The sequence below is a fragment of the Symphodus melops genome (assembly GCF_947650265.1).
Source record: "Symphodus melops genome assembly, chromosome: 14".
Classification (NCBI taxonomy): Eukaryota; Metazoa; Chordata; class Actinopteri; order Labriformes; family Labridae; genus Symphodus; species Symphodus melops.
In genome coordinates, this window is record NC_136704.1 from 19,985,340 (window position 1) to 20,057,428 (window position 72,089).

The 72,089-nt window shown below is 39.1% G+C and overlaps 1 protein-coding gene across 1 annotated transcript; it reads left to right on the forward strand.

Moving 5' to 3' along the window:
- Positions 1-19,143: 19,143 nt before the first annotated feature.
- LOC306835355 (cadherin-10-like) lies at positions 19,144-55,742 on the forward strand. Its single transcript, XM_079361836.1, has 12 exons — positions 19,144-19,442; positions 26,395-26,721; positions 34,925-35,219; positions 38,381-38,500; positions 41,415-41,582; positions 43,203-43,384; positions 44,135-44,388; positions 47,159-47,295; positions 47,384-47,505; positions 48,989-49,097; positions 50,498-50,749; positions 54,098-55,742. Exons 2-12 carry the CDS (start codon positions 26,512-26,514, stop codon positions 54,586-54,588), a joined length of 2,340 nt encoding a protein of 779 aa, XP_079217962.1. The 5' UTR covers positions 19,144-19,442; positions 26,395-26,511; the 3' UTR covers positions 54,589-55,742.
- Positions 55,743-72,089: the final 16,347 nt, after the last annotated feature.

The window sequence follows — 72,089 nt, forward strand, 5'->3', positions numbered from 1 at the left end:
GATTCCAGTTACAACCAATCCTATCCTTCTTTCTGCATCTTATTCCCATCTCCCCCAATCCCATTTTCAAGCTCAGCACAGTTTAGCAGATGGCTGTTCCGTCATGAGCCCGGGTCTACTAAAGATTTCTGCCTGTTAAAGGGAAGTTTTTTTTCTTGCCATGCTATCACAGATTAAGCTGGGTCTCTTTAATATAGCTATAAGTAAGGTCTTTTACCTGCTTTTTTTTAACAACGAAAACAATTTATTACCTGTTCTTTTCTAATGTTAACAGATAGAGAGTAAGCTCCTTTACCTGCTCTTTGTAAAGTGTCTTGAGATAACACTTTTGACGAATTGACACAATACAAATAAAAATTTATTGAGTGATTGATTGATTGATCATAGAGGGTAGAAAAAATTTAAACATGCTTGACTTTCTGTCAGGACATTGTGAGACGTCCCAGATGTGGCCATGGTTGCCTTTTAAAAAAAAAGTTGAATCAGCTTTTCTTGCTTTTAAAACGAGACTAAGTCACCCAAATTCAGGTCATGTATTGCAACACTATCAACGGCCCAACAGGCACACTCTTATGTGTGCCTTATGTGTGGGATGTAATGAGATGCAAAAGGAGACTTCCAACTAACTCCAGAGTAAACCCATTAACAGCAATATTGTAGCTGTAACTTGCTCATAGCTGTTCTTTTTTTCTTGTTTGCTATTGAGGCTGTTTGTATTCCCTGTTTTACCGTTTTTTTGGAGCTGTTGCAACACCCAATTTTCCCCCATTGGGGGATCAATAAAGGTTATCCTTATCCTTATTAATGTGTGGTGACATAGGAGAAAAAATAAATAAAGTGTGATGATAGCGAAGGTCATGCATGGGGCCAAACAACCCCTGACTTTGAGGAGAAACCAAAAGTCAAGGCTGAGTCTTAATTCCAACCTATGCAACAAACCCATCCAGTCATTGTGTATTGTGCATTATAATAGAAGACAAGACACTAAAAGATTCCTTGAAATTGGCACTAGACAAAAGCTACCATGTGTGTCTAATCCATTGTAAGTCCCAGTATTAGCTGACCTGGGATCAGAATGAACTGTCCCAGTTCTGTCTTACAGTGACAAAAAAATAAGTAGTATCTTATCGCCTGAATTTGGTCACCTCAGTTTTAACAGCATAATCTGCAGTGAGTCTCATTTAGCGACTGCTGAACCATCATCAGTATGTGAATGGTGTCAGTGCTGATTATAATTAACACTGTCCTGAGCCTTTGCCCTGCTTTACTTCATGGCTTGATATGCATCTCAATGAATGTTACACCTGCAGCAAAGATTCATACTCTCAGACACACTGAGTACATGATATTGTATTAGTCTTGTGTTAGTCTTTTGAGTGTTTCAGGTTATGGTAAACCTTTCAAATTCATCTACTCACTGACTTGTTTTTGCACCTTTTTCTTTTTCTGCTTCGTGAAGTTTGAGGGTAATTCCTTTTTGGAAACTGTGGCCTTCAGCTAGCATTAATGTGCATGTGAATAATTTCATTGCATTACAAGTCTATGGCTTGTAGAACAAACTGAACCAGAAATGCAAACAACCCAGTTTCCATTTTAATTACACTTCAGTGCATCATCTCTGTATCAGCTTTCTAACGATATGTTTTTTTGTATTTGTGCCCGTATTTGGCGGCAACAGTTCTTCTTTGTCAGTGCCACTATCCCTCATTTTTCTTTCTTTTACACATTTCCCTTTTTAATCATCAATGGTTCCTTTTTCAACTCCACAGAATAATGGAATGAATACATTTTCGAAAATAACTTCCCCAGACTGTGCATCATTATGATGAGCTGTGCTAGCACACCAGGCGCGATATCACCACCAAATTGCCCTTGAGAATTAGTTATTTTGTGTTATATCCTAAAACGAGGAGGAAAAAAAAAAGTCATGTTCCACAGGCTTAAATCCTTTTCCCTCACGAGTTTCTACCCCAGGAATACCCCTGAGCCAAGAAAGCATCTGGTGGAGGAGCTAAATCCATCCAGCAGCCACTGTCAGTGCAGGTCCCCACAGGCCACCGAGACACCAGTGATAGACATCAACACCTTTAAAGCACCTGCACACTTCCTGTGGTTCAACAGAAATTCACCCAAAGTAACAGAGAATTTTCTGTTTAGCAAAACGGTGGGGAAAAAGCGAATAATTAATATGAAACCGCAACACTGGACTCCATTTTTGTGTGTGGTTTTAGTAAATACAGCTTGCCCAAGGAAACATATTAGCACCAGCAGAAAGAAATTTGAAATGCAAAAACATGTTAATTTACTGTTTGCACTGAACCGAAAAGTTAAAAACGAATATGTTGAGTCAATGCTTGTTTTGAAACTTTGTGTCATGATTTTGCATTCAGTTCCTAATTAAAATTCAGCTTTCTTGATTAAGATAAGACATGAATATGTTATAAAACAACATCATCACAGCAGCACATAGCTTGATGTCTTGTCCATTTCACCATCACAGGATCAAGTACATTTTTCACCTGTCTTATTTATTTTTGGATCTTAAAAACACTCTTTACTGGCTTCTTTTGAAAGAAATTAAGCAGACGGAGTTATATTACATTTACTGTCAAGTTTGTTTGTTTTGGGTTTTTTTAACGCCATTGCAAAATTGGCTTCAAATGCCAGGAGGTTTTTTGTTTTGTTGTTGTTTTTTTTCCAACTATATGCCTAATGTAAGTGTATAATCTCATTAAGCCTCCAAAAATCAAAGCCAACAAACAAACTTCATAACTGGGGGAAAAGCACAGGCTAAAAAAACTGCTTGTTTTGCTGTTAGAAGATTTCTCAAACCTGTGTGGGCATGAATGATCCTACTTTGATTGACAGCTGTCTGGCCTGCACGTCAGTGGTACATGTAATACTCTACAGTGCAGCCGTTAACAGTATATTTGAGTTTTATAAGACAGAATCAGAGGAGAAAGATGAAGTCTTGCCAATGGAAAGTTGTGTCCGTAATAATCACTAAATGATGAGTTACAAATTAGTTTGAGTATCTCTTTTGAATTTTCGGACCGGACAAATTTAAACCATACTCTCCAAGAAGGTTAACTTAAATGCCAATGTTCATGCACAAATCCAAATTTATTGCAGTGTTGTTATTAATGAATTTGGATATTATATTATGCCAAATAAGCATTACAATTGAGCATTACAAACTGAGAAGGTTAGCAGATTTGTATTTATTTTGTAATGACATGATCCAATCTGATACAGTACAATACGTTAGGATGTGAAACAATAAGAAACAGTGGTGTACCATATGATACAATATGATACAAAACACTTCATTATGCCCTTCGAGAAATGGGTCTTTGACTCAAGTGGTGCTGACATTTAGCTGTCAAACAATCTGATACGTTACAATACAAAGCAATATGATACAACACAACACGATATGGCACAATGTGATATGATACACAAAGATTTAAAATGATCAAATACAATAAGATGCAAGCCAGAATGATTTTTATCAATATGATGCAATATAATACCATTGGAACAATTGTGATATGATATACACCTATTGTCTCCTTGGGGAAATGTCTCTCTGGCTAAAAGGCAGGGTAGATAATTTTCGAAAACCGGCATGGTTTTGAAAACACCATCCTCTATGTGGTCCTTCTTCAACCACCCCCTCCCCTCTGTGCTCCCTCAAAAGCCACGCCCCTCACTTACATGTGCTAGCGCCATTGGTCCAGAAGCCGATTTTAGCTCATGCTTTGAGTGTGAGCTCATGCATGCTAAGGGCAGAGAACAAGCAGGGAGACAGGGAGGCGTGATTGGTTCATAGAACGAGTGCAGACATTGGTTGAAGTTTTTACATGTTTAGAACTGCTACAGATGACGGATTATTTTCATTTCTTTGTCCATGAATTATTAATTTCTGTTAGTTACATGTAGCTGCCAACCAAGGTGATAATGATTACTGACAATACAAACCAATATGATATGACACAACACGATACAATACGATATAATAAGAAACACATTATGGTCCCCTCAGATAAATGTGTCTCTGACTTAAAGGGATACTTCACCCATTTGCATGAAGCTTTGTATCATTAGAAACATGGTAGTAGTGTTGAATGGTCATGAATCTAACCCTCATTTTGCCCTGAGGCGAGAAAAATATATTTTTCTTTGCCTGGAAGTTTTCTTCATGTGATGCAATATGACGCTTTTTGCATCACTTGCCTCCATAGTCAGCATCAATAAAATATAATAACATGTAAATGGTTATGGGTTAGGGAAAGCCAGAAACAATAAATATTTCTAAACTTTACCCATAATGTACAAAATCTGCAACATAAGTAGGAGAAAAATAAACAAAAGAGAGTAACAGAGGTCCTGTTAGATAACAGCCAACTACCAAATGTAAGAGTATACCATACCAGTCATCCAAACTTTTCAGCAGCATTGTCAGAGAAGCCACTATTTGAGAACAATGCTCCTCCATACGTCACAATTTGATTTCTCTCTCTGTGGTAAGTTTCAAAGGAGGAATACTAAGACAGAAAAAAGTATGTTGGCAGCCCGGAGCAGGGAAATGTGAAACCTCCTGCTTAATGGGGGAGGAAAGATCGACAGTTACTGTGTCACCACTTGTCAGTAAGAGGAGTGGAGGTGTACCGTGGAGTCTGAGATGTTCTCAAAAGTAGTTTTACATGGAACCTTCTGCTGGATGTCGGATGAATGCTTTGTGGGAAGCAAGAGCTCAATAAAAGATATCGACTGTTGGCCACAGAAACAGATGAAAGGTAAGGAAAAACTAAGGAGTGGTGGATGTCAGACCAAAATTAATAATTTCACAGCAGACCTTTTGTACCTAGAGTCTTTAGTAAAAGACAGTTGATGCTGAAATGGAATGTTTCCACCATCCATATGTCAAAGAGACAGAGATAAATCTAAATGTATACAATTGTCACAACAGCTTCACCCAAAGGTATAACTCAGGAAATCAATTAGGACTAAGTTAAATAAGTTCATAAGGAACTTCCATACCTTGTGCATGACAGGGCCACCTCTCAGGGGCGTTATGGCTCTCAGGACCTCCACCACAGACACAGGTGACTTTAACATTCCCCTTTGTTCCTCTGATAAGGATAGGAGAGGCCACCTATTGAGAAAATCAGTTATTCTTTCATCATTCTTTTCGACAAGTATAGTTTCTGATTACAATGCTTCATGATGCTGTCAATATACTTGGTTTTGTAGCGCCTGACCTGATTATCTTCTAACAATAATGATATGGTATTTGTCTTGATCTTAGGTCTCCCAAGTCTTGCCAAGTGTCGGCCAGGCTTGTTTTCTGACTCATAGAGCCTATGCAAAGCAAAGAAGATGGTTGACTGACTGCTTTGCCAAGGGATAAGTTCCAAAAACAAGTGTTGTGTAAAACATGACAATCAGCAGATAAAGAATAAAAAATTAGTTATTATGAAAAGTTATCACGTGTATCATTTTCTAATATCATGCAGACCTAATGTGTAAAAAGCAGACTGCATTTATCCGGCTTTATTTTTCTTCATATCCCAATATGGCACAAGGAAACCTATCCAAATGTCAGTTTCTTTCCAATAAAATATCACCGCTGAGTTGCAGAGTTTCTGCTCTCTCCAAGGAAATCAACCAAACTTCAAAATATGGAGACAATTGAAGCAATCTGGCAGTGCAGTTTAATTCCACAATAAGCAACAATGTGTTAAATGTATTTAAGAAATGTGATCGACTCTGAACTTGGTTGGAATTTCTGAATCAATTTCTAGGGCTGAGCAATAATGAAAGTGTTCGTCTTTCCAGAGACAGCAGATGGAAATAAGATAGTTAGCTAAATCTGGTTAGCTAATAGGCTAGTTAGCTAAATCGTGTACAAAGCATCTCTTCTTCTGTAAGACTAACATTATTTTGTACACAGGTTTGAATAAACAAATCACAAGGCTCAAGTGTTCACCATGTACTGAATATGATCCAATGCCTTTATCTTCATATAGAAAAATATGTTCGGTAAAACACGTCTTACATGGAATTAAGTTATAGTAGTTTGTGTGTGGTTCGTGGGGGAAAATGATAAGCACTTTGGTTTCTATCTGCTAAAGCCTATTGACCATTGTATTAAGAGGTGAGGATTAATAAACTCCCTCTTAAGTACTAGCACAGTAGGGGGCGCCAGTGACCTAGTGGTTGGTGTTGCTCATGTGCGGACACTGTGTTCATGCGGCTCATTTATCGCTTGTCATTCCTCACTCTCTTTCTCTCTGATTTCTGACTCTATCTACTGTCCTCTTTCTTAGTTAGGCATTGAAAGCCCAACAATTAGGCAACATTTGAAAAGAACTTTTCAAGAATATGAATCTTTTTTTTTTTTTATTTACTTTGACAAGTTGCAGCTCGACCAAGCAATGTTTGTTTGTTTTTTTTGTTTCAATAAAACATCTCCCTTACTTTATATTCGGATGAACAATGATTCCGATGGCAGTAAGTCTGCTCGACCTCGATGAAGGCAGCATGCGGTTGGTGTGATTGCGTGAGAAAACTCCATGAAAAAAGTGTACATGAAATTTCATAGCAGGAAATCCATTTCAAATGTTTTACACACGTTTTATTGGTTGCTTGGCCTCTTATTTATTCTGCTTCCTCACATGTCAGGGTATAAAACTCAACTGTAAGCAGGTCCCACCGCACAGACAAAACGCTGAATGATGCTGCTGTTGTCTGCCTAATCCCCAAGAGAAATTGTCAGACAAAATGCAGCATGTGGTGACGGAAACATGAATTGTTGATAGAATTATTTCTTTTTATTTTGCTTATCCTCGCTGACTCCAAGCTTACAGTGGAGGACATTTATTTTTTTTGAATGGTTCCCTTTAAGGACATCTGTCCCTCTGTGGCCTCAAGGAATGTTTCTGCGCTTTAGTATTTGGTTAGGTAAAATGTGTTTACATGGTTTTGTGGGTGGAATAAAGGTTTATTTACAAAAAAAACATGGATGTGAGAGAGCACAAATATACAAATACACATTTCACAGTGCAAAAAGGTTTCCCTCCTACTTACTATATATGTCATGAATAACTCAAAGAGACAAAAACTAATCTACATGTCAACATTTCCGTGGCCAATCTGTCCGTACAGAATCCTTTTTCTCTTTTTCTTCCTTTGAGAGCCAGATGGAGAAATAGGATACGCTATTGCTTCTTTTAACGCCACTCATTCCTTTGTGTTTCATCAAATGTTAACAGGAATGAGGCCCCGGAATCCATAATCATTTTCATTTGATGTCCTGTAACCTCTCCAAAGTGTGTCATGGCAACGCTGTTTCCATGTAATCCCTAAGGGGGGAAAAACAACAGATGAAAAAAAAAAAGAATAGAAACAGGTAGGACTGAATTGTCATATTTGTGTTTGTTGTCATCATTTTTTTTTATCTTGGATGAATAGTCACTGAATGCATGGATGGATGTATGTGTTGGGATTGTTGGTTTATCAGGGCACTAGATGTGGAGAATTAGAAAATTAATTAGAAAATGAATAACATGGAAGGGGAGAAATATCTGTCGCATGTAGGTGTCAGCGTCCGGATGTGTCATTTACTGTCAGACTGTTTTAGAGAATTATAACGAGGCCAATCAAAAAAAGGAAAAACAGCTACACGGATGGTTTAAAATCCTCAGTGATGCACACCGACCTCTGAAAAACAAATAATTGTTTGCCGAAAGAAGAAAGAGATGAATGGTTGTATTTATAATAGCCTCCCACCACATATTCAGCCTGTCCATGCGTACAGTGCAATTTTACACAAAAAGGAGTTACATAACGTCAAATCCTCTGGATGAATAATACCAAATAAAATGATATATGGGTCACACGATGCAGAACCAAAAAGAATGGAGAGAGAACTCAAGTGTCCTCTATGTTGTATATTTGTTTACATGAGAGCAAAGACATAAAAGACACATTCATTACATGAGGATGTGAAAAAATATCTCTACTGATTGAATGTGTTTAAGGTTAACTGCTGGTTTGCATTATTAGTCATAGCTCCATTCTCAGTGTTTGAATATGAGTTGAAGTAAATAAAAAAAAGATTTGAGGAGTCAAACTTTGCCCATATGTTGTTGTTTTTTTTTTTTAATGAATAATACGTTTATTTTAGTGCAGTCAAGTAATACAGTTTTTTCATTGGCGATTAATAACTGTATTTCATTAATTCATTGTAATTGAATCAGTTTTTAATTGCATGTTTGCGACCCCATTATTTAGCATTTTCAAACCAGTTTTTGTTGTGCTTTAATTTTGATTTTTAAAAGGAAACTTTATGTAAAATGAGCCATTCAAAGCCACAGCGGTGTCGTTCTTTTCCATCTCTGTGACTACAGGGAGACGCTGCAGTGGCTTGCCGATGTTGCACCGAAACGGACAAAACAGCTCATGTCTAATGGGATTTTTATCCATTGCTTTTATATGGACAATTTTAGGAGCAAATTTCACAAAGTGCTTTAGAAAGAAGGTACGACAAGATCTTAACAAAAAGGGTCCTAAGTTGCTTTTAAAAAGTGTAAAAACTCAAGACTTGGTGGTCTTAGTGCAGCATTGTGTACTCATTTTAACCGATTCAGGATGTTTTGCTGAGGCAGGTGATAACAACTGTTGTTAATTTAGAGATATTTCTCAGTGGATAAAAACAAGAGCAAACCAGACAAAAGTCAAGGCACAAAGACTTGCCAAATGAATTTCGAGTAATGGGTTTAACAGACGCAGATAAGTAATCACGTTCTGCTTTAAAATGTGCATAATGGCATCAGAGGCGTATATTTTCCCCACCTTGTAATATCCTGTCCTCAGATTTTCTTCTTCGTGCTCATTTAGTGAACACAAACAATCTTAATCTGTGGCTCTAACTTTTGCCCTGTGTTGTTTTAGTTGTAATTGCGTATCCTCACATATACCCTTTCATTGTGATATCCACTTTTTGGTGAGACATGTTAGGGAGCAAATGATCCTATCAATCCGTCCACTTTCCAGCACTTATCCATGACTGAGCCATTCCATCTCCCTGGCTATTTGCCTGTGGCTATCCAAGGAGATCCTGGTGTATTTGTGGGCTAGATGGGATTCAGAGAATAATCCCAGCAGTGTGTTCTGGGCTCTCTACAGCATGGCTTCACATTTTGCCAGTAAGAATACCTCAGCAGGGAGGAATCATGATCAGATGTGTGAGATGCATCTCAACTGGTTCCTTCACTGTTTAGAGAAGTGGCTCTCAACCGTTTTTTAGCTCGTGACCCCACTTTGACATCAACACACCTCTGGCGACCTTACATCCAAAACATATACAGCTTTTTGCTGAAATAAACGTGTGCTCAATCGTGTCAGAGTTTTTTTCGTCGTGTTGCAAGTAAGCATTCAATTTAGGCCACGTTTAGGCATTTACTGGATATTATTGCTGACAGAGGAGGAAAAGCTGGGATCACATTGGAATCTCTATGGCCCGCAGTGGCCTGTGCTCTATATATCTTAAGATCCAATATATTTTTTTATTGATCAGTGACAACAAAATTCAGGTGACCGCATTTGAATTATATGCAACTCAACGTTGGGAGGCAAAGATGGACCCCTTGGGGATCCCAATGTTGGGAAAGCATGATTTAGAGGAAGATATTATACTTGAACCACAGATGGATAACGTGCAACACAAGAACTCTCAATGTTAATATGTCAAGTGTTTAAACTACTTCAAATAAATATTCAAAATATATTGCCTTGTTCTTCAATCCCCTCATCTTCTTCTCCTCTCTCTTTCTTCCTCTCTTCATAGAATGTAGACAAATGGATGTAGTCTCAGTGATGTCACCCATTGGTTTTTTTTAGGTGACTTTTGAAGCCTGTCGATGGTGTTCGCCATTTTGGAAATGCTGTATCAAAATGCACATCTTCAAATGAGTATTAGTATTGTCTACAGCTTAGAAAGCAAAACATATCCATGCTATGCTTCTCTAATTCCCCAGGCTATGATTGACTGTCCTTGGTGTCCATAAAAGGTCATGTGAGAGCTGAAGCTGATTTTACCACTTGTACTCCCGTGTATTTTGTCTTCAACTCTTACAGTAAGTAGGACTATCTTTCTAATACACAGTGAATATGTTGGAAGGACAAAAGACAGCCATGGTGATCCCTCCAGAAACATTTAGGTATGAATTTCCATCAATTGCTAGCATGCAGTGTGTACAGACGATCCTGTGAGGGCACTCAGGGCGGTTGGCTAGGAGAGCTCAGACTGTTTTTCTGTCTGAGTTTACCCCTCAGGGCTATGTGTTCAATTTTAATTTACAGACTGTATGTTTTTCTTTTTTTTTCTTTTTTTTGATTTCTGATATGTGAAGCTGTAACAGTCAAAAACACATTATTGGTGCTTGAAATTAAAGAATAGTCTTGGTTTTGGAGGTGATGTTTATCGCATTTGTTTGGACTGTGTTTCCTCATACTATCTTTGTATGGCTTAATCCATTCTCTACTCAGTGTCATTTATGAGATGACGTTTTGGATTTAGAAATGTCATTCTGATCCAAGAAGGAAACCAATCTTTTGTGCAACATGTAAGAGAAAATAATCATCAAAATTGAGACAATTTGACTCTCATTAAGGTCTATTTTCACATTTTTTTGCCCACAGTTCACACCCTGAGTACAGTCAAGAGGCTTGCGGTGTAACAGTGCGAAACACAGAGGAGGAATACATTACTAGAAGCTGTTGAATCTGTCTGTAACAATCACATTATTTCTCGTAAGAAGAAGGAGTTGGAGATTCTACAATTTGTGGCCATTTTGAGATGAGAATAGTCATGAGTGACAAAAAGTTTTCTTCCCATATAAAAAGCAACATCCGTGGTGAGAGGTGTGTATTCATCAGGATGATTAGAATATATATTAAATGAAACTACGTAGGAACAGGAACCAGTGCCACGCATGTATTCACCAGCCTCAAGTGGAAGTGACACGTTTCCTCCGGCATGTGTCATCAGTCTCTCACATCTATTTAGGATGCAGCCTCCCCCATATATTACACTTTATATTATCACACTACAAAATAAAACTCAACACCAACCATTAATACTGCACCCATACACTGCAGAGTCTGCTTCACCAATCTTCTGCTGTCTATAAATATCACAGAATTCATGACTTGCTTTTTAATGGTCTGGGTAAAAAATGTCATTTTAATTGAACTATTTGAGCCATTGTCTATCTCAGGGACTATAGATGTGTTAGTAGTAAAATATGCATTTATTAACCATAAAAGAGTTCTGTTATACTCAATTTTCTTGGCATCTCCTCATTGTCTTTTCCTTTTGGCTTGCACTCAGATACACTGATGTTTTTTTTTAAATGAAACTACTCACGAGTGCATCGCATAATAATAGCGCCTTGAAATCAAAGAAGATGACCTCACTTTACACCGGCAACACTTTGACGAAGAAAAAAAAAAAAAAAAAGGATGACACAAGATCAAATTCACTGTAATCCTTTGACATTAAGCCCACTGCACAGGTGCTGCACGATAATATTGACAAACCTCCTACTATGTTCCACCCACTTTACTTTGGTCCAGTTGAAAATAAACAGCACACAAGCTGAGCTGCATTATGTTTGCATGCAAGCAGAAGCCCCGAGTAAGACTGCATCCTTTGAAATTGGTGCAATGGAAAGGTTTTGCCACGTCACTCAAAAGCTACAGTGTGCTCTGTCTGTCTCTCTGTTTACTCTGCTGAACTATGTCCACAGGGAATTTGTTTTAAAATTGAAAACTTTAAGGGTGACCTTGCATGCCATAATAAAGGAAATAGTCCGATTTATTTAAATAGAGACCTAGCCTTTTTCTTCTCCTCATGAAAAGTAAAGGTGTGTTTATTTTTGTGAGTCCCTCAGTGCACGAGTTGCAGGGGCGTTTGACTATTGATTTTTAGTTTCAAGTGACAAAATACACTACAAAAGGATCAGGGCTTATTTATTGCTGTACTCCAGCAAGTGGCTGGGAAAGTTAACTTGTCAATTTATTGCTTCAAAAAAAACAAAACCCATTGTTTTCTTATTTAATTATAAGTTGATCTTTGCTTGTTTACAAAAAATCTAGAAACATTAATTAAAATAAAGGTATATTATGCAAATAGCTTCTCAGCATAATTATTTCCCCAGTAGTAAATGAATAATTTCCCCAGCCCAGCCGTAGACCACAATAAAATCGAGTAAATGCCCATGAGGAGGGAGTGGACTAACATTTTTATGATAGTAGCAATTTAGTCAATAAAAGCAGATGTATCGCCCGCTGAGCTCTTCCATAAGTAAGTGTTCACAGACTGAGAAGAGTGTCATCACTTTGGCTGGGACAGGAGCGTCCTCAGGGCTTTTTCTTGTGAAACCATCATCCAGCACTTCTTCCCACACACCACCTCACTCCACACAAATGTCACTGAACATTAGTGTGGATTTATGCCTACAAGTGTTGGAGGTTCCCTCCAAAACTAACATAGAAACCTGTCGTGTTTCTTTTTGTTGGTTGTTTTTTTTTTCCATTGCACTGTATTTGAACAGTACTTGCTTTAGAGCAACACAAATACACATGATTTGTTGCTCGATTTGACTAAAATGTCTTCATTAATTTCGATAGCGCTGTACCAGTACAGAAATAGAACGAAAGTACTTTTTTGTTAGGAAGAAAAAGAAATGTTTTATCCAATGGAACAGTGAGAGACTAATTAACAGAAAGCATAGCAGTGTGCAACTATCATGTTCCAAATGAATCTATGCAGGTAACAATCCATTATTTCCGTGGAGGCCTACAGACTTCCTCACAACATTTCTAAAAAGCATAAAAAAATACTGCAATTCCCGTTCATCTTAAAAGGGCTTACAATTTACTGCATTGGCCCGATTCCAAATTCCTTGTTTTTAACAGATCCAGGTGGATAATGAAATACTAATCACAGATCTTGCATTCAAAGTGAAGATGACTTCTGAATAACCTTAGATGTGAACAAAAAAAGAAATAAATTATCAAGACCCACTGGGCTTATGTTTATAAACCAAGATGTTTCAGGTTCAGTGACACGTAATGCTTAAAGAAACTTTAAAGTGTCCTTGATGAAGGACCTGGGACTTTGGTGTACTCACACTCATCCGGAGTTAGATGGTCAGGGCTGGAGTCTCAGCAGCAGAATACCTGCAGAAAAAATGAAGGAAACGTATAGTCATTATGGATTACATGCTACCCTGTTAGCAAACTAGGCTTATACCTGACTCCAAATTGTGTTACATGAATCAGCCTTGGCTTTTTTTTTTTTTTTTTCATCTCGGCGCCACACAAATCTCTCAAATCCTAATTCTCATGACATCTCAGCCCTTTCTTAGAGTTTATATGGCACATTCTACTTAACCCAGCACTCAGATCTGGGAGCGAGGAAGGATGTGACACGCCATTTAACCCCAGTTGTAAATTGAACAAGTAGCATGGACACCACTCGGCGTATCTTTGATTTGTTAGCTAATAATTGATGATAACACACTACATAATAGTTTGCATGTGAAAATAACATGACATTGTGTGGACAGAAAGTACTAAACTACTCACTGGGTGGATACAATAAATTATTTTATGCACCGAACTTTGGATTATCTCAAGTATGTTCTTCTTATGTGCTATTCTGAGTAATTTATTTATACACATCTTTAACTAACTGTAGCCCTGTCCCTGGCACTTTTTAAGGTGTTTTTTTTTCATTTTCATAGTTTTATGTAATTTAATTTGGCACTGTGTTATCCGGCTTTGCTGGTGTAACACTGTAAATTTCTCCGTTTGTGAGATGAATAAAGGTTTATCTTATCTTATGTCTGCTCGATAAAAAAGTCCTGCTTCATCTTATGGGACCCACCTGGATTTTCTTTTCTGAAATGACACATTTCACACTTTTCAATCATTCAGTCCATAAATCAATATCTGATGTGACGAAAATGCCAAGCTCCTTTGATCTAAGCTGCAGCTTAGCTTGCAGCCCCTGAAAGGTATAATATGCAACTTTGTCTGTGTAGGTTCTTAGTCATAGATAGATAGTCAAGTGTCTCGCTTTAAAATTCAGGTTCAATTCAAGATATTCTTAATTTGTTTGCATCATTGACTCTTCAAAGGCATGCTTACTGTAAACCCTGTGAATTAAAAATGCAACAACACTGTCTTAATCTAGTTTTACACAGCATGTTCCATTCTCGAGTGACGTGGAAATACACGTCTGATTGATGTGAATGCACCTTCTATGGATAACAATTATCTACTTCATTGTGAAAACGGCTGTAAAATCAATTGTAATGTTAAACAACCTCACTCCACTGCATATTCTGAATCCAATGGTTGTGTCAGGTATTGTGTTAACATGCTCCAGTTTGTAATCAGCGAGAATGTTTCTGACATTCACAGAATAATAACCCAGCTCTGCAGCATCTCCAATCCTATGAAAGTGATAGAGAATCATTATTAATTGTCTGCTGTGCTTTTCACTGGCGAAGCATTTTGACTTTTGAGTATTCTATCTCTGCAGTTATTAAGTGAAGTAATTGAGACACCTGTTGCACTCAACATGAAATCAGAAATTGGCTTCGATAAGACAAATGTCCCTTTGTTGTACTTAAATGTTCTATAGCTAAAGTTACACCATTGGGCTTTATTTTACGAGATGATGAGTGTTGTTTTTCTCACTTCATTTTGGCCTTGACAAACCCAGCCTTGTGCTGACACTCAATTTTGTTTCTGCAATTCCAGCAATATGCAGTTTTCTACTGTGAACAATGCTGTCAGATATGATGAAAACCCACAAACCACAAAGCGCAGCTGCACACCTGGCAGCTGAGTGTTTCTGAATAGAAAGATACTGGGTCAAACTGTTCTGGTTTATTCTGTGTTTGGTCTATTCAGGCAAAAAGAATGACTGCCCTTTGACGGATTGACACTTTTTCTTCAACTTGGTCCATCCCTAATGAACAGCAGCTTAATAAAAATAGTAAGTTTTATTACTGTATGTGCAAGTGGGTTGACATAGAACCAATTCAAATCTTTAAAAGAAATGTTTTCAATGAGGAGAGGGGAACCAAGTACGTCTGCGATGACCTGGGAACAATGTCAAATCTTTTCCTGCTTCCAATGTGCAGTGTATTGTGGCTTTTATAAACATGGCCTTTTAACAAACCTTTGATTCTGAGATCATGAAGAAGTCTTACAACATGTGGAGTCCAGTACAGCATCAATGGCCAAACCAATGACCTTGAATACATAAAAACCTCTAAGAAACATTTGATGTTTCAATAAAAAGATACAGTGGGGTCGAAATGATGGCAGAATTTTGACTTTGATAAAATACTAGTAAAAATCTATGAATACTAATAGCTGTTTCAGCAACATAGTGGCAAAAATAGGTCCAAGGCACCCAATATAGAGACATCAAAATAACTTTCGTATCGTTATGGGAAATGCTAATGTTTGAGAATGTTTCATGCAAGTGGCAACTTTGTATCATAAATATGAGGACATAAAGATTGGTTATTTCTTTAAGTTTTTGTACTTGATCTGATCATTTGAAATCAGAGATTGTATCATTATAAAACTCGCGGTAGCATAAAAGTATTAAAGTATTTCAAATTCTGACAACCCTGTTATGTCTTCTCCTCCTTGTAGTTTATAAAGAATCTTCTCGTGGCCTCTAACAGCAGCAACAGGAGACAGGATTTGTGTTTTCAGTACTCAGCTAATGCAGCCTTGTCATTGCCACACAGAGAGCTATATCAATAACCCATCGGCAGCTGCAGTTGTTATGCTAGCATGGCAAACAGTGGGTAGACATCCGCTCTTGAGCGTTCCTTCGGGAAGGCCCAGGGAAATCAGAGAACTAATCAGCAGCGGCTATAGGACTGTGGAGGGGACTGCAACAAGCTGGTGATGCTGATGGAAGCTGACACAGAGAATTGGGAAAGGATCGGGAGATACCCTTACTTAAGGAAGCTGTTTCCTCAGCCTGGAAAACTTTGATTTAGTGTAATGAAGTCCTAATCAGCAGGCTAAAAAGAAGAAAACAAACAAACAATGAGAATTTGAAAAGTCTTCACATAGATGGCCTGTGAAATTCAAATGAGAATAATGTTTTTTTTGTTGGTGCATAAAACATGGAGAAGGAAAAAGCCCAAATGCGTAAGCAGAAGTACATTTACTAAACTTTCTTCGTTGGAGTACTGATTCAACGTTTGCCATGAAGGACAAGTTATAAAGGATTGAACAGTAATATTGACAAAAGTAATGCAAAAAATAATTCCCTGGGTGCTGGTAGCGTAGTGCTCAGTATAAGACATTTAACCTTGAATTGTTCAGTTTAAGGCTTACAGGCTTACTTAACTCGCTTATAATTGTAAGACCTATAAACTTGTGAATGTAAATCAGTTGAAGGGTCTGATGTACCAAATGCAGTGATAAATCAAACAATCAGTCTGTACTTGAGTGGCGGTACACACTACATATCTTGATATTTATCCAGTAAAGAGACAACAAAAAGAGTCAGTTCTAAGTCAAATCCACATTATTGGCCACAATAACAACATGTACGCATGACTTTGAAGAAAACTACCCATTTGTGAAAAAACAGACTATTTTTCATGAACAATCCCCTTCAATACATGTATTTTAATCTGAAGGTGGTTTATGAGTTTAAAAAAAAGGGCAGGGTGAAGAGTGACATACTGAAACTAAAAGTGGCACCTTAACTCTTTTTTTTTTTTTTAGCACTAACTGTATCGATTTAAACAAAATTGCCTTACCTTATATCTTTTATCTATATCTATCTTTTAACAAGTAGAAACCCGAGCAGAACGTTCATCTTCTATGACTGGTTTGTTTGGAAGGGCTTGGTCGGGTTCGATTTAAAGCAAATTGTGTGCTAAACGGTAAATGGACTTAAGCTTGTGTAGCACTTTTCTGATCTTCTGACTACACTAAGAGCTTTTACACTGTACTCTATTTAAAGTGACCATCAGAAGTAACTAATCCCATTCATACACATTGCTTCCCCCTTGACAAAGCAATTTGGGGTTAAGTGTCTTGCTCAAGGACACATCAGACATGTTGCTGAAGGAGCTGGGAATCAAACCCCCAACCGTCCAGATTGAGGAAAGACTGACTCTACCAACTGAGTCACAGGTGCTGACAAGTCATTTGGTTAACAAAAGGTAAATATCATTTTGACATAGCTCCTCAACAACAAGACTAGCTAGCTATAATGCCATATTGCATTTCCCTCCAGAAATCGGCATCAACATATCCCCCAAACAAATGATGGACCTTGCTGTCAGCTCCAGCCAGAAGCTGTAAATGGGAGGTGTGAGAATCACTGTACTTTTACCAGATCTACTTTGTTGTCCACTATTTGACTCTCTGCTGCCATGAGGATGTAAGTTATCCCCAAACTTTTGTTCCTCTGATTTAGTGGAGAATCCTGGCAGTGACACATATTTCCACGCTGAATGCTTGTCTCTGATGTTTGCACAGAGTTGTTTGGTTTGTGTAACAGCAGTGATGTTAACATCCCTGGGGCATAGACAGCAGGTGAATTAAATCATTCTAATTCTATGCAGAAATGACCACATTAAAGCTTCTTGCTTTATTTTCCACAGTAGCTTGTTAGCAAGAAGCACACGCTCTCTTTGGAAATCCAACCCTGTGCACACATGGGTGTAAGTAAACATGACCCCCCCCCCAGTCACATGTGCAAGCAAACATATGCACACAAATGTACAAACGCACACACTTTTTTCTTAATCTCTGGGCACCGTAAGCACAACGAGGGAGTGAATTATGAACAGCGAGGACTTGGCTTGCTATCACAGAGAGGCTACCTCGCCGCTTGTTCCGATGTTAATTAGTTTGGCCTGTTTGCATTTTTATTTATCTGCTGCGGAGACTTGGAGCTGATTATCTATTCACACTGATATTCAGAGATAAAAAAAGAGATAAAACTTAAGCTCAGACGAGGTCGGTTCGAAAAAAAAACAAACTGTGCCTCTATTTTCTTCCTCAATTATTCATCCACGGTCAGGCCAGGCCCTGGCTCTGAGTTCACGGCATCCCATGCATTTCAAAGTCACTTCAACCGGCCGTTTATATCTGTTCAAGGTACACGTCGGAAGGGGGGGGATGAATATTGGCATGTAATAACTCCCTCTCTGTCTCCCCCCTCAGCATCAAGCAGCTCCCTGATATATTACCACTCCATTCCCCTTCAGTTGAATTAAAATGTTATATCACTCTCAATATATGGAGACGTATTGATATGCATCCAACACGGGGCATATAATGAGAAGAGATGACAGAGTGCCTGGACGCCGTGTGCACCTGCCACACACCGCCCGGCCAAGTCAACACAGACCAGGGGGGGGATGAAGATGAAGCTGAACAGGGCAAGGAGGAAAAAAAAAAAAAAAAAAAACTCCCCCTTTCAAACAGCCATCACTGTGTGGCTGCATGATTTACAAGTTATGGCCTTTTTCTCCTTCATTCCACTGTCATTGAAAAAGAGATTAGATGGGGCCGATTGCTTTAGACATCAAACATCACAGAGATGATCCATCATAGCAGCCTCTTATGCAAAAGCGCTCTTTAGATGCATTCACAGTAAGAAAAAAATAAATGTCTCTCTGTGCTTTTTTTCCAAGCGTCCACCCTTTTCTTCAGCCCCCGATTCTCCATTCCACAGTCAACTGATGCTCACTGGGATGTGAGGGCACTATTTTCTCCCTCCTCCCCTCCTCTTACTTGCCCTCCCCTTTTTGCTTTTCTTCCTGTTTTTCCTCGCTCTCTCTCCCTTTTCTTTCTTTCTTTCTTTCCTTTATCGCTAACTTGTGAATGGCAGCCAATCAGGGACAGAGTCGCCTCAGCTTCAGCCTCGGTGACATCCACCGCCAGAAGTGATGCACTGCTAGAGAGAAAGAGCGAGGAGGAGGAGGGAGGGAGGGAGGGAGGGGGGCAGAGACAGAGAGAGAGAGAGAGAGATACAGAGGGAGAGAGAGATGAGAGAAAGAAAGTAGAGAAGAGGAAAAGGGAGAGAAGCCAGAGAGCGGGGAGGAGAAATGGAGCGAGGGAGGGCAGAGAGAAAGAGAGAAGCATAGAGCGAGGGAGGGAAGCAGCCAGGAGTCTCTCTCTCTCTCCCCTCCTCTTGCACACACACTCCCATACACATTCGCACCAGCTGTGCTGTTGTCAGTCTTGGAATGTAAGCACTGCCGTGAGGAGTCAGATTCTCCGCCGCTAAGCACTGCTAAGGAGTAGGAACACAGCCCGCCGCGCACTCACTGACACAGATGGATGCTAAGCTGTGAAAACCAAAGGTAAGGGCTTTTTTTCTGATTAAGGTTTAAGGACATATTTGTATTTTTGTGTCTGCCTCCCCGACTCTGGGGGGGGGGAGAGATCTGCTTCCTGCTCTGTGACAGAGTCAGACGGATGAATCAGTGTGGACAGCTCTTGGTAGAAAAAAAAAAAGTGTTGCAACTTCAAAGAGATTAATCAATTCTCTGAAGTGAGGAAAAAAAAAAAAATCTGTCCAGTAATAACATTCATATTGGTCTTTACAATTTACTTACGCACAAGGTGTGAATGAAAGTGTATGGGGCAGTACCAGAGACGAATTCTAAAAAGTGTTTTTATTCACATGTGGATTTTTGTTTTAGATTTTCTATGAATAAAACTTGATAAAACACATAGAACAAACATGTTAAACCATGTTTAGAGAATGTGTGAATTCACCTTTAAACATTTTAATAATCAACCTGCCACATATTGTATATGTCACTTTAATGTGGACATTTCAGTGCCTTTTTAATGACTGAGATGGACTTTTTTACAAAGTGCTGCATGCGACTAAGTACTGATCTGAGTCCATACTCTGCACCGGTGGATGCAAACAGTTTATGTGCACACAGGTGCAATCTAAAAATTAAAGTGTTTGTGCACCTGTTTCAGTGTCTGTGTGTGTGTGTGTGTGTGTGTGTGTGTGTGTGTGTTCATCTGTCTGTGTGTGAGTGATGAGGCAGTGACGGCAAATCACACTTTGTGAGCAGATTTGATGGAGAGGCACTGTACCATTCATATCTCCAAAAAAAAAAAAAAAAAGCGCATGGAGGTGTTTATCGCCGTGTTCGAGCAGCGAGACGAGAGCACCCGGCAAGTGTTGCCGAGTATGAACATGTGCATATCCTCCACAGCACAAACTTAATCCAACCCCTCACTCTTTTTCTTCTCCCCCTCTGTTTCTCTCCTTCTCTCTCTCTCTCTCTCTCTCTATCTTGCTGTGAGCGCCTCAGTCCTCCGTGTGCTGCCTGCCGCCTCGCACTCTGACAGCTTAACAACCACTAAAGTGATATTGTAGGGTATGCTAGTGTGCTCCAGGTCGCCCATGTAAAGCCATTATTGTTTAGCGCAAATTAGCCACTAACAGGCGCCCTGAATTATAGTCAGATATGGAGTGACCTTTCGGCGTTGGAATGAAAAAGAGGTGGGAATGTGTTCTCCCCACTCAGGGCACAGAGGCTCTCAGGAGCGCTCACACAGATTGTTTTAGAGAATTAAGCAAGAGCATTTATTTGTTGTAACATATCAGGGGGGAAATAGAGGACGAGGAGATTACATTAGAACTTCTAGACTGAATAAGAACATTTTTGTTTCAATACAAGGCCCAGTTTTTCACATCCAGGTGGTATCTGTTGCCTGTAGGAATTTTCTTGTGATTTGTCGAAGATATGATCTCTTTCACACGATTGTCCGATCTTCACTTTTTTTATTCCCTCCTCAGTCGGCACACACTCTTCTGAGGTCATCCCAATATTGGAAAAAAATCAAGTGATTTTTTTTTCTTGTATTTTCACTCTTTTCAAGAAAAAAAAAAGAAAGAAAAGTGGCCCTCCCTCTCTTTTTTCGAGTAGCTTTTCAACAAGGAAGTGTGCACTGTATCACAAAAAATAAAAAGAAATTGCTCAGAGGATTTCAAAACATGAGTAAAGCTTGCTGAGGTTTGCCAGAGACTGCAGCCGGTGGAGACAGGAGATGAGGAAGGACTAGGGCTCCACCAAGTGGAGGTTTGCACAGGTGCTGCTGCATCTTGGTGCATCGACGCCCCTCATGCTAGATTTACACTCTGTCTGTCTCTGTTGGTCTGTCAGTGGTGGCGAGCAATCACTGGAGCTACTCAAACTGCCAATCACATCACACTAGTTTACAGCCAGCTCTCTGATATGTAGTTAGTGTTTGTGGCTGCAAAGGAACTGCATTTACCCAGTTGTCAAACCTGTTACCGGATGAATGGTGCAGGTAAAAATGATCACACGGACAAATCGTGACAATGGTTTTATGACCTTGCAACTCGTCCACTGCTCTGCTCTCTCCATTTGTTCCACTGCTTCCTCCTAATGAATCCATATCTGTCTGGGATTATTTATGGTTTTTAAAATACAGCCACTTGTTGAATTCCTCAACAGAAGAGCAAAACGCTGTCTTTTAAATGGTCTTTCTATGCCAGCAGTGGAAACATTTGCATTAAATGTATGCAGTAGGTAGGAGGATTTAGATGGCGGATGCTTAATTACAGTGTGCCTTGCCATCCATTTGAAGCTCTGCGTTTGTGTTTGAACGAGTGTGCTTGTGTGTGTGTGTGTGTGTGTGTGTGTGTGTGTGTGTGTGTGATTTTCTTGGTTTGAGGGGTTAAAGCTTCTGTGACGAGATTGGAAACGGAATCTAAAATACGTTATTGATCCCAGAGGAAATTAGGTCAAGTTGCATCTATTTTTGGGTAGTAAACATATAAAATTATAAATAAAAAAACTGTTAGATTACATACAAATGGTCATTATACTGTATCTGTTTAGAACATTTGAAAATCTGATGTGAAATCTGTACATTGCACTATGAGAAATTTGAATGTTGAGGAACTGAAATTGAATCCATATGACAGAGTATCTTTTGGTTCTGCATCAGGTTGCGTACTCATGTGTCCATGTGCAACGTATATCAATTAACATAACATACACTGAATGACGTAAATATCAAGAAAATGGTCTTTTACCCAAAGCTCACGCTACAGTATCCCAATGTACCCTCTGTTTTATGGCGAGTTCTCTGTTTTGTGGTAGTGTCTGGATGTATGCTGGTAACTATTATAGGCCTGCATCACATGGTGCATTCAAAAATTCCCATAATGCATGGCGAAGGCGGTGAACAAACAAAGGGTCACTATGCTTTTTAGCATCATTCATAGCACGGAAAGAAGAAAAGAAATACATATGATGACGCAATTACTGCAGCAGAGAAAATTACTCCAGAAATGGGACAAAGTAGAAGATACAAAAGGAAAGTACATACAGCACTGTCATGAGTGGAAGACTTTTGCCACCTTCATAAAAGGATCCATTCAGGAAAAGGAAATGTTCCTTGCAGGGGAAAAAAAGCAAAAGGTTTTACTTAGTGGAGTTGGTGGGTTCGAGTACAACGCTGCTTTGAAACCGTGTAGACAGGAAGATGTTTACAATAATCTGTGCCAAAGGTTGCAGCAACATCGGGAGCAGATGGTCAATTTAGGTGTTTATAGTCTCCCATATATATGACGTATCATCGATTCATTATGCATGCAAGACCTCTGGAAAAGGTTTACCATGCAGCCAGACTTGTGCTGCACATTGCACCTATAATTATTGTCCTCTTAAAGTCAGAGGAGCCATAAAAGTGCTTAGTTGCAGCGCTCAGTTTAATGTTTTTGTGGGGAAAGCCTGCGTGTTCAATTTTTGGAGCTGCATGTGCATACAAATTTATACAGACTAATGTGCAAGGCTGTGCTATTTTTTTCTTCCAGGAAGCATATCCTGATGAACAGCTAGTTTATATCTGATCAAAGATATTCTTATTCAGCAAAACAAGAATGTATAATTTTGCAGATTACAGAAGTGGGGCACAGCCGAGCATCTCGCCAGAGTGCTTCTTAGCCAAGATTAAGAATAACAGCCGAGGAAAACACTTAAAAAGCATATTTAACTATCCCATCCCTTCACATCTTTAGCTTTTAATGCCAAGTCATATAAGCTGTCTTTAACTTAATCTAATCATAAACAACTTTTTTTTTCTTCATAAACTCCGCTTTTAATGGGCTAAATAAGTTGAGATAACTCTGTTTGAGTCTATAGGATCTGGCGTGGATTCAGTTAATGGAGTGTTTGGAAGAATTCTGGAAAGACACACACCGGCCCTAATGCTTAATAGGCACACCACATCAAAGATTAATATCCAGAATGCTATTAAAACTCAAGGACAGGCTGGAATGATAATTAGAAAATGCAATCACAAGCATCAGACTAGATTAATTGCAAGGCGGCGTTTCCTGATTTCGGGAATGCACGTGTCACGCTCATGCCACATTATGGGCATGCACAAGAAAATAACATTAAAAATGTAGCACTGATGTGCTCAGTACTTGCTGTCCTGGCATCAGATAAAGAAATCTCTGTTGCGACTCACATCTTACTTATCTAGTTCAACATGTTCATGGAGTTTGTTTTTTTTAAGGTTTTTTGTCAGCTCTGGTGCACCCCGTGTAGCTCCTACCAAGAAATCCCCCATAGTTCTTTGTGTTTCACTGGATTTATTGAAGCACAATGAGTCAAAAACTTTGACAAACTCAGACAAAAAAAAAAAAAACGCTGTAAACTTGGGTGGCATTTAAAAACGATTGCAGATTTAATTGGCTAAAACTGTCTGAGCGACTAAGAATGATTTACGTGGGGATCTCATTAGCTCACTTATTTGATTTTCTATTCAAAGGATTACATTCATTTATATTCATCAATGGAACTCTAATACTAATTTGCTCATAGCAAATGCCTCCGCTGACATTAAAGTCCTTACTTAAGCGCGTGCCGAACAAAAGCAAAGAGGAATTGTGGAAGTAGCATGTGCCTTTACGCAGCATCCCCCCCCCATCCTTAGGGATTCAATAAAAGCTTGTCTGGATAACTCTGGTACGAGGGGAACTACTAAATGGGCTCTATTGGAAAGAGAGGCAAGATTTATGAGGATTAACTTCCAAAAGAGCATCAATTATGCATGCATACCCAAATTACCTATCAGGATGAGTCCTAATAGGGACAGAGCCTTAGTGAAGTATTGGAAGGAGTCTACCAATAACACGAGAAGCCTTATTATAGGCACAAATTTGACGGACACAGGGGGATCATTTTGATGATTCTCCGGTTTATTCGTCGTAAAATCATATCAGGACAACACCTTACCATCCCTGATGTACGCACACATGTATAGGAGTGAAAGTTTTGGACACAACTAAACAAAAAAAAAAGCACTTTTTTCTATTCCTTTTGAAAACTGTGCAGTAATGTACTTTTCCTGTGTCGTGTCCGTTAGAAATCAAACGAGAGCGTCGCAGGAAATAAAAAATAAAAAGAGCTGCCTTTCAGTCGAGCCTTTTTACAGCCGTGCCTTTTGCTCCTGTCAGAAGTGTTCAGCTCCTGGAGGTGCCTGTATTGTGCTGTTCAAACACACTCACCGGCTGTGAAGTACTGTTTGCGGATCAGTAATGCAACTTATAATTAGTGCGGCTCGCTCCTTTACACCTCAAATACAGAGAGAGACGGGGACATGACAGCGAGTTGTAGCGGCAGTTATTAAACTTCATTTGGGTTTGACATTCATTTCGCTGCTGATGCACTACAGTGATCGCAGTCTCTTCCTCTGCAGTGGCTTTTTTATTTCTCTTAGTCATTAATCACTTCCATTAGTTTCGCATGCTTTCTCCTTATTGGATAATTACAATTTTATGACATAAGACATACCCAAATATTTCTCCTAAGGTGGGGTTTAATACTTGAAGACTGTTCTCTCTTCCGCTCTCTCTCCCCTCTGAGATTTATGTAGTCAACAACGACAGTATTCATCAATTTATATTCTCTCGCATAAGTATCCAATTTCTTCACTCAATTTAGCCACTCCCTCTCTACCTCTTCCTCCGTCTCCCTGCTCTGCCGATCAGCTGATTTAGGGCCTTTACTCTGAGTAAAAAATCCAACCCGTCTCTCCAAACCAATCATCCTGCCGTGGACAAATATGAAAACCTGTTCCCTCTTTTCCACAATCAGTTTGTGATTTTAGTGTGATCGCAGCGACCCTCCTCCACCTCCATTCCAACTCAGCAGACTTAAGATACAGCCTCTGAAAACCCACTCCTCTTAAGATCCTGCATTCTCCTATTCTCACCATCACGCCCAGTGTCTAGACTCAATGGGAGGGGGCTATCCTATCCTGCCGTCCGCCTCATTTAACCCTTTCGAGCACATGTAGTCATTATGTTGGAGGCTAATCCCCAAAGACTTTGCAGATTTATTTCCTATATATTGTTAAATGAATAATTGTGGATGCCCACACACGAAACGTGGGCCAAGTTTTTGATCATGAGGTAAACCTATGTTGGAGTAATCCCAGGATATGTCTGAAGAGGGCAGGAATCGGCTTTTCCTGCAAGTCATGACATAGTCCTCATGCCTCTATATGAGCCGTAGAAACCTCTTACTTAGGTTCTTTTCTCCCAGCACTGGAGAGTAGCCCTCCCATGGCAGCCCCGCAGATTTCTGTCAATAACTAGCAATGAATGGATTAACGGACATGTGTCCAGCTGTGATTATTGCATTGCTTGGAAAAAGTAAAACTGGCCTGCCAATGCACTAATCAAGATGTAATATCTCATTTGGCTGTAAGCATCTTGTAATACGATGTTTATCGGCTGAATGTGATGCATAGGTAGTGTTATTTGAAATCTCACCTTGAACCTAGATACTAAATACTTTGGCTAAGACTTGAGTCTTTGCAGTGTCATTTTCTGAAACACAGGCAGTAGTGACCCATATTACCAAACGCCCAGGCCGTAATATGCCAAATTGACCCACAAGTTTACTCTTATTAAAGTAAAGGTGGTACTTTTAGAGATGGGATTTAAAGGGGGCAAAGAAAACCAAAAAAAAGTTTAGGATTCTCTGCAACCAACTTCGTAAACTTTGTCGTCCTGTATGTAATTCTTGTTTTCATGAAAAGTGACATGGTTCAAGTATTTTGTTGCCTCCATTGTTCTGACCTTTGAGTTATACTACCTTGCAGAGAGAGCTGCTCACTATTGTGGTCTGTAAGCTGTCTCTTGGATTCTTCTACCCTGTATAGGATTTGAAGCTTAATGTAAAAGACGTACATGTAAGTGTTCTGGACGTGTTTCCTGACTGAAGCTTCCTCTTTTCACAGGGATCTGAAGGACATCAAAGAGAGGAATACAATGTCTGTTCTGATAACACATCCTACAAGAAGCCTATTACCATAATTCACAAGTCGTCCAGGACGTTTCCCAGCTAATTGGATACCATGATAATCAATCAGGTTCTGCTCCTCCTGATGCTCTCGATCCTGTGGCCCAGCACTGCCCTGCCTTTCCCGCCTGGGAATATAGGAAATCTGTTTGGGATGCCGGAGAGTGACGGGAGGGTTCTGCAGCGCTCCAAACGTGGATGGATGTGGAATCAATTCTTTCTGCTGGAGGAGTACACAGGAAATGACCATCAATATGTCGGCAAGGTAACATGTCCACTCACATTGTCTGAAGACTAATTATAGAAGGTTTAGCTTGTTAAAGAAGTGTTTGATGTAATTGGCTGAAGACGAATGGGCTGCCAAGAATCTGGCTGTTACAGGCACAGTTAACTGGAGCGATCAGATACACGGCACGCTAACTCCTCTCTTCGCCTGCAGCCTTTCACAGTTCTTTTCAAATATTGCATTTTATCACAGTGTCAACAGTAAAAACACACAGTGATGAACACTGTATCGAAAAAAAATCAAAATACCTTTTTATCTCCTGTTGAGCAAATCAATGTATTAATATCTTTTTGTGATCGAAACTGCGGGGGAAAAAAGTGGCTTTATCTTAAAATTGAATTAAGCCATTGTCATCAGACACCTCATCATCCCAGGTTAAATAATTCTTGGGTACATGAGTCGTACGCCTATGAGGCTGCAACTTTATTTTGGCTAGCTCTTTTCATCACCACAGTCATTAAAGAAAAGAGATATCTAATACTAGATTTAAATTGAGTGAGTTTGATGTTTTTTTTTTTTTTTTTCTGGAGCAATGCTTTCTCATAAATAGACCGAGGTGTTATACTGTTGTTAGTTAGCTTGAACTGGAAAATGCCTTCAACTGGCTAATGGAATTAGCATCACAATGATTTAATTTACTTAACATGCTTAACAAACAACACCATATACACTTGTACTCTCAGGCTTATGTTTCTTAAACTCTGTGGAGACAAACTTGTAAAACTGCTGACTCATGCTAGTCTGCTCTGCTGCTCTAATCCACCTTAATGAGCATACAATGCTCTGATCCAGTGACGCTGCATGAATCGCTCTTTATGTTTCAGTTTATGGGTCATATCACTCTGCTGCCTACTTAAGGGTGGTGTTCTTTAGTGCACTCATGGATGTTTTTTATTCCAATGTACTTGAAAATGTGTGTGCAATTTATAATGAGAGTAGATGTAGGCCTGGGAACGCTAATTTTAGCAACCCTAACCAGCACCAATCAGTCACTTTTGACACTTTGGACCAACCACGAGGTCTTCCGTTAGCTACTTGTAGCGCACTGAATTTTTGTCAAGATTGTCTTGTGAATGTTTGAATGCACCCAAAATAGCAAGCGCAAGAGCACAGAAGTACAGTGTTGTACTTTTCTCCAATGAAAAATGGGTCAGCAAACAAGGACATGCACAGGACACTCAAAAATTAACAAAATAAAATAGCAATACACTTTTAAAACTTACTTCCATCCATTCCAAAAACACATCCTTCTTACAACAACAACAACACTTTTTTCACAGAACATCTTCATAAGTCTGTGTGGAAGTTTGACAAAGCCTGTTATTGTGTTGACTAAAGACGATTTAATTATGAACTAGTTAAAGGCCTAGACAAGTCAAACCTAAGAAAGACATCCGACTGTAGCGATCCCAGCAGTCGGAATAATCGTTTGTAGACCTAATTAAATAAAACAACTTCAGCACTTGCACGACACCTTCCTCACAATAATCTGTCTCCAGAAAATGAAAGTTTTTAGGACAATGCTCCTTCTTCTCAGCCAACTAGATCAGAGAGGTTCTTGTCAGCTCATCCGTGCCAGCACTTTAAAGACAGGTGTGATGGGGAACGCTACAGTTATCAACCCGAGGGAGGGAAATGAGGTGACTGTCGACAGCCAATTTTCTCAGAGGAAGCTGGCTTTCATCACACACCTCATCCTCCGGAGTAAACAAGTGTCTTGTGCGAGGTTGAGTAGGGGGATATGACAACTTCTTTTGCAGATTCCATCATCCTGATGTGGTGGAGAGAAAGGAACAACGGAAAATTAATGGAATAGAATGGAAAAGCAGGTGGGAGATGAAAACATATCAATCACGACGGCCGGTGAAATTCACCTTGTTGTGTTATGTGATGAAGCAGCAACGCAAATGCTGACTCTAAATGGGGCCATGCCTTGATATGCCAGTGAGTGGTGCGACGTGGCTTTCTTCGCCTTTCTCTGATGCTTTCTGGCGCCCAACTTCTGCACCATGACAGCAATCACGTTCACAAGTTCTTCTTCTCTTCCTGTGTCCAATATCAGTCGCTATTAAACTGTCAGAAAAACATGAGGCTGTAATAAATTACTAATGCAGGGGGGTAGAGGAGCAGTTACATACGGTTGCTGTCCTTTTAGGAAGAAGCTGTGACTACTCGCTGAACTGTTTAGAGATAGATGTAGAGAAAGCAATGTTCTGGAAAGATGAAGAGATTTGTTTAAATCTCTGAAGCAACTGCATTTGTTTGAGTCAGGTGCCCATATCAAGAGAGACTTAGGAATCCTGTGCAGACATTTAGCATCTAAAACTTTTCTGTAGATAAAGGATGTTTGTACATTGCTGAGACTTACTCTGTGGCAGCTTTAAAAATAACCCTATGTGACTTTATTCATTCATCGATCATTGATTGGCAAGTCTTGTCTGCTGTTTTTGGTCATACAAAGGCATCAGCTTTAATTTTCAGTTTCAGTCAGTTTCATAACCTGTTAAAATTTCCTCACAGGACCTTTGATTTCTTTTTTTTCATTTTCTTTTCAACCAAAATTTAGCAGACACATCTAAGTTGTGGATGTCACTAAAGCACTAAAGACTGAATTATTGCCAATTTATACCAACAATGTTATGACCGAATGGAAGGACAGAAAGAGCTGAGGCAATCAAACGAGGGCTAGAAACTTTTAAACGCAAAGAGAAAAGGGCAGAAAGATTAAAGAGGTAGAGAGGGGGAACGAGAGAGAGAGGGAGAAAGATTGAGACCAAATGCAAAATAAAGCACTTTCAAGGCCAGCACAAAGCCATCAGAGCTTGGATAGCCTTCCTTATAAAGATCACTTAATGGCCTTTGCAGTGCACTGTGGGAGGCCTTGTTTATTTCACATTCAAACCTCTCCAATCAACCCACACACACTCACTGACTGTCACTTGAGGTTGATTTCTTGATTAGGGCAGTCAAAAATGGATGTAAAGAACAGTCACACTCTCACGTTGCTTGCTTGGTAGCACAAAAGAGAGCACTTCTGCTCCTGCAACATATAATAAATGTAGCTTTTATTGCTTATCAAGGTGTCGAAAAAGGCACGCCGCTTTAAGGCTCGCATACTGAGTGTTGCTGACTGATACTTCGCACAAAGATCAGAAAGAATGGCCGGTTAAAGTGCTATTGAAGCACTTACTCAGAAATAGTCAACGCCGAAAAAGAGACATAATACATTTTTATTCTCGTAAATATAGTATGCAGTGGCTTTGCATGTGTCAAGCGTGGAAGAAAAAAAACCCTCAAATCTCATTCTAACTGACTTTCACGGGGCCATTAATGAGTGTGAGCACTCGCTGCGTGCAGCTGTGGTGCCCTACTTCTTAAGCAGGGCTGTGTGGAGTGTGTGAACACTTGCAATGCCGAGCAATACAACCCCGAACTTTGCATCCTGGAGCAGTTGAGTGGCGTGTTTGAAGTGAACAAAATCCTATTAAATTCCTGCCTCATTTCATTGTCTTGTTCCTTGTAAAGAAAATGCAGTGCCCGAAATTACAATATTCAAGGTAGCTCGCTTTGTTGTGCTAATATTTTGCCAATAAGTATCCTTGAGATATTGCAGGGCCTTTGCTCGATACATTTTTTTTCTTTTTTGCATGAATTTTGCAGAACTTGTGGAAAAAAAATGCAAAGCAAAACCAGAGATACCTTAAGCTGTAAGTTTAACCTGCAGAGTATGCCGGTGCATTATACTGATGTTTTCCAATGGTACAGAATTTCTTCCTGTCTTGAGAGACAGAGGGAGAGAGTGAGGAAGAGTAATTATCCTGTATCCGTTCCGCGCTCTATTTTGCTATCTCCCCCTTGCAGCAGCGAGCAATGCTTACCAGAGACCTGACAAGAATTGCCAATGATTTTGCTGCTTTACTGACAATTCCTCAGTGTTTGTGCAAGGCGATTTTACTCATCAAGGCTCTCTTCTGTGCTTCTGTTGTAAGGCCTTGAAAAGGCTGTGTTTGTGCTGCAAGGCCTTGAAAGGGGAGCCACTAAATCCCTGCAAATATAGTTGGGTACTGCTAAGGTTTGATTTTTGTGAAGGCTGTGTGGGAAACATAATAAATGCCACTTTTTTTCAAAGCTGTAGTGGATTGTAGTCGGTTTTAAACTACATGTGGACATGAAACACCTCCCTTCTGGTATATATCAATAAAAATCTGTTGAGCCTAGCTTCTGAACTCTGAGTCACTACAGTGTTTACATTGAATCCATACAGTTTCTACTAGACATCCCTGTGAAAATCAAATGTTTAACCTCCATGTTGCTGGCACAGAGCCTGCATAAGTTCCATGAACAGGAGCACTCTTATTTTTAGATGCCATGCCATTCCATAATAACTCAACAGGGGTGCTTACTTCAGCGAAACACCTCCTTATTTGCACTACCACTCAGTAAGAAATCTATATGGCCTTGGGGAGCAGATCTGTTTACCCATATGATTAGGAAGCTGACGCTATGTAGACATTCAATAATTAGCAAAACGCAGGAGCTAAGGGCCTGCACGCTCCCACGTCGACTGAGGGAAATGTGTAAACTACAGAACACAAGGTTCTGTAAAGTTCCTATTATGCTGCAGACAGCTGGGACTGCAGCAAAGAGTCCTTTGATGGCTCCTTGTTTGTTGTTTTTGCTTCTCAGGTTCCTTTTAGCAGGATTAACAACAAAGAAAGGAAATATGCTAATAATCAGATGGAAGGTCCTTGAGGATACAATCAAAAGATTTGGAATAAATACATTTCCTGTTGTTCGAAATTGTATTGTTCTAATTATTACAATGAAGGAATATTGGTGTGTGTGAGTGTGTGTGTAGGTATGTGTGTGTGTGTGTGTGTGTGTGTGTGTGTGTGTTATAATGAATCTGAACAGCAGTAATGAAATATGTTCTGCCAAGTGGACCGGTTTATTGCAGCCATTATTCATACAGTTGCTCCAATACAGACATCAAATAATGAAATGTGGGATCAGGTATCAGGTAAAGTATAATCTATAGTCTATGCACCAATCAGATTCCATCGTTCATGACCACCCACAAAATGAAGTTGTTGCGATCTCTGCAAAACAATATAGCTGAACAGGAACTGTATAAACGACTGCTATCACTAGCTAGCTGCAGTTAAAGTTAGCAAAATGTCAAGACCCCAGACACATTTAAGGAGTAAGGCTTTTTTCATTAAAAATAATAGTACAAACTCTTGAAACACACACCAAACACAGACAGTGTCAAAGTTACTGTAGTAAGCTGAGCTAAGGTGCCGCAGCTAAGGAAGTCTGTGGACATACAGAAAGAAGCGAGCGAAACTGTAGTTCGCTGGGTCTTGTTGGAATCAAAATAGATTACAGAATGTGTAGTTCCTTTTCCTCCATGAAAAATTACGCACGCATTTGACTTTTTCTCCATTTTTCAATTTTCTTTTTTTTTTGTGCCATAACAAATGTTTCATATTCACAAGTATTCAGGGTAGCTGGTTGGCTTAGTCCCAGCATTAAAAACACTGATATAAGGATTTTCTGAAATGTCATTGAAGGAATTTACTCTCAGAAGCAGAGTCCCCAAAGAATCTGGTATCGAGTTGGTAGTGGGTATCAGCTGATACTCAAGACAGAAAAAAAACAAAAAAAACTTTGGAAAATAAAATGAAGAAAAAAATAAGTTGAAGTTGAAGAAATTTCAGATTAAAGAAAAAAATGTTGATTTGGTACTACAGAAGGCTCACTTCACAGCTGAAAATGTGCAATGACATGAAGGCCATTAAAAACCTCACACTAACACTGTCTCAGTCACCACAATTAGCCAGACTTTCACAGTCAATAGCAGCAGCAGCCTTCATATCCAAGACATGTTGAATATCCTCGCTTCACTTGTCCACAACTGAGCAGAGAATTCATATTCAGAAACAACAAATAGATTCTCCCACAACACAAATACATGTGAAAAAGGAAGGCTCCTCTTTAATAGACTTTGGATTAATGGGGTTCATTTGCATTAAAATATTCCCAAACACAGCCTGAAACTCAGTGCATATTGTTCATTTTGAACTTGACAGCATCTTGTTTTCACATGCGTCCCCATTTCCTTAATTCGGCCTGAAAATTGCCAGCGCACTGGCAATACATTTCCAGATTTCCATTGAAAGTTGTACTGTTGACATCACTCTTCCAACTGCGGGAAAAAAAAATAATTAGTTTCCTCACAGCATGCAGATATTAATATTAATAAGTTACTGACGTACATTCTGTGTCCCTAACTACATGTCATTTGAAATGTGAGCCCATGAGATAGTGCTCTAAATATATCTGCTGACAGTTCCAGTACAGTAATGAGCTTGAATCAAGTGTCTGTCACAGCAGGCCGCCATTACTCCTCAGTGACACTTAGAGCGGGCTTCAAGGTGATGGATAGGTCAGAGGTGACTAATTTTAGCAGTTGTTGCTGTAGGTCAGGTTATCATCATTTTTCAAAGGCGCAATTTGGAAGAAAAATCTAAGACTAATTTGATCTGAACTAATGGAGTGTGTCACACTTGACACTGTGGGTGTGCCAAGGCCATGTTCAGTTCTCAAAAAACAGATTCTTTGATGGGTTTTTACAACATATTTTAGTGTTCACAACAGAACCGAGACTCTATTAAATTAATTTATACATTGTGTAAATAATACTCTGTATATACAGTAACAGTCTCTGGTCTTTACATTTTAGCAAATGCGGAAGTTGCTAAAACCTGCCAACCAACAGCCAGCAGGGGGCGCCTCCACTGGTTGTAAAATCAAGGCAGTTTGCGTCCTACAAAATAAAGATACTACTACTTTTTTAGTTATACACTTATTGCATCCGTTAACTTTTGAAAGGTTTAAATAAGGGGTGTCAAACCATGCATTTTTAGAACTGTAATTAATAGCTTAATAATAATAATTCATAATTAATCACATTTTTAATTGCATGTTTGCATTTCGACAATTTAGCATTTTCAAAAAGGTTTTTGTTACGCTTTTATATGTATTTTGTCATTGAACTTATTCTAATTGATCAACGTCATCAAATGAGCTGGCTGGATGGGTTTTTTTTAACTGTCAGATACAGTATACTTGTTTTTGACAAATAAGTCTCAGGGTGGCCTCTTAAGTCTAGACAAGGCCACTGTCACCTGCATGTCTTACTCAAAACATGTCTGTGAAGTTTCTTGCTCAAAAAAAAATCCACTATGACCGTGTATTTGATCATCATGCCTATAAACCCCTCTATTTCAGCCCTAATCGGAACAGGCGGTTTCTGGGTCTGTAGCTTTAAATGCAAATGAGCTGTGTCTGACCACACCCCTTTCTAAAAGAGTTTGGTTGACTTGGGCTTTTTTGCACCATGCCCTGTTAATGGTGAGCTTGCAGACTCAGAGGGCATAACAAACACCTAGCTGTGGGAGTGTCACTCACCTGTGGGAGGGGTCACTGCCCTTTGTGATGTCATAAAGGGAAAATCTCTAAACGGCCTAATTGAGCACACATTCAATGGCGTGTGTGAAGAAGTTTGGTAATTGGAACATGCAAATATCCAGTGTAAATTACAAGGCAAGTCCAGTAAATCATATATTAATGTTCAAGCACCCTAAATACAACTCAGATAAAGCCAACGTTTTAAGAGAGGATAGATATTTAAGTAAGATAAAGACACCACTTATTTGAGACAACATGGAGTTAAAAATACACAAAGATTGAAAACAGGCTCCGAGATGAATTTGTTAGGGCATAGGAAAAAGGAGGTATTTTATGAAAGCACATTTCCTTGTAGTAATGCATAAAGACAAGCGAACCTTGGCAATACTCCAACTACCTACAAGACTGGGAGGCCCATGGGTGCACATTTCTATTTATTTGAGAACAAAATGTTTAGCCGCAGTCCGAAAACAACATGCAGTATTGCAAATAGACTTGATGTGAGCAACAAGCAGGGAGAGGATTTGTTTTTATGTGGCTGTGTGTTCAAGGTGATTGTGCCTTGGGTATATTCTGGATTGTATTTTCTTTCATTCATTTTTATGTAGATTTAAAGCTCTATTTCCTTTTGCCATTGGAATCAAAACAAAACACCCTCTGTTCATAAAAAGTTTGACTCCATGTGAGTTAACTGTGTCTCTAATTTCAGCTGCACTCAAACATGGACAGAGGTGGGGGCAACGTGAGGTATGTCCTGACCGGGGATGGGGCGGGCACCCTGTTCCTGATCGATGAGAAGTCTGGGGATATTCACGCCACTAAGAGGCTGGACAGAGAGGAGAAGGCAATGTACACACTCCATGCAAAGGTGTTGGACAGGACCACTAACGCAGAGCTGGAGCCTGACACAGAATTCAACATCAAAATCCATGATATCAACGACAACGCGCCAAAGTTCTCGAAGGATATCTACTATGCCAGCGTCCCAGAGATGTCTGAAGTTGGTAAGTTGTTTTTTTTTTTTCTACATAATGGGCCATTTTTCAGCAAACAAGCACAAAATGTTCTGGTTCAAGCTCTGCAGATGTCTAGTTTTAAAGCTTTTCTTTGCCTTACATCACTGTGAATGAGCTGGACTTGCCTCCTCTGATTCAGTATTCAGAGTTGTTATTTTGTGTGATCCTTATTTGTTTAGTCAGGCTCATTGAGCATGCATAACAAGTCATGCGATTTGCCATTTTTTAATAGGCAGTGGAAAATATTGAAAGTTTAAATTGTCACAGTCTTTCCAATTAGGGATTTGCTTCATTGCCCTCCACTTGGTTCCATTCAAGTAATATAAATAAACCAATTGGCATGAATATAAACAAAGCTTATGAAAAAATAATGCATGCAACTTGAAATCAATCCTCAATTATGCAACCGCAAATTAATACACAGGAGCAATCAAGGGTGAATCAAAAAACCAATTGACAAATAACAATGGCCTGTTTGTGATTCATAATGTGCTGCTCTTAGATTTCTGAGCGGTATGCATGCTGGCTAAAGGTGGGTCAGGGTCACCGCTGCTCATCTCCGGGCTAATAAAGTGCCTTATATGTTCAGACTGAACACGCTGGTTAATCAAGCCAGCCAGCCATGAGAAATCAGCAGCTCCCTTTTTATGCTATCAGTGCTAGGGACTAAGTGGGACAGATGTTCAAGGGTTCATTAGTATGCATGGAGACAGTCGGACCCAAACAGGACACGGCAGAGGTCTCCTGAATGCCAAGGACAGTTTTCGCAGTGTGGCGTTATTGAAACGCTTGGGTGGATTATGTAGGACTTAATATGGGAGTGAGTCAATGACAGGGAGTCTAAGAGGAACCGGGCTCAGCAACGCCTGATATCTTAATCTATTTATTTAACTTAAGAAAATCTTTATCTCACAAATAACATACAATGAATAACTTATCACCTTAATGTTGATTATGTGCATTGAAGATGTTTAGCTGGGTTTTTTTTTTAAGGTAACGTAAGTGATGTGGTTACTTTTTGCCAGCTAAGACTTTCAGAACAAAACATTGGATTTAATCCCAGTCTGTAAAAAAAAAAAAAAGGCTCTATCCATGAGCACATGCACTCAAAGAAAGTACATGAAAACAGTAATTATATCCCAGCTCCTGAGCAGGATTTTGCATCTAGGCTCTGGCAAATAAAAGGTCATAATAAGAAATGCAACCACCATGATGATTTATAGCTACAAAATGTTTGTCACATTTATAATGGCAACATATGTTGATAATTATCAATACAGTATTTCAGGGGATCTTTCTTAAAAAAAAAAAAAGAAAGAAAGAAAAGGCAAACATTTACTGTTGCCAGCTTTTACAAAGCAACATGGTGAGCTTTGGCTCTGATTGTAACTGCACTGTCATAAATCCCCACAAATGCTGGATTCGCTAAAAATGGTGCTACTTTTGCAGCCGCTAATCCTTAAAAAATGAGAGGAAAAGATAGATACAGAAGCATGTGCAAAGAGTGAAATAACGTAAATTGCACTGCCCCATTTGAATCTTTCGTAAAAAGGGAATATTCAAAAATGTTGGTGCAAAATTGCCAAAATAAATTCAATGCACAAAAAACACCTTCAGTTTCAGTGGTGCCATTAAAGCAGTGTATTTAGATGCAATTTCTTCCTCTCTCTTTTTCTCTCTCTTTGCCTACTCGATTAAATGCACAATTAATTATCCCTGAGAGACATTACAGTTGTTAATATAGCTAGGGGTTAAATATGTCAAGGACTGTCAGCGACTCCACATTTTATCCACCTCTGTGGAGAGACTTGGAGCTGTTAGGCATGAGGATGTGAGTTTCTTTTTTTTTCTTTTACTTGCCCTTTCTTGCTCCATTCAGAGATATAGCTTTGGTTTAAACAGTGAAATTCATCTTACATAAGTCTTCTCACTGTTTCAAGTCCATAGTGTATTGACATAGCCAGCTAAGCATTGGGCTTGTAACCTACTGTTTCCCCCAAAGCACTCACCAACGTGCAAAAGCCTCTCCAAGACTTGGTGATTCTCCCTCTTTTTCTCTGCTTAGTGCCATCCTTAGCTGTCTCCTTGGGCTTCTTAGCCTGAGCTATTGTGAAAGAACATACAGAGGGGCAAACTGGCGTCTTTTTAGCCGCATGCTGTTTTGTTAACTAGTGCAATAAAGCTGTATGCTCCTCTCGCCCGATGGCAAAGTTACATAGTGCTGAAAACAGGGGACTAGAGCACTCTGTGGATATATGATAGCCTTGTTCATACACTTTTAGATAGATAAACTTCACAAAAACATTTCTAAGTTGGAAAGTATACATATTTCTTTAAAGTGAGGATATATCCCAGTTCTCATTTTATAAATTGTGAGTCTTTGAATGTGAAAGCAACAAGTTCAAAACATTACTGGGCTTTTAGAAAATGATATAGGCTTTTTCACAACCTTTTGATATTTTATAAATAAGGCAATTAATTAACCAGTCAGAGCAATAATCAGCAGTTTCTCTCTTATCAAAGGATGGTAAGTTGCTGCCCTAATTCTTTCAAACAACATGGAGTCCGTACATTGAGACAAAACATTAAATCATTTATTCACAGGACGCCGAAACTGTTGATTTAATCAAACAAGCTGTAATATCTTACTCATAGAGGCAGATATTCTTACTTGATGTCGGAATGACGTACATACTTTCACTATTATTTAAGACATCAATCGTCCAGCACAGAGAGTTTAATCAAAGCAATAATTTTAACTAGTGATGTGCAAAACGAGACTCAGTTATGGTCTGCAAGCCTTTCTTTTATTTCATTAATAATTGAGTAAATCTGCAGCATCTATACTATGTTGGGGTTTTTTTTCAAGGGAAGATTGCAAATGTTACATTCCTGATTGATTTTGCTCCTTTGTGGAGCCGACGATTAGATTTTCTGCAGATCCCTGATGTTTGACATGAAGATAGGAGATCAGTCGGAGTGTCTGATTGCATTGCTGAAAAGAAGTGTCAGATTAACCCCACACTCTCTCTCAATGAACAGTGAATAAGTGAAGTCTGTAACTTGATGGTATCTTGTGTTGTGATCTCAGCTTTTGGCATTGAACTTGACTTTGTTTGCTTCTTTTTTTTTTTTTTTTTTTTTTCCAGGCACATCTGTTGCTACTGTAACTGCCTCTGACGCTGATGATCAAACATACGGGAACAGCGCCAAGCTTGTATACAGCATCCTACAGGGACAGCCATATTTCTCTGTAGATTCTGAAAATGGTAAGCCAAACACAGCGGGATGTCTTGGATTCAGTTTCTGGTGTCAAGCATGGCTATAAACAGTTCTCTTGCACAGCAATGTCAAGCATCGCTGAGTAATAAACAAACAGAATAAGCATTCATCTACATGTGAGAGATGTGGGTTTCAATGTAAATAGCATTACTGTACCATCACAACAAATAATTCAGGAATATGAGAGACACTAGAGAGAAAAAGGGTTAAGACTGTTTTCCTGTGTGATGATTTCCATTGCGGTCTGCAAAGTCAACATGCAGTTTCTGTGTAGCCTATCTGTTTCTGTGTTTAAAATCATGCTAGCTACCGGTTCACCGGTTAAGCTGTCATCCTATGTGAACATTAACATTCCAGATCATGACCAATTTACCAGGAGTCACCATGCCCATCTCCGCTGGTCACTTGTCAGAAACCACATGGTTTATTCGCTTCAAAATACGATAACAATACAAAGTTTTACAAATGCATGATTATGACCTGATGAGGGAGAAAAATGAAAAGTTGCGCAGCCTGTCAGGTATGCGCTCCTATGTATCCCACCAATGAAAGGGGGGGAATCATCAATCGTGTCAGGCCGCGTTACATTTGGGACGTTGGTGTTGGCAATATAGACTGATATGTTGGTCACACTGGGATATGAAGCAGCACACGCAGATGAAAAATAAAGGAATTAAAAGTGCTTGTTAAACACCATATTTTAAATTATTCTGCAAAAAAAAATAAAAAAATCTTAATGTTATGTTAATGGGGTGAAAAATGCATCTTTATATGTAGTATTGCATAAATGATGAGGTCCATACTAATGTGTAACTTCAATGGGTTGTATCAGTCAAACATAATGAAAGCAAAAATCTGTGAATGACTTACAACTGTAGCTGGGTCCAATCAGAAAGCCATTGATCACATAAACAAGGAAGTAAACTTGAGCATCATATTTCAGATACCAGTGATGTACAAGCACTGCATCGCTCTCTTCAACAAGTTGCTGTATGCCATGTCCCTTAAACAGGATACACATTAGCGCCTGACTCATATGAGGTTTTTGAGGCTGGTTCCATCACTAATATGAGAAGAGACAAACATCATCTATGAGCGGCATGGCTGCCAATAGACTCAAAGTCTTGTAGTCACTGTGCTGTCGTAACTGATGGAACAATGCTTATTTCTGATATTCGAAGATGAGAAACTGTAAAATTAGAATCAAAAGAGAAGAAAAAAATCACTCTCACTTTTATGAAGTCTTGTGAAGGAAATCACTTCTCCAATCCAAATTCAATAAGCATATCAACAAGAGAAGAAAGATTGGAAGATGGCAGTAATGACAACAGCCATCAATCACAAAGATAGTAAGTAAATAAGAGTGTAAGAGGTGAAGCAGAAATGAAGTGACCTTAAATCAAGGCCAACAAGGAGTTTTCAAAGTCTAAACATTTTCCCACTGGTGCCAATATGACTACTGTTTTTTGCATATTCAAAAAGGTTGTACATACAATTCAAGATATCAACTTTTGTTTAGAGGACTGTCAGCCAACCAACCATCAAACGTTTAAACCCTCCAATAACAGTGTCCAGTCCAGTCTATCAAACTGTCAATCAGCTGGTGTGTCTGTATTTCTGTCAGATAAAGGGATAAGATGCGAGCCCATCAGATATGAGTTTTTTGGGTCAGAATTCATATCCGTTCTTCTGACCCACAACTGCTCCTCACTCAATCAGACATCCTGTGGAGTAGGGAGCAAGAATTACTCGTGGTAAAAACATCTTAATAACAGTGTGCAGATCATTTACTGCTTGGAAAATTGAATTTAATGTTAAATTCAAATAGGACAGAGTAAAGACAGAATTGCTCTGTGCTTAGTCCAGTCTTTTCTTCTCTGATCATTCGGGCTCCCTTCGGCTAACATACTCTCTTGGAAAAGACATTTAGGGTTTCAAAGTTTGAGCTGATGTGAGACTGATCACTTTGGTGGAGGTTAAAGGTTAATTTTGAAAATGAATGGACATAAAAAATGAAAGTTTTTTTGCAATCAAAAACACCGGTAATAGAGTCAATGAGAAAGGAGAGAGGCGTTAAAATGACAGTGTAAATCTTTCTAGAACGTGAACGTAGTGCTATAAGGGAGGCAACGTCTGCAAGCTCATTCAGGCAGACAACTTGAGGTGCACTGATTTCTCATTTCACCTTCATCTTTCTCTCAATCCTCTGCCAACATGTCCTCCCAATTTGTCGGCGTATTGAAAGGTTCATTCAAACATCCACTGAAATGTATCCACTCTTAAACTTACTTGAGCGCTGCCATTGGCAAGGCCATTTGAGCCCCTTTTTAAGCTAATTTAACATAATGTTTTTCTTACCAATAATAAATAGAACAATGTTTTAAATGTTGTGAACTTAAACATTTTCAAAAACCTTCTGTCTTTAATTTCATCTATAGTTCTTAAAAGTAACGTACAAAAGTCGGCAGGTCCAAAAAGGAAAAAAAAAAAAACAAAACTGGAATTTGCCAAAGAAATTACATTTGATGCATTTCTGGATTCCAGTAGAGATTATGAGGTTCAGGACTCTGGATGCCAAAGTCATTGCTTTCTATACCCCTTCAGCCTCTTCTTCCTGCTGCTTGAATGCTGCACATAAATGTAGCAAATCTGACACTAGAAGCACGTTGCCAGGGAACATAATCCAAGCAGCAGCTACATTTCCCCTCAAAACATAATTGGCAAACCTAATTAGCTGTATATAAATGCAATTTTCTGGGAGCCATGGTTGAGAACAGAGATTGAATTGATCTTTATCTGATCTCATTTTCAGCAAGATGGCAAATCAATTTCACCAAAATCAAGTTTTATTTTTTAAATTGGCAAAATTGCTGGAAACAATTCCTTTCTTTATTTTTACAGGCACCATCAAGACAGCCCTGCCCGGCATGGACAGAGAAGTGAAGGAAAACTACCAAGTGGTGATCCAAGCTAAAGACATGGCTGGTCAGATGGGCGGGCTTTCAGGAACCACGACGGTCAGCATCAGGCTCTCTGATGTGAACGACAGTCCACCACGCTTCGCTAATCGTAAGAGCTCAATACTTACATTTGTGCTGTACAGATTTTCATCTAGTCTTGTTTTACAAAGAATCTTTGTGTGAGGGTATGCATTTGGTATATTTACATAATATGCAAAACAGATTCTGCTTCATCCTCAATATGAACCAATCGGGAGATATCCAACCCCAATTTAGCTCTAATTAATGTTTGACAGATATCTGCATTGAGGAGCAGCTCTAAATCCACTCATGGATGTTGTCTTTACCGCGCACTAGGGGTGACCCCATATGGTCGAGTACGCAACAATTTGTTGTTAGAGCTTCAGTCGACTGCCACTCTCATAGTCGAGCACAAGGACTATTCCATTCCAGCTATATGGGGTGGTTTGATGTAAGTGTCTCTGAAAAATCCATGGCTCATAGCCTATGTTTGCCTCAAAGTATTGATTGAAGCAGCATATCAATGTTTGGACATTTCATTCGCTACAAGACATGTCTGTCATTGGCACAGTTGTGTGCAATTAGGCATCACAACAGGGGGAGGCATCTCCTTTCAAAGGCCGTCATTGGCTGTTATAGGCTGTAATGTGTTATCATCAAATGGTCAGTGGAATAGCAGACTTTTTTTAAGCAGTCTTTGAGGATGTAATGTGTTCAGATTAAAACTTTTACTGGATTTAAATCATGGGGGCTTATTGTTGGTGGATTATTATGATAAGCCGTGTCCTATTATAGAATTAAATGTAACTCCAAGGTTACAAGACAAAATCCTTAATGATGTGTTAGAAAAAAACAAGAACTTTTGATTGTCAGTTGGCGATAGGCTAAATCTGACGAATCAGGTTGAACTATGTCGGGGAAAAGATTACCTAACACTCACCATTATAACTTTATTGTTCTTCTTATGTAGTCAGATGTAAATAAAATTAATGGAAATTATCCTTTTTCATGGCCGGCCGTTTGCTACACTTTGAGCTCCAGAAAGTTGGCCATTACTCCCAGAGGCTCCATCGTTGTTGGACGTTTGCTGATGGGGTTCACACTTCTAGACATTATTTAACTTTCTTTTGCTCGTCTCTATCAGTCTGTATAATTTATTTTACCTTTTCAGTGAAACTTTAGATTGATTGTGATTCATTCATTGCTTGAGGTGTTTTTTAGCTTTTAAGTCTAACTTCTAATAGAGTTTTAATTATGTATTATTCCATTTATGTTATATGCCCATTAAAGAGTAGCTTTTGATTGAGTCTTATTTACCTATTTAGTGTGTCTCCAAATGACTTGCATTGATGAATTTTTCAGTCAAATTATTTGATTTCACCTATCTAGTCTAGTTTAAATTCAGTTCCATCATTCGTCCATCCATATAGTTAAGGACTTCAATCACTTGTACTTGTTGGTATAAATGTGGCAATGAAATTGTTTTAAATACTCTCAGTTGGAATTCAATGAGATTTCTGGAAGCTTTTCATGATTGCCTTTTTTTGGATTGTCTGTATTGAACAAAGATCTATCTCAATGCTTTATTTATAAATGTATTCATTAAATGTCTTTTCTAAATGTCACTTCTTGTGATGCACTTTCTGTTGTGTTTGCTGGTGTGAAACGCTTTTGAGCTTTTAAAATGTGACTTGTTGGTCCTCTGCAGATTCCTTTCGTGTGACTACCGTGGAGTCCACGGAGATCGGAGGCGCCATCGGTCGCATTAAGGCTGATGATCCAGATGTTGGGCGTAATGCAGAAATGGAGTACAGTATTGTTGGCGGTCATGACATATTCAACATCATCACTGACCAAACCACACAGGAAGGAGTCATCATAATCAAAAAGGTAATTTCATTTATTGTCCCTCATGTCGTAGTCTGCAGTAAGCATCAAGCTCAAACACCCTTAGCTGTTATGTAACAGTGACATGTTTTTCATACGGCTCTAATGAACATCCTTCTGTCGTCAAGGGTTTTCAAGTTGAGCCCTTTGAAATAAATTAGTTTGATAAACACATCAAGTTAAACCTGGATTGAAATGTCATTACACAACTCCCGAGAGAAAGTCAAATGTACGGCTGAAATATGCTTGTGTGTTATTTCTGTAAAAAAGGTATTTGAAGTCTTCAAAGTGCAGTCCTTTTTCTTGGCTTTCCAACTTGTACTGTAGGTTTAATTAAAATTTGAGCTTCCGTTTTATCTCAAGCAGATATGTACATTTGACTTCAATGGAAAGACAGAATAGTACACTTTTAGATTAGAAACAGCCCACTGATAACATTTATTTTGTAATAAAGACATATGAGAGAATATATGAAACTCCAGTGTAGAATCAGATAGCCTAAGCCTGTGAAATGAATAATATAAAGCACTCTTTTGCTCAAAATGCTTTTTAGTTTTTTCCCTAAAGATCTCCCAGATCAGTATTTCTCCCTTGGATTTGTAAGTTTGAATTTAAAGTTGGAATGAGATAAAGGCAGACAAATGAAACGCAATGAATTGCCTATCAGAATCCTGGTGGCAGGCAGTTTATTTTAATATTTCTTTTTTTGTGGAAATGTCTAAAGCTTGACTTCTGATGCTCTTTCATCTCCAGGCACTGGATTACGAAAGTAAGAAGGACTATGAGTTCAGAGTGGAGGTGAGAAACACGTACTTAGATGCAAGGTTCATCCACGGTTTGCAATTCAAAGACTACGCCACAGTCAAAGTAACGGTGGAGGATGTGGACGAGCCGCCCGTTTTCACCAGGAACCCTTACATCATCGAGGTGCACGAGGACACGGCTGCTGGCAGCTTCGTTGGTGTGGTGTCGGCCAGGGACCCTGACGCTGACAGCAAGCCAGTCAAGTATGTTATGAGACACAGAGAGAAGTGTCTGGAGCTTAAACAGAGACACAGCCCAAAATGTCCCATTCCTTCTTTATGAAAAAAGACCACGCCTGCACACTCACTCCTTACCTCAACAATGTTTCATTATAACCCAATAGAATCTTATACTGAGAGATAGACACAGGATTATAAGATAGGAACACTGTTTCTTAATGAACATAGCAGGTTTGTAACAGTATTATACTGCTTTTATTCTTACATTTCATTTCATCAACGTACACAGAAATCCGTTTTTTGGTCTTCTATAACACTTCTTGATTTTCTTTTTTATCCAATATAGTAGCCAAGACCTGTTCACATAACTACTCTATATTTTCTAACTGTATATTTTCAGAATCAGATGGTGCAGATTTCAATATGTTTTAATATTAATGGCCATTTGAAGTATGAGCCAATGTGAAAGGAAAATGGACCGCTGGGGAAAGACAGAATCCAATTTTATTGGAACCAGATGAGAAAAATAGGCTACTTCATAATTGATTTATAACCTTTGTTAACTTTTCCCTATGGAGTCTATGGTGCCAACTACTAGTTCAAGTGTTCTTCAATACAGCCAGTATAATCAAAGGTAGAGTTGTTGCAATATGTATATTCAAATGACGGTCCAATATGGTAACCTCTGGCCGGAATGTTCCATTCTAGGCTTCAAAAGAAAAGCACAAAAAGGCAAAGTCAATGCGTTTGAAACAATGGATCTCAGCCTCCAGCACTAAATATATCCTACAACTCTTGAGACTATTGATGTGGAGAATGTAAAGCGTGAGTGAAGTTTACATTTTTTAAACATTCTCACTTGATGAAGATCCAAACAGCAGCAACACTTTGGAATAATTGTTGTGATTTTCATCATTTTTCATTTGTGACTTGGGTTACTTGTGCAAGCTTATGTTTTGTCTGTATTGATGACTTTCTTCTTCTCCTTTTTTACTTCTAAACAACCCTACCTTAACTATACCAATTTGTTCGACAACACAATTTCACCCCGGAGGAAATGAGCACTCACCATTCTGCAAACTTGGAAGAAAATCATTTACCTTTTAAGTAAAGATTTCCTTGCCAACCCATAGGGTGTAATGCCTTATTGTGGCAATTTGATTGTTTCTAAAGTCATTGTTCCAGCTTTAATTAAACTAGTTTAAAATCAATATGAAAACAAGCAACACATGGCAGAAATACAAAGTGTCCTCTTATCAGTTTTTTCTTTAGCAGGAGGTTGAAAATGTGCCCACTTGGCTAAATCTAATCCATCAGCCGTGCCATGTGTCAGTGTGGAGGAGAGGGAGGGTAGGTGGAGAAGGGGAAAAAAAAGAAAGGATATTATTCATGCTTCCCTCCTGGTCATTTCCCCAGTGGAAGATGGCGGGCCGACCTTAGAAGAGAATGCAAGCACTGTTTATTTCCTTGCATTATGTAAGCCCACTGTGGCACTGAACAAAGTCAAAGTGAAAGACCTTAATTTGCTGTATCGATTCACACAGCTTAGTGCCGCCATTCCACACATATGGCGCCTGCCCGTCTCTGACACAGAGATATGCCACTACCGGCGCACGCCACATGGTGTATTGTATTGCATATTCAAATTTCAGTGGAATATGAAAGATGACTATGACAAATGAGCGGGCATGAGGGAAGATATATCATCTTTTGACATTGGGAAACATGGAGTCTGTCTTTTTGGGAACTAACAGTGATGTAATGTATAAAGCAGAATTCAAACATAAGTACTTTGGGTGAACAGTGTGTTAGCTTGTAATTGAATTTTTCCAAGCAGAAGGATTTGAAGGCTTTTACTTTCATGTGTAATTCAATTAAATGTTGATTATGTTCAAAAATGAAATGAATGAAATGACCAAAATTGTATTTTTCATAGCCCGAAAATCAACCACTTTTAAGCATCTGGATACTGCTAAAATCAGTGATTTAAATCAAATAACTGTTGCACAAACATTATTTAAGTTATCTGAAAGAAATATAATTTTCAAGCCAATAAGCACCAACACATTGTGAATGAAATTCAACCGAATTGCAGGAGTAGAATGCAGCATCCATATCAGACATTTTTTCTGGAAATCAGCAATACAAAAACTTGATTTGAATGAACAAAGTGACAAAAGGAACATCATGATGTGTTTAAGGTAGGCTCAGTAAAATGACTGTTAGGCGACGGTAAATGAAATGTCATCACAATGTGTTTAAATGTAATGTTAAGAAAAATAGAATGTGATTGATTGGAGGATTCAAAAAACACTGTTGGATAAGACTGAAATATAAATAGTTTTTTGTTTTTTTTGCATTTTCGCAACCCCTTTATTTTTGGGATGCAAAAATGACGATATGGAAATAGAGTAGGACATGCATTGATTGACCACCAGTGTGACTGATACTTAGTCCCAGCTTCTTGTCATTTACTTTGATGTTATTTTAGAAAAGGAACGTCATTCTTCTTAAACAAAAGGAGAAACATGCAACTTTATCCACATTTTCGAAGATAATGACTCAACAGCTGATAAGTTAATTTCCACCATAAATTTCTATTTTTGTTACTTTCTGCCGACTATCTGAAATATGAAGGTGAAAATACTTGAGTGAACCAAGGTGCTAAGTATGGCTCTCACATACAGAATAGACTAAATGAAATCAAGTGCTCAATCACTACAGTTCACAAAATGTGCTTTTTCCCCCCTTGTATTTGCATTCAGTCTGTCCTTTCTGTACGTCATGTTTTCAGATACTCCATCGATCGGCATACAGATCTCGAGAGGCTGTTCAACATTGATTCTGTGAATGGCACAATCACTACGCTGAAATCCCTGGACAGAGAAATGTCCAAATGGCACAATATCTCTGTGGTGGCCACTGAAATAAGTGAGATGTGTTTATATTTCTTGAACAGTTTTCATGACTTCTTTCAAAAACATGCTGATTTATTTTTTTTGTAATCCATTTATTTCAGATAACCCACGTCAGACGACTCGAGTGCCTGTGTTCATCAAGGTGTTGGATGTCAATGACAATGCTCCTGAGTTTGCGATGTCCTACGATACATTTGTTTGTGAGAATGTAAAAGCAGGACAGGTAATACAATTGCATAATCTTATATTTCGATATTATACAAAGAATATGTTTGTTTAATTCAAATCAAGTACAATAGGTCTTCTAAAGCTATGCTAATGTAACAAAATATTTTTGCCACTTCTACTGAGACACATCCTAACAACGTAGCTGAATCATCAACAACACGACAGAATCCTTTCAGGGGGACTGTTCTTTTTTTTCTTAATCTTGTTGATATATATTCATACTAAGTGGTACAGTAACACATCTGCAAATCTATGCTGCACATCTTGCAAAGCAAAGATAAGAGCGTAAATGTGCAATGAGCACAAAGGCAGTGGCAGCTGCCACATTATTCTCTGGGGGAGTCACAAGTTCACACAGATGGACCAGAATGTGCTTTTTAGCTCGTTAGCTTGATGCTAACACAAAATGGAAATGGCCATGAACGACCAGAATTATCATCATGATCACAATATTGCGTCTCTATTACATATATGCTCAGTTAGTTTTAAGCATCTCTTTAGTCTGTAGTGCTACTATTGTGTCATTGGTTAAAAGTTGGTGGCTGAAGGATTTTAGCCCAAGTGAACAGCAAATCAAGGGGGCATACCACAACGCCCATCACTCATTTTAATTGTGGAAGTAAATGAAAGAGGATGCTACAGTGCTTGGGCAGTGAGAAAATAAGTACAAGCTCACGTTTTTACAAGACTATTCTGTGCAGTTGCTCCTCAAGGTTCTACCAAACCATAAAACCATCTGTTGTTTATCATTTTCTCATATTTATTGTATAGAGGCTTAGACCCGCCAGCACATTTATCCCTGCACTTTCATGACTTTTAGAAACTTTCCCTCAGTCGGATTACAGTCCGGAGAGGATCTCTCACAGTGAAATTGATATCTGTGTGTGGAGAGACGTATAATCACCAGAATATATGAATACATATTTAACTTAAATGACCTCTAAGTATGAAAACCATGTAGTTATTGGTAGCATGTAGACTTTGGAAAGCCTTGTGGGGGGGGGGACATTTTTCCAGTATTATTGGGCAAAAAGCCAAACAAAATTTGGCAGTAAACAACAGGGAAGCTCAGGGAGGAGTTTCACGCCGGTCACTTCCTGACATGTACAGGGGAGGTGACCCACAATGCTCACGGTGCATGTTGAATACTGATAGATTTGTGCTGGGGGACAGTCTTTCCCACTGCAGAGTACATGTTTTGTAGTTTTGAGAGACATCAAATCCCAAACGCTTCTCACTATATGCAAATTAGTGTAATTTCTGTCTGATTAAGTTTCTTCTCAGTGTTTTTTTTTTTTCTTAGGACAGTGTGAATTCTCTTTGAAAGTTAGTGAACTTTAATGCATAAAATGCTCAACTTTTTGATGTATTTATCCATCTTCATGCATCGCACGATGCTTTTAAACCAGCCCTCTCTAAATGGACAAATAACAAGCTTGAATGTGTTTTTCTGATCCCTTGTTCTGTTTTCTCGGCAGCTGATTCAGACAATAAGTGCTGTTGACACAGATGAACCCCTTGTTGGACACAAGTTTGTCTTTAGTATAAGTGCCACCAACCCGAACTTCACCATTGTTGACAGGGAAGGTAAGATAAGCCGATTTGCATTTTTATTGGAAAACCGAATGAAAGTGCTTCTCTGTGTATTATAAAGTTAAACTTTGAAAATGTTCATGTGGGAATCACCGAAATGGGGTTGCATATGATGGAAATCTAAAGGTCCATTACCTCAAATATGATGCAGAAAATCATAAATTGGAACATATTCTTTTCTTTGTCCAATTGAAGTTTTTGATTGACTGTTTGAAAAGCTTTTAAATGACTGGAGTTGTTTGGCGAAATGCATTTATAGGAGCGTTATTGTGAAAGCAAACTATCAGACAGTCACCCCTCATATATGGTGCATTGTGTTGCAGACAGGCTTTGGTTTTTCTGTCACATGAAAAATACATCTCACTGGAATAAGACGTCTTTGGAAGAGGAGACATGTGTTTGAACTTGATCATGCTTGCAGTTAAATGAGAAATGGACTTGAGATTGTATGGTGCTTTTCAAGTCTACTAAAGACAGGACAGTGGAAATACAGTAGTATGAAATGGGGGAGAGACAAGCTGGACTTGAAGCCAGGCTACCACATCAGATGACTTTAGCCTCTGTACAAAACATATCTCACAAATCTGATTTTAGGCCATTGGCACCGTAATATTTGTCCAACTTAAGTCAGTGTTCAGAAGTATCAACGCAATCATTTGGTCATTCGAAAGAAATTGCCCAATACAGGAGCAAATACTTGTATTTTTGTTGCTGTGGTATCGCCATAAGTTAGCAATACCATTCGATTTTCCATAGTTTTTTTTAAAGAAAAGTTTAAAAATCTGGTATTGTGACAACCCTATACCAAGCCAGTGTGATCTCTCCAGCTCAAGACAGGAAGTATACCTGCTGAATAGATGCTAAAGGAGCACACTCTGAGGCTTCATCAAAAGCACCTAAATTCCTGATTATGATGTAATTGTTGGTGTTTTAAGGGGACTGTTTGTACAGCAGACCCAATTCTTATAACATACAAATCATTGACTGATATATCATTAAGCTATAAGATAATGTAAACTTCAGTCTTCATATTCAAGCAGCCAAAAAAAAAAATTAGCTAAAGCCCAGACTCTAAAATGATACCAGGAAGACAAGGCTTCATGGAAAGAAAAAAAGGAGGAACACAATATAATTCCGGATTAAGCGAATGTTAGCATTTGTTTTTGAAGAATATCGTCTGTGAGCAAAATAAATTGTTATAAATATGCTTGTTTTTGTCTTTTGGTAGCTCAAAAATGTCTTCATAGTGAATGTAGAAAGCCCTGCAAAATTATTATGAGCTGTCTGTCACAGGATACAGAGAGAAAGGAGGAGATATTGCTCTTTCAATGATCATTTAGCTAAGTGAAACATCTTCACACTGACAAGCTTCCCCCATTTACATCTTTCTGCAGATAACACCGCCAATATCCTGACGCGGAGGGGAGCTTTCAGTCGGCGTGAGATGAGCATGTACTTCCTGCCTGTAGTGATCTCCGACAATGACTACCCCATCCAGAGTAGCACCAGCACGCTGATAGTGCGCGTGTGCGCTTGTGACAGCCGCGGAAACATGCAGACCTGCAACCCCGAGGTCCTGCCCTTCTCAGATGGTCTAACAACCGGAGCTCTGGTGGCCATACTGCTCTGTGTCGTCATCCTCCTCAGTAAGTCCCCCACCTGTGTGAGAATGTGAGTGTGCATGTGTCTCCAACAGTCAAAGATGCTAATGGGAAAAGCAATCAAAAGACTTTCTCCTCTATGGCAGAGTAACAAGTCTACACTTGTAGCAAATAAGATCAGATAAAAATATCAATAACAAAATCCTCTTTTGATGCTTACCGTCGTACTTATTTTACCGTGTTTATGTAGTCCCTTAAGTTGATCTTGGTATGGATACACGGCAAACAAAATATGCAACATTAGCACTCCAGTCAGGTTTTTTTCTTTCATAAACTCCCCTCTGCAGAAATTTCAGACTGCTGAAGTCAATAACATGGCCCAGAGTGAGTTGTTTTGCTCAAGTATGAGCTGCTGAGTGCACACAAAACCACTGAATATCTCTGGTACAACAAGGTCTATCATCACAAACAGGGCATTGAGTGAAACCTTGGAGTCCCATCTCATGGCAATCAATAACGGGTTTTTGTAGAATATGCAATTCAGCCAGCGGTCCCAAATGTGGCTGGAGGAGGCTTGGCATTGGTGTTAAAGCCGTAGCAACAAAATTCTAACAATTGTTGACAGAACAAGTAAGTTTTCCTCTAAAAAGGTTCTCACTTGTATTATTGGGAATAATGCACTCAGTGATGCAGTAGTTGTGGGTGAATGGATGTGAAGTAAGTGCTTGACGGAAAGCTATAAAAATTAATGGTTGAGATGTGTAAAAGAACAATTTTTGAATACAGCGGTTGAGGCAGAAGCCTGTGGTTATTAATCAGTTGTTCTTAATGTCTTCCAAAATAATCTGTAACCATACAAACATTTGAAAAACAAATGTCTTGAGAGAACCGCTTATTGGTTAAGATCCGTCATTTCAGACAGCTGTAATTTGTTTTTAGATGAATAAAGGATGCAAACTGTGGTGAAACGTCTTCAAGATCTTCAACTGCTCTAGTTGTCTCTGGATCAAGCTTCGACTTTGGAAGTTGTATTGCTAAAAAAGTAGTTTGGTTTAAGGCTTTCTTACCTGATGTTTTCATATAAAATAACGTATTTTATAAGTATAAATATTCTGCATTTCTGTCAACTCACCCCTATCAATTTAAGTTTAAATAGCAATTTTATAGGGCCTTACTTTACTTTTGTATGGGATCATTGGTAATCAAGACAGGTCCAATGAAGGCCAAATGTGTTGCATATTCAGATAAATGCTGCAGGTCTCCCTTCGAAAATGACATACCAACTGGGGTTTTAAGCTCATTTCATTAGTAGATATATCCACTTAACAAAACGCTCGCTGTGAATTTCAAAGGTAAAGTAGGTCACATGTTACCGCCTGAAATTCTAAAGCACCACTTCAGCCCTCTGCATGATCCAGTGCAGTATGTAACAGCATACAGGGCACAACAGCGACAGTGCCTATCGTTTTACCCAGCAAAAAGCAGAAATGTGCAGTGCTCATGGTCAAGGGCATATCAATAAGTAATGGGTTTCAACTGCCATTGAACCTCACCTTGCTTTGTCAAGCGTAGTGGCGAGCATTATGGCTCAGTAGACATTGTGAATGTAGAATGAGGTAAATGTGATTAAAATATTTTAAAAAAATGCTCCTCAGAAAGTGCATGTGTGTGTGTGTGTCAGCCTGTAATTGTTTCAGTGGGTTGAATCTGAATCCACTTCCTGTCATGAACTCTAGTTTGAAAGTTTGTCTCCTATTTGATCTGCGCCTGACTAACCTTGTGATACAAGCACATTAGTATTGATCAGCGTTCTTTCCATCTGCTTGTTTTGACTCCAAATTTTAAATTCCAACTCTGATGGTGGGCAGATCCTCTCTCACGTATCGGGTGTACTGAAGGTTAAACTCCATGCTCTTCTCTTGAGCAGAATACCGTGACATCTGCTCATTATCCGTCGCTTTCTCGCGCATGAACCCCCCCCCTGGCAGACTGTCTCATTCACCTCCGCTTGACTCCGACAGGCAGCCACTGAGCTGGATCACTTCTCCCTATCTGCTCCTCATCATTGCTGCCTTCTGCGCTATCTAAAACTGTGGCACTGGTCAGTTGCAAATGTCCATGAAGGACCTTATAAACAGACACTCACACCCTCCATCTAGCACACAATGAAGCCATTGTAATTAACACCCAGGTGGGAGGCAAGTTAGATGACTATAGTGCCTGCTGGTAGGACAAAAAAGGCAAAGAAGGAAAAGACGAGGTTGAGCAGATTTGGGACCTGTCTAAAATGAGCTATTACTTACTCTTTTACAAATAGATTAGCCTTTTAGCAATGTAAAGTTAGGTATATCAAGAAAACAATTACTGCAATTTGCTGCCATTCAAGTTTCTCCAAACTTTGCAAATATTGCACAACATCATTACATCCCAAATGGTTAATAATATGGAACCAACATTCATTCACAGCTTTTAGAGCAAATAGGTGTATAAAAGCCAGCATTTCATGTGTATGATAAAGTCAAACTTTATAGAGTAAGATAGAAATACATACATTAGACAAGACTTGACGAAGCTAAATAAATAAAACAAAAATAAGCACAAGATAGAGCAACACAAAAGGGCAAAAATATGTTGAATATAGAATTTGTGATATGTATGAGAATGTAATGCAGTACACTTAGCAAAGTTAAGTTACAGAGGTAAGCTAAGAAGTATAGGTGATTGCATTGATAGTAGTATGAGCTACTATATGGATAGCAAAGCATTTGCAAGATGATAATTATTACTGAACCACACTGATTAGGTCGGCATTATACTGATGGTTGCCCTAAAAGGAACCCACATACAAATGCAATCAAAGCAAATTGCCAAATGAGCTTGTTTTGAGTGAATTTACATGTGGGGTCCTTTTAAATCAACCCAAGTGAAGCTTAGTAAAGCTACACCTTTATATTAAATGTACATTGGTACCATTTCAAGCGGAATTTCAGGAGGCTTCAAAAAAACTTATTACACAGTGCCACTCTCTGGAAACATGCTCACTCTGCAATCTCTTCTAGTCTCCTGCTGGAAAAAAAAAAGAGAGAACGAGATGAGATATGAGGCTGTGTGCTGGATGAAAAGTGATGGGGGAGAAAAGGATCTTCCAACCTCTGTGCGTTTCATACAGTGAATGTGCCGTTCAAGGGAAAAGGAAAGAGAAAGTTTTTTCTCTGAATCTTTAATAATATGAGGTGACTGCCTGAGGCAGTGTTGGGGATTTATCACTGCTAGCAAATGTGTCTTCCCTCTGCGCTTTTGCTCCCTCATGCTCTTTAATGCATGACACATGTTAGGAGGCACACGTCTTATGCTGAGCTTTCTCTCTCTTTCTTTCCCACTGTTTTTGTGTAGTGATCGTGGTGCTGTTTGCTGCCCTGAGGAGACAGAGGAAGAAGGAGCCTCTGATCATCTCCAAAGAGGATGTCAGAGACAACGTTGTCAGCTACAACGATGAAGGGGGTGGAGAGGAGGACACTCAGGCCTTTGATATCGGCACACTGCGCAACCCAGAGGTGATGGATGCTAACAAGTTACGCAGGGACATCATACCCGAAATGCTGTTTCCCTTTCGGAGGACGTCACCTTTAAAGGATAACACGGACGTCAGAGACTTCATTAATGGGAGGCTTCAGGAGAATGATTCGGACCCCACGGCGCCCCCCTATGACTCCCTGGCCACATATGCTTATGAGGGCAGTGGGTCGCTGGCAGAATCCCTCAGCTCTCTGGAGTCTGCAGCCACTGAGGGGGACCATGACTACGATTACCTCAGCAACTGGGGACCACAATTCAAGAAACTTGCGGAGATGTACATAGGAAAAAGCCCCGACAGAGAGACCTAGGCAGAGCCATGAGTCTCTTTCCTCAAGTCCATTTTTTGTCTGTTTTTCTAGCTAGCTAGCCAGACAGCTTTGTGTCTAGTTAGTTAGCTAGCCAACTAGTTGACTGTCTGTCTACCTACCTATCTATCAAGCTATCTATCTGTTTATCCGTCTAGTTTGCTAGCTAGCTTGCTGGTTGACTAGTAGTCTATTTGATTCGCAAACAAAAGTTTCAGCAGTGCACCTGTGGAAGTTGAAATGAACAGAAAGTAAGACTTGAACTTCTCATTCATGGAGATGCAGTATAATTCTCAAAGTTTTACCGTTTTTGGTCATAATCAGTGAAGATGCCTTTGAATTTTAGGATTTTTGTGAACAATTGTGTGGACAATGTGTTTTGTAATGAGCGATAGTAGTATTGTATACTATCAATGTTTAATGGCTCTGGAGCGGGAGTGGGCGGGGGTTGTAAGGATGGAGTCGAGTGGTATTTCCAGCCACCTCCATTAATAACTGTACATGTACAAAGTGTTTTTAACGATGGACAACCTATATACTATTTGCTATCTTTGTTCGACAAGCAATGTTCATGTGAGTGGTTGGTGCAGTTTATTTGTCAAACTGTGAATTCATTTCATCATATAGGTGTAAAATGTACTGGAAAGTGTATGTTGTAGGCAAAACTGTCATACACTGATTTCATGCTGTTTGAATGCTGAGTCATATTGTTTTATATTTATATTTTTATACTTATTTTCTTAATAAAATTATGTAAAAAGAAAAGAAAACTGAAGATGTGTTGAAATAAGAATCCTTAAGAATCTACTTCACATAGGAATGTAGTGATACACTGAACACACAAAACGTGTGACATTACGCATCACGATACGTGACGTATTACTGTACGATATGGTCAGTGTTACGATATATTCTTGGTTCATTACTACATTTGGCCATCATTTTTCAAAGGTTTTCTACTCTTGATAAAGATGTAAGAATGAAGTCACTGAATAATAATAAAAAAATATATATATATCTAATCTTCTAGCAATAAAAGTGTTAAATATCACTTTCCCTTACTGCACACTGAGAAAAAAATAAGCATCCTCATATCTACATTTTGATACTTTGTTTCACCCACCATGAAGATCAATGCATAAGTGGTTAATTAAAACATTATGTAACTGTCTGTTAGCAACATCCCCACCTCTTCAAATTAATTAAAACAGAAATAATACCATCGTAAGTATTTCAAAACAGTACTCGTTTTTAGTTATTATTTATATTAGGTACGGGCACACAAGGGAAAAGTGGAGGCCAACGATTGAGTCATCTGAATTTAAAATCTATCCATCCTGTCAGAATAATCATTGTGGTACTGAGTTTGATAAGCTGTCTGGATTCAGCAAAACTGCTTCAACTGCTGCTCCAGTTTGTTGTGATATTTCCACCCATGTCTGCCTGCCGGGCTATGACTTAACGTTATAAATTGTCTATCTTGTGTCTTGCAGTATCAAGAGAAAAAATGAATTGGTGTGCGTGTGGTAACTTTGTTTTTATGGACGAAGCCAAGCACAGACACATCATTTTAAAACATGATTTTTAAAGATACACAGTAATACATATACTGAGGACAGAGGGGAGAAATAGTTGGACTAAAACAACTTCTTTTGCTATTGAATGTAGCTGGCCCCATTCAGCTCCTCGAATCCTCTCCTCTGATTCACACCATGAGTTGATTGACAATATTCAGTGTTATGTGATAATTTTGTTCCTAGGATGGTGAAGGAATGACCCTCCCTATCTCTCCCTCCACAGCCTCTAATTAGCTAATATGTTCTATAACAGAGGCTGGTTATATGCTGCTGGATTTACCACTTAAGAATAAACATTTTGGGGAACATGTTGGCATCACTACACCACAGGTTATACATATTTTATACATATTTTTATATAGAAGACCTCAGACAGATTGTGCTCAACGTGTCATCCTGCCTTGAACTAAAATTGTGAAGAAAGAAATGGGTTGTGTCTCATAGACAATTTGACAGTGTCTTTGTTTGGGTTTTCAGTTTCTGTTTTCTTCTTTTCAAAATAGGGCCATTTGTTTGATATAATTTGCTGTTTCAACATCAAAAGCATTTTAGGAGTAACAGCTATTTTTTTTGGAGACAACAATGATTACATTTTCCCTCGTTGTTTGTAAGAGAGGAAGCTAAAACTTCAAGCCTTACACTCAGTTGGGAAATCTTTTTTTTTATAATTTAAGAACACAGAAGTCTGTGGTTAATTACACGTTCAGCTGCAGATCTTGTCTTCATCAGCAGAGTTATTTTCTACATACTGGGCAACTGTAGAGATAAAAATGATTTGAATCACTTATCATCTCATGTCACCTTACTTGGTTTTTAACTCTAAGCAGCTGCCAGCTCACTGTTGCAGCTCTGCACTTGTAGTACTTGTCCTCTTTTCAGATTTATGCTTCCTGAAATAATTTCTACATCTACCCCGAGGAATTTAATTGCCAAACACAGTTTTTCTTCTTTTGAATATCTGTCCATGTAGTTAGCCCAACTATTTCAAGAAAATGCATTTATTTACAGGGACGTGAATGTGTTGATCTGAACTGCTGGTATGGATAGGTATTGTTTTTGTCCACCCCCCTAAAGTTAGGCACTCCATTATACAAACCTCAACCAAAGTTTTGAAGAGAGTTCAGTCAATAACGTTCTGAAATGTACGAAAACTCTAAAAGTCAGCGGCAGCAGTAATAAGAAATCAGCAAAACCACCTGAGTCTCTTGATGTTGGCCTGCTGCTGCTACCTTTACCGCAGATCTTCACCGTCACACAGTCATTATTGACTAACCTGCCTCGTGTCACCTGCCACATCTGCAGATTCCACCGGGCACTCTGCTTAAAACCAGAGAGGAAACTGTGTTTCACATATTGATCGTCTTTCAGCTTTAAATGAGGATGACAAAAGTGTAACCTACTGTAAATACATGAACATCGTCTTATCTCCTCCTTTAGCTACCTCCGTAACAACTCTGAAAGATGGTGTTTGGGGACTTTTAGGTTGTGTGATTGGTCGAGTAATGAGCAGATGCTAAATCATCCTTTTTTAAATGTTTTAATTTCTTTCTCAAACTTCCACTAATATCAAGCACTGATGAAGTGAAGTAGCAACTGCACACTTTCCTAATGAAAGCATAATTTTTATTTATTTTTTATTCTCATCAGTTTGTTGATGTTAAGCTTGAGGTTGCACATAAACATTCACTGGAATAACCAGCCACTAAATTAGCTCTATTATTGAATTGATTGTGGGTTAAATGCGGACATTAATCTTAATATAAAGCACAAATAAACTTTAATATTTCACAATATTTGTACAAAAACACAAGGATGGTGATAAACATCATCTTTGAGGTGGCGGTAGCAGCTCAGTCCCTCGGGACTTGGGTGTGTGTGATTCAGTCCAGTGTGTGTCAGAAGCATGTCTCTACAATAACAGAGTGTGAACCAGAATTTCCCCCTTGGGGATTAATAAAGTATATAAATTAAAAATAAATACATAAATCATCTCATAAGAGAAGATCTGAAAACACTAACACTGAATTTATGGCATTTGAGCAGCAAACAGGCTTTTCTAAATGAACATGAGCAAATACTTTTCACATGCCCAAACCCATATTCTTCTGCTGTATGTAAAAAAAAAACTGTGTTAGAGTCATGAATAATGAAAAAAAAAAAGCTGGTCTCAATGTGTAACACCTCTGTGGAATCATTTTGCTTGTCATAAAATAATTCAGTTTTCTGTCCGGCGGGATGAATCAAAGGAAGTGTACTGAATCTGACCCGCTACGCCAGGACACACAAGCCCAGCGAGAAGTGATTATTATTCCATCCCTTCATTAATGGTGCATCCCCGTTATGTTTCATGTCTTGCCACTAATTTGACCACAGTGACCCATGCTGAGCAGAGAGAACATGGAGAGAGGGGCTTCTGTTCTCTTCAGGGTCTCTGTTGGCTTTAAAGGCAGAAAGAGAGTATCTGTCTCCGCTCTCCCTCCATCACATGTGATTGCATGATTAGAGCTTTAGTAGAACATATCCTGTCTGATGTTTCAAAGGCCTTTGCATGCCACATGGAGTAACACATGATTGATAACTCCTGATGCTAAATCCACTTACAATAAGGACACCAATGCTTTATTAGTTAGTGAGTGCTGTAAAAGAAAACAATTACTGCTATTTCCTTTGGTGTTCATCTGCTGGATGGAACCAGGTCAATGGTCTGACACATTTTAATTTTTTTTGTTTATTGTGATCACTTTTTTTTACGTCTCAAAAGAATAAACTGTTACTCATACCAGTATTAAAAATGCACCACACCATACTGGCACTGTGTCATGGCTGCCACAAGTGTTACTGTGTTAAGATAAATAAAGAACTGACTTCTGGGTGATGTTCTGTAGTTCATAGAAACATTAATTGTGCAAGAAAAAAAATAATTAATGTCAGAGCCAAAACTGAATGTAGCAGTGCATCAAAATCAGGAGGGGCTGCTAGCTCAGCTGTCTAGAAAGTTAGCTCAGCTTAAGTAATCTTTCACCTAGTTTGCCTTTATTGGCTGGAACAGCTGACGAAAGACAGGAAATATTGGGAAGAGAGAGTAGGGGACGACATGCAGCAAAGGGTCAAGGTCGGATTTTAACTCACATCCACTGTGATGACGACTGAACATGGGCCACACGACAAAGTCGCCACGGTATTGGCGATCCCAGTTCGGCTTATTTTGAAGGTGTAATATTCGCCTCTCAGAGTAGATGTGCAGTAGATGTCACGCGTTAGTAGAAGTCTCTCAACAACCGAACCAAAAGTCCCTCAGAACTCGGCCTCCCATCCACCCCCAACCCCCCTCAGTCTTCTCTTCGGCTGACAGACCTCCATTCAGATACGCAGCATGACAATGATTTACTTCTTATTTCATTGAAGTGTTTCCCACCAAACAAAGTGTTTTCTTCAGTTTTCCTGAGTCCGCTGGCTCTCCTGGAAGATTGTACTCTCGCTACACAACCGTTTAGCCTTGTACATACAACATCCCTGAGTAGACTAGGTTGTCTCTCTGCAAGAAGCAGACTTGAGCTTTTAAGTGAATCCAGTCAGTGTAAACACCGAGCTGAGAACAACAAACCCAGAAGGAGTTTGACTTCACACTTTATTTAGAAAGTGGTCAGTAAACAACTTTTTTATTTAGGACATATTTGATATCCGCATTATGAACAATGAAAATGCTGCGTATTATAACTTTCAAGTGTTCTGCTTATTCTCGTGTGATGTTTTTGTGCCCCCAACAAGGCTTGTAAGAAAACAGGCTTTGTGTCAGGATACATAATGCATGATGTTTTGTAAGGGTCCATTGTGGCTGTTAAAGACTAAAACAAGACGTACGCCACTTCAATCAATAATGCAGGTGAAATATTGGTATGCAGAAAGGATGTGACAGCGCTGGCAGGCCACCCGAGGCTTTTTTGCTTTTTATCTTTTTTTTTACGCTCGGACTATTTAAAACAGTCGTTTCCTAGCACATCATCGCCCTCAAAACAGGCTACAAGCGATCCCTCAGGGACCCATTTTTCTATCCCGCCCTGCGTATCAGCTTAATGTGGCTAAAATGTAACCGAAAGGGCGTTATTTTTAACACTTATCGATTACATAACTGTCCATTTGGCTACTTTTAAAGCCTCAGCGACCCAGCTTGAGTGCAGAATTGATTTTCCCATTAACTGACCTTTCGAAAGAGAAAAACCCCATGTGCCATAAAAGCAGACTTCAGAAATGTGCTGTAACATAAAAAGTGCTTTAAAAATAAATCACGAGGAACATTGTTATTTAAAGTTTCTGCTGGGAACTTGTTGCTGAAGCCATTGGAGGTAGACACCTTTATGGATATTTATGTTATTTTGGTTGTTTTTGAAATCCTTTTTTTTTTTTTTTCTGTTGGTTTATTTATGAGCTATCAGTCAGGTTTCAAAGATGATCTCAGGGGTTGATGCATGGCCTGGACAGGTTGTTCACCTTAGGATGGATTTTCACATGTTTTGTGAGCCAGACAGCTCCCAGCATGGTCGTGTGAGGTGCAGTGAAGAGAACAGAAGACTGTGAGGCTTAGTTGAAACCTGGGGCCTTGACATGTGGTGACACCTGCTTGGACTCGTGCACCTTCTGCAATACCACTTTTGCTTTTCCCCATCCTCCGAGCACCTATTCATGCAGTATTTCTAATGTTATATTATCTTTGTTCCTGTTATATTTTCATTGCAAATGGGTTGTGCAGTGTTATAAGTTATCCTTTTGGTTTTGTTGTAGGTAATTTGTCATTGTGTCTGAGGGAGCGACCAAATGAAGCTAACGCAGCCCTAATGCTGCATGTCACTGCTGACTCTATGATACTAAGCCAAACTGTCGAGATGGACATGACGAAAAGGGTGACTGTTGGTTTTCAAGTAACATTTATATTTCCATTGTGATGTTTGGAGTCTTATTTTATTCAAAGTTTGAATAATAACTCCTTTCATTCAAACAGGAGTCACATTTTTGTCCTATAAAATGTTTTTTGTTTTTTTTATTGGAGGTCTGGTGGAAATAGTTGAACAAATTAAACATTCCTGAAGCACTTTTTTTTGCAGAAATATCAAAGACTGTGTTCACCAGTAAAAAAAAATAAGAGCTCCTTGAAGCAGACATTCTTGTAAAATTCTGAACCGGAGATTTCAAAACCATTTAAAAAACAGAATTTTATTATGTACTTCTTTGTGATCGGTAGCGATTTCAACCACTCCTTTAGAAAACAAAACCATCAGTGTTATTTAACTTGTGATAACAATCAGAACACAACAAGAAACCTCACAAAAACAATCCTAATGCTAATCGGACTAGGTCTTTGTTGCAGCTGCGATATCTGAGCCTCTCTTCCTGTTTGAAAGCTTCGCAGCGCTCCTTACCGACGAGCAGTTATGGACGTGGGTTGAACATTTAAAAAAAAAAAAAAAAAAAACACAAGGCAGCTTCTTCTTTTTTTTCTGCTTTTTTTTTCCCCCTCAGGAAAAGAAAATCACTTCTGAGCACAAAGGGAATCCATCAGTGGTGTGGCATACTGCCTAGTTTGTTATAATTACAAGCAAAAGCAGTTCTGAATAGGCATCTTAATGACCAAACAAATTGTTGCATATTTTAAACCCATCTGGATAATTTTCTTAGGGGAAATGTAATTGCTGTTCAGACACGGTGAATGCCATCTTTGTTGTGGCGAGTGTGTGCACGCACAGTCACATACACAGCACGTGAGATGATGCAAAATGAGACTTTTTTTTGTTGTTGTTGTTGTCAAAGGAATGTTATTCTCCCAGGTTGTATGAAATGCAGGTACACATGTTCCTGCCCCCTGCATGTCTCTCTATTAGTAGGGGTCCAGTAAAACCATGTTTGTTATTTCATTTGGGTATTTATAGCTTTACTTCACAGCTGATGGTGCCATACCTTAAAACAAGTATTTTGTCAAGATGGCAGAACAAAGTTTAACATGGTGTAGCTTTACCTTCTTGTAAAATGTTTGAACATAGTGCCTCACTTCCTCAGAGGATAATACTCACTTATTTAGTATATGGCGCCATCTACTGGAAGCTTTAAACTATAACATGTAAATGCTGATTTTCTTTTTTCCCCCTGTCATTATTCCTTCAAAGAATGTGTTTGCCAACAGATGAAGGTTTCTTGGACAATAAAATATAGAACACAATTACAAAAAAAAACATGGACATTGCTAAATGAGAACTTGTGATTTTTAGTTTGACAAGAAACACAAACTTGACATATTGTATTTTAACACGATGGAGACAATGTCCAAGAAAATAAAAGGTAAATGGGAGCGTGAGCTTGTCGATCGTCTTTCTAGTCTTCTGACCATTCAAAGTGCTTTTACACCACATATCATACCTACTCATTCACACTGATGGTAGAGGCTGCTTCTTAAAGTGTCCGTCAGAAGAAACCCATTCCATTCATATTCACATTCATATGAACAGCGACATTTCCCCATTTGATTTATCCTTACATACCACTGATGAAGCTGCAGGGTTTTAGTGTCTTGCCCAAGACACTAACCCTGACGGTATGGAGTCAAAGGATGCTGGAATAAACATCATAACAAATTATGAAATGAATTATGTGTACATTAGAATATTTGTCCTTACGCAGACGACAGATGAGGTGATGATATTTACATGTCTGTAACATCAAAGTAAGTATAGGTATCAAAAGGCACATTGCCCGTTGTGTCACAAGGTTACTCCTCAGTGATTGGTCTGACACTCCACTGTTCATCAGACGGAGGTAAACTGGCCCTGTGTATGGATGTTTTTGAAGGACAGTGCTCTGTGTCACTTTCAAAAAGGGAGAAGTTTCAAACAGTTTGTGTCTCCGGGTGTGAGGGGGTCTTCAGTGATCTGCATCCTTTCCCTGTACACGTGGATGAAGGGCAGGTTGTTCCTCAAGATTAAGTCTAATTTCAGTGTAATACCTTTCTTTGCAATTTATTTGCCAATGTGAAGTCCTTTGAAATCAACTGTGTTTGAAAAGTGCAACATAGAAAACAGTTAAGGGGCCGGTTGGTTTGATTCCTCTGTGACACCAGCAGAGGGCAGCAGAGATCTATGAACAGGTAGAGGGGGACAAGCTTTGCTGAGATGTTTCAGCTGCTACATACAAACTGCCAGCAACACAAAAGATAAAAATAACTTTTACTTCAGAAACTTTTAACCTCAACCCCTAAAAGTTAAAGTTTCACAGATAGTGACAGACTAAACTTTGGTATCCAGTACACAACAATAAGAGATGGGAACTCACAGAACAGTGTCAGATGGTGCTAAAGGTTGGTTGCCATAGTAATGGAGGGACAGAAAATGAAATCGTTTTTTTTTTTTTTTTTTACTGCATATAGTTGATGATGCTTCAGAAGAGTTCTTTTATATGTAAATTCCAATATTAAAACTTGCAAATCGGAAACTAATTTGCAAGTTATGGTTCATTAAGTCCGATCCTGCTGCGCTCGACTCAAGTCCAGAATCTTTGTTCCCATGCCAAGTGAAAAAAAAGAAAGGTGAGCAGGGTTTTCTGTGATCAGGTTTTTGGTGTCTTAGTTCAGTTTCAAACATATTTAAAAGATTGTTGTATGTCCCCTGCAAAAGAAGATTTTCTCTGTGTTAAAATTCAGATATTCTCTAGTGACTCCTTACGTCTCTCCTCGCTGCTTTGGCAATTTTTGCTGAATAACTTCAAGGTTTTACCCACTTCTTTTACCCACCCTGTGTTCCCAAGAGGTGTTCCTACAACAAATATTTTTATCCCTTCTTAAAGTTATCTGTTTGTTGCTGCGGGGTATCTCATTCATTCATTGAATATATACAGAACTAAATGATTAATCCGTAACTAAATCCTATTGTTGTGTTTGTCCTAATTCCTTCACTTATGCTCATGCTATGTCAAGGTGCATTAGGACGTGAAGGGGTTTCTTTGTTTAAGAGCATGCATTTATTAGATTCGCTAATTTATCCACCCCCACATTTCTATGTTGTGCATTAAGGATAATTGTTAAAATAATGGTAAAAGTCTTTATTGCCACGGCCATGGGTTGAAATCCAACCTCGGCCCTTTGCTGCATGCGCTCCCCCTCTCTCTCCTCCCAACATTTCCTGTCTTTCTCCAGCTGTCCGACCCAACAACGGCAAAAATGGCCGAAGAAAATATCTTTAAAGAAAGTAGTTCAGTTTGACAAGGAGAAGTTACTTCCAACAATGTTTTTTTTTTATGCTTTTATGCAACATGTAGTGCTTTAACTGCATTTTAGAATCAGTTAACTAAGGAGGCTATATTTTCCAGTTGTGATACTGGCAGTGATCTAACCGACACCTCCATGAATTTGCGCTTCATTAACAAAATGTTGTCAGCACCAAATTATGATGAAACCCTATCCTGAGCACATAGGGGTTTGAAATATCTGCAACACTTTTGGATGCTTACTCATTAGTGCGTTTGCACCACTCATCTTTTATGATCATGTGGCAGTTTTATTTTCATGTTTTCACGGATGAAACGTTGCCAAAACCATACATCCTTTGCACGGCTGATTACAGTTCCTGATTTAGAACTGTCCTTGCTTTCACCCTGCTCGCAGTGAAAACCAACAAAAAGATGAGACGATGCCAACTTTCCACTGAGAATATCCGCACGACGTCTTTAGAAGAAGTGACAACTTTCACTGAATGTCTCTGACAGGAAACAAATCCCATTCGGCCTCATATTTAACCCCTTCGTTTGAAACATGACAACGAGCTCACAAGAGGGACCGTTTCAAACAAACCAAAAAAAAAAACGACAACTTTTTAAATTAAGTTAAATCATGAAAATCACTGCTGTCATAAATCAAATAATGCTCTAAATAACAGCTATTAGGATTATTTTATTGATGTGTTTTGCATTGGCATCAGATGACAGATTACAAAATGTCCATACCACCCCCTTTAGATAATCTCAGAGACTGCTGCCTCTGGCTTTTGTATATGGAGTGTGTTCCAGAGGTCAACCTCGAATCTCATCTCCTATTTTCTAACGTTCGTTAAGCTCCATTCTGCTAAGCGTGTCCAAATAGGGTAATTCTGTGTTCAATTAAGCAGGGCAGACACAGGACATTCAACACAATGTCAATGAGATGCCACTAAGAGTGAGCTATCAGTTTGATAGACAGTCAGAGAAGCTGGATAATAAGCTGTTGTATGTCCCCTGATTCTGCACCACCCAAGGCCATCCCCTACAATTGAATTACACCGGTGCCTTGGTAAGTCACAGCTGATAGGGCCTCATGCATTGCAAAGAGCCACCTTGCAGTGACTGACTGGGCTTGTATAATTGTGTGGTTCTCTGGAGCTATCACAGCACTGTCTTCCTAGCAGCCATGGCCATGAAGCCGATATAAAGGGACCAGCTAGGCCACACAAAGCACTGCAGTTGTCCTTAGGCATGTGGCCAGTAAGAGAAAGAAAGAGAGAAAGAGGGAGAGAGTAAAGTAGGGAATTAGGGGGATGGGTGACTCTGCTATGCACAGCAAGCCAAATATCCCTGGGCCACGAGCCAAGTGGCCAGTCACAAGGATGGCGTGCCAAGAGAATGCCATCCGGCCAGGTTGCACAGCCAGATAAAAAGCTCCGCTGGTTGCCCTTAGCTCACAGAAATCCCATCATAAAAACACTCTCTTCTCACTAACTAGCTTCTTTCCACAGCAACAGACACGGGCTATCATTGCAAAGGAAACCAAAAAAGAAGACAACTCTGTCCAGGTGTAAAAATAAGTTGAGTTTGGCCAATAGTTGGCGAAAAAAGGGAGAGACAAGAAACAAAAGCTTTGTTTAAAGACAAAAGCCAGGAGTCGATGCAGTCTTTTCTGCTGTCGGGCTTTTCTCTAAAGCCTCTGAACAAAAAGTTCCTTGGGGTGTTCGGTTACTGTCTTAAAAAGATAGAGTAGGTCGAAGAGATACAGTTTAGAGATGGATGAAACTTTCAGGTGTCCTCAAGGTTCAAAGACGAGAAGAGTACGAGGGCCGGCATGTTCTGTGTTCTCAGAATCCCTCCTGGTTGAAGAAGAGTAGAGGCAGCAAATTCTTCCGTCGCAGTGTCTGGAGTTTATATTTATAAGGGCTTAATAACGTGATGCAGGAGTTGCCAATCAATTAAGAAAAAAAAAATGTGTTTGGAACAAAACTTCAAAGTTCACCGTTCTCATATTTTATGAGCTTCCTCGTGTGAGGCATCTTTTTCACTGTGTCTGTGAAGGACGTCAGTCGTCAAGGTCGTGATAACTCTAGTTTAAAACAAAAGGGGAAGTGGAAACGACAGCAGTTCTCAACAGGTGGCTCAGGACCCCAAAATGGGTTTTGGAGCCTTTTTCAGTGGCGCCTTGAAAAGTCAGTTTTGTTCCGTTACATATTTTTATGCAATTAAATAAAAATCAGGTCCCGATTGCTCGTTAATTTGAATTGCTCATTTCACTATTAAAAACTCTAAGACGGCTCAGTTGACAAGTCAAAAGTAAAATGCACATTGCGATACCGCTTCCTTTCGCTGTTATCTTAGACTTTTTGATACGTAACATGTGGCTTTGTCCACAGACAAGCTGATGTCATAACAAAGCAGATTTTTTTTATTTCTCATGAAAGCACAACTTGTAATTCCGAAGTATTTATCTCGTCGTTTCCAAAAAAAATAGAGCTCATCTTTATGTCTTATATGATTGTTTGGAAATTATCCAGACCTGACTCCACACAGTAAGACTCCTTAGAGTCAGATGAATACTCGTGGAGATATGATTCCACATCACACTTGTGATTCAGTGTCATCATAAACCACTTCCAAAGGCTCTACATATATTCAAAAAGACATTATCATTATCAGGGCGTCACTTTGACCCACCTATAATCTGTGACGTCGATGAGTTCACCCAAACATCCTGCAGATATCACGATGAGCTGTTCAGTCTCTTCAAGCTGTACTTTGTTTCGAGAAGCTAAAGCTAAAGCTGAACTGCATCAGGTCTGACTAAACATCAGCAACAGTGAATTCACAGAAGGATTTTTTCACATTAAGTCATTACAGAAATTCCACTACTTAATGATACAAATAATTGGAGTACACTTAGTTTGATATTTAAAAAACAAACAATAAAGCCACACAAAAATAATGTTTTAATACCTTGCTTAAAATGTAACCACACTGCGATTCTTGACATGCAAGGTCAACAGTAATGAGAGGCTCTGATATCATGTTGAAGCATCGTCATTAAGCTTGAAGGAGTGTTAGCATTTTGTCAAGGACTTCACTTTGAGAAACTCACTCAATGAATTTACAAACATGAAGTATGTGATCATTTCTAAAAGGTCTGCCCTTTCCAGTTTGATGAAATAAAGTTTTGTTTTGGTGTATGTGATACTGTTGTGACTGTTGAGTCGTTTTTAATTTAAAGTGTATGTGTGTTCTAGATCTGCATTTGTGGGGCCTTGAGTGCCTTTCTTGTTTGTGGGTCTGTCTGTGTGTCTTTGCGCTGCGCTGCAGGTACCCACTCCATGATTGGGAAAAGGCTGACGGTGCACGCAAGCCACTGATTGGACGAATACTCTGCGTGCCTGCGCATCATTGGAGGACCGACTTCCTGTCTGTGTTTTTCTATTTTGTCCAGCTCGACGCGTTCCTACAGCGTATTCCATCAAAAGTAGAGTTGTGATTGTATTTGAAATGGAACAGGGCGAAGTGGCTGGAATGATCTGGAGACGGACCGTGACGAGGTCCGTCAGTGCCGTGCACTACAACGCTAGTCGCTGCCACTCCAGTCAAAGACAGTAAATTAGGGGTTTATTACATTTCGTGAAAGAATTCATCCCCAAATGTTACTTCCAAGGCTGAAAGAAATAGAATGGAATAAAGAAGAAAATGTAGTTCATGAGGTGAAGATCAGTCAGCTCTTCCTCACTCTCACATTTTGTATTGCTTGCTGCTTTATTGCCTAAACCAGGATATTTAGAGAGGACATTTATGAAAGAGAGTTGTATTTTTTTGCGTGTTGCTTTTTGATGTGAGAAGAAGGTGGAAGATGAGTGCAAAAGATGATGTGAAAGAAGCAGCTGGAGGACTGCTGGAGAGCAGCAGGAGGGTGTAATGACAAAATTGGGAATGGCAGAAAGGCGACAAAAGCCACGCAGCGGGGTGTCAGAACTGGGAAAAGACCGGAGGAAACATCCTTTCTTTCTTTCTTTAGAAGTACACAACTATCATTTGCTGCTTATGAGTCCTCCAAAAAAAAAAAAAGGTAGGGTAGATGTTTGTAAAGCGAGCCGCAAATGTTCTCACTTTGAAATGATTATGAAGAGGTGATATGACTAGAAGCAGATGAAAGCTGTGTTCAGTAAAATCCTGGAAAGTTAGCTGAGGTGTTAGCACCAGCTTGTTTAGTTTTCTGACTTCTACCATCTCTAATCAAAGTCTTTCACACATTTATTCAGTTTCAACTAAAACTCAGTGTTTTTGTATCTTACACTCGGAGAGGAATACAACATGAAGTGATAATTACTACACCAGATGTGCTGTGAATTATTTTCCACGCTCGTATGCCATGTGTGTCAGTTTATCATGTTAAACACTATGAATTTGTTTGAGTGGGTGGAACGAAGTGGGCTACCTTCATTGTGGTGGCATGTCACTCTTAAATCTACATCAATTAATGTCTGTAAGGACTGACATTCGTCATTTAAACACAATGAAAAAAAATGACATAATAATGATCGTAAAAGTTTTTCTGGTCCATGAAAAATCGAAGGTGGGATACGATGCTCTTTTCAATGTGATAAGATGAAATGCGATGAGTGATACAACAGGATATAATACATTATGATGGAATACATTGTGACTCAATGACATGCACTCTACTGTCCCGAATAATAATCAATATGGCCCCACTTCCCAAGGGATGTGATGTTCATCATTTTCTTTGCTTCCCTCACACATACATATTTATTTCCCCCACACATCACGGGTTGTGTGTGGCAACAGTTATCTTCGGGGACACTCCCCTGTGACATGTGAAGCACTATTATGACGCTGAACAGTCAGGCTCAGACCTGCTTTTCCTGAACATGATTTGTGATCCAGTCCTGAAAAAAACTGAACTGCAGTCACAACATTTTCACATCATGAAACTGTATCTTTTTTTTTTTTTCCTGTCTGTTTTATACCTTATTACTAACAGTAAATAGTGTTTACAGTGCACACCAAATTGACGTCATTCCATCAGTAGAGATGTCAAATCAGAAGAAGCTGCTGTGTGTCACTCAAAAAGAGCAATAACAAGCATTGCCATTTCATTGACGGGTCTAGCTTAAATATATATCTCAGAGGTTTTCTAGGGTGGATGACATTGATTATGTGTCAGCCCCAGATTGATAATAATGTCAGTTTGTCATTTCTGTGCTTGTATGTCCATCTGTATGGGCTGTTGGACATGAAAACAAAACAAACCCTTCACATTGGCTCTGACATCTAAAAGCTCAAAATTACAGTAACCACTGATGTCGACTGAAAGAGTGGAAATTGCATGCTGTCTCGGCTTGATGTTGACCTCCTACCTCCCGTGTGACAGTTTGCCAAACACTTTCTCGATGGCCCATTAACTGCCAAATCCACCATCTGCAATAAGATGCCTTTTCAATTAAAATGTACACTGCCACTGCCATTAAAATGTACACTGCCACATAATTAGCTCCAACATGTCTGTGTTTTGGGTAGTTGGAGCTTAATGGTTGGATTAATTTATCTTTTTTTTTCTTCTTCTTCAGTGACATCTTAATTTTATTCCTTATTTTTAGATTGTTGTTTTTGATTTAGTACACAATTTGTAATTATTTCTGTTCAGTTCGTTTCTCTCAAGACTTGTATGCACCGAGCTGGAACTGGGGTAGATTTATGGACCATTAATCTGTCTTTACATTTAACCCCCCCAGAGAGAAGCGAGTCTCTGCCACTCCGACTGGTCTCAGGAATGAAACAACATCAATTCCAGAACACAATCAGCTTTTTGAAGGTAGCTCAAAAATGATGACAGCCCTTTAAATTCAAATGCAGAGTCTTATTCCCTTTCCAATTAAAACATATATATGGGGCAAAACCCTGATTATTTATGTCTGCGAGTCAGGAGATAAAAACAGTAGACTGCATTAGATCGCTGTGTTGTTTTGAATTTAATCATAGGTAGGTGGGATATGTATGTGTTGACAATTAATTTATTGTAATTATTTTTTTTGCAAATGTATTCCCCAGTCTCTTTGTGGTGCGTGCAAAGCTAGTCAACGTTGTCTTTTAGAGAGAATATGATCACAAGGGACCTTGAAATTAAATGCAGATGAAATAATCAAAAACGCCTTTGCATCATACAGGACATACTGTACACCCTCGTACTTGTTACTTTGTTTTCTGTTTGGAAGTCATGGGGAGAAAATAATTGGACTGCCTATAGATTATAGTTATAGATCGCCATCACAGACAACGTGCACGTGTTGCCAAGCAGAGGAGTGATGTTAGAAACCAAAGAAGAGACATTGCTCCAACAAAGTATGACTCTGCTAGAGTCTACAGTTCATTGTAGAGACAACTTTTGGGGTAAGATGAATCAAGAAACATGATGGTAAACTGTCCATTGTGCCAAATGGTTTTATCTTGATGTTGAGAGTAGGTGTAAATCTTGGGACACATCATCTGTAGTGTTCCTTTGAATCAGGGGGCGTTTCGGCCTTTCAACATGAAATGAGGGGAGACGGATCAGCCAGGCAAACATTAAGGCGGGGACTCAAATAATCAAAAGGGTAAGAAACAACTATTTCTAATAAATGAAGCCTGTCAGGCACTTTAGAAATCAGGACTCGCTTAGTTTTAGATTTATTTTATTAGTTTTTATGCAAGCGTGTCACATGACTTTGTGTACTTTCTGCACCGGGTTAAAGCTGCCGAACAGAAAGAAGGATGACAACAATGCAGCCTTAAAGTTACGTCGAACTCTTTCATGAATAATATCTTCGAGGATGTTTTTTATTGTCTCCTTAGCTTCATCCATCACCGTCCTCTTATGCCTCTCAGTCTCAGTCATTGTATCAAACAATCTCAAGACGGGCTAACTGGCCATTAGGCCAACCTTAAAGCTGTGCGCACTTCTTGCATATGAACCGCGGCCCAATGCCAAACTTACATCGTGCTAAAAGCAGGCGACCAAGGCAATGTTCAGAAATGGGATAGACATCATTTACCCTTTAATAATGTTGTTATACATTTAGATTGAATCAGAAACTACTATTTCAAGTTAGAGAAGCTACATATTGTTGCTTTAATAACACAAAATACTGTGTGTGTAACGTCTAGCTGAACGATGTTTTTTCACCATTTCAAAGCTCAGAGTGCATTATGGAGAAAGAATATTGAGGTTCTATTATGAGCTAATGCACCTCCTTCTTCCATGTTTTGCCTTTTTTTTAGGATAATAAAAAAGAAAGAACTAAAAGATACCCTATTACATAATTTATTGACTGTTGTATTTGGAGAAAAAAAAAAATCACAACACGAGCAGATTTCACCCGCCCAAGATATGTGCATAAACAAGACCTGTAGAGGTCCATTAAAGGGCAAAGATGATAAAGGACACTTGTCTGTTGTTTCACTGGAAGCTCTCACGCTCGTGATGGGTGCCAGCTTGGCTCGGGCTTGTCAATACAACTCATATGTTTCATATTTATAACCCCCTCTCCTTTTTACCCTAAGAGCCTATGATGCATTATTTATGCTACAAAGAAGACATATTGAATTTTACTCTGACACTTCAATAAGATACAGACTGTCCGACTTCAGAGGGCAAATCCCAGCATCTGATGAAGAACA

Excerpts from the sequence above, each read along its gene's own strand:
- LOC306835355 (XM_079361836.1), top strand. The coding sequence starts at position 26,512 with ATGATAATCAATCAGGTTCTGCTCCTCCTGATGCTCTCGATCCTGTGG. Across the intron at positions 38,501-41,414 it reads CTCTGTAGATTCTGAAAATG|GCACCATCAAGACAGCCCTG; the intron begins GTAAGCCAAACA and ends TTATTTTTACAG. Across the intron at positions 41,583-43,202 it reads TCCACCACGCTTCGCTAATC|ATTCCTTTCGTGTGACTACC; the intron begins GTAAGAGCTCAA and ends GGTCCTCTGCAG.